A 72089-nucleotide genomic window follows, 5' to 3' on the forward strand; every position below is an offset into this window, starting at 1 on the left:
CATTACGAATATCTCGTCATGCCGTATGGCCTGGTGAACGCCCCCTCCGTATTCCAGGATTTCATCCACAAGGTGTTCCGGGATTTCTCCACAAGTTTGTACTGGTATATATTGACGATATCCTCATCTACTCCCGGAGTTTGGCCGAACATCGCCACCATGTTGCGGAGGTCCTCCAACGCTTACGGCAATACCATCTGTTCCTCAAAGCAGAGAATTGCTCCTTCCACCAGCCCTCCGTCCACTTCCTGGGTTACGTGATTGTTCACAGTGGCATCCGGATGGACGAGGGTAAGGTCTACGCCATCCAAACCTGGCCAACTCCAACCACCATAAAAGAACTTCAACGCTTCCTCGGATTCTCCAACTTCTATCGCCGTTTCATCAAGAATTACAGTACCATCGTCTGCCCACTCACCAACCTGTTATGTCAGCAGCCCAAGTCTCTGTCCTGGTCCCAACCTGCCACCAACGCGTTTGAGACCTTCAAGAAAGCCTTCACCACCGCTCCCCTCCTCGTCCACCCTAACCCCGACCTGCCTTTCGTCGTGGAGGTGGACGCCTCCACCACCGGAGTGGGACACCAAGTAGACTCCATCCATGTGCCTTCTTCTTCCGCAAGCTCAACCTGGCGGAGGTCAACTATGACATCGGTGACCGTGAGCTCCTGGCAGTCAAGCTTGCCCTGGAAGAATGGAGGCATTGGTTGGAGGGGGCTAAACATCCCTTCCAAGTTCTCACTGATCATAAGAACCTAGTGTATCTGAAGACTCAACCCTCGTCAAGCTCGCTGGGCCATGTTCTTTTCACGGTTCAATTTCTCCATCCTATTGTCTAGGTTCCAAGAATATAAAAGCTGATGCTCTGTCTCGTCTCCACGCTCCAGGGGAGAAAAATGAAACTCCAGAAACTATCCTGCCTGAATTAATCTTCGTGAGCCCTATCCAGTGGTCGGAATTGACCTTACCCTCCTCCAATGCCTCCTCATGCACTCCGCCGGTACGTGCAGGGCTGCAGGGAGTGCGGCATCTCCAAGATCCCACGCCATCTTCCCACCGGCAAGCTCAATCCTCTGCCTGTTCCTGAGAGACGCTGGTCACACCTGGGAGTGGACTTCATCACTGATCTCCCCGAGTCTGACGGTCACACTTGTATCCAGGTAGTTGTAGACCGCTTCTCCAAAGCCTGCCATTTGATTCCCCTGGAAGGTCTATCTACCGCCATGACTACTGCAGAACTGATGTTCAACCATGTCTTCCGTCATTATGGAATCCCCGAGGACATAGTCTCTGACAGAGGGCCCCAATTTATCTCCCGTGTCTGGAAGGCGTTCTTCTCCCTCCTGGGTGTGACCGTCAGCCTGTCGTCCGGATACCATCCTCAGTCGAACGGGCAGACAGAACGGAAGATCCAGGAGTTAGGCCGCTTCCTGCGTACCTTCTGTCACGGCCACCAGGACTCCTGGAACCAGTACCTGGGTTGGGCCGAGTACGCACAAAACTCCCTCCAACAAGCCACAACTGGACTGACACCTTTTCAGTGCATACTGGCTGTCCACCAGAGACATCAGGATGCGTCTGCCCTGCAAGAAGCTGAGTCCCCGCTTCATTGGCCCATTCACCATCCTTCGACAGATCAACCCAGTCATGTACCGCCTCCAAATCCCTGCACAGTACAAAATAATTCATCCCACGTTCCATGTCTCACTATTAAAGCCTCACCACCCTTCTGTTCTTCCTTCCACAGAACCTGACATGGCAGCCGTCGAGCCCCCCCTTCCACTCATCCTGGATGATGGTACTGCCTACGTGGTCCATGAGATTCTGGACTCCCGGCGCTGTGGTGGTCTACTAGAATACCTGGTGGACTGGGAAGGCTATGGCCCCCGAGGAACGTTCATGGGTCCCCAAGAATGATATCCTTGATCCTAATCTGTTACAGACTTTCCACACCAGCCACCCAGACAGACTTCACACCCCACACCCTAGAGGACGACCACCACGACGTCGGGGTCCTCGGCCCTCAGGAGCGGGCAGTGGGAGGGGGGGGTACTGTCACAGACACGTCAGGTTGCACCTCACTCTCTTACCCACGCACTCAATCACCTGCATATTAATCACCACCACCTGAAGATCATCAGCACCGTCATCACCACCAGCACTTAAACCACACACTCACACACACACTCACTGTCCGGTCTCGTTTGCACTACAACTCATGTATGCTTACCTCAAGGACTCCAAACGCTATACTTACCTGCCTCCATCATCTCCAGTACTCCTTGTGTTCCTACCTGCCTGTGTGTGTGAGTGTCTCAGCCACCTGTCTCCAACGTCTGCCTCCATCCTCACCTGCAATACAACAAAAGGACAGTATTATCTCTCATTCATCTCCAAGTACTACCTTCTCATCATTCACTTACCTGTTGCTCTGCTGATCAGTCAATAAACACCATTACTGCTTTTATATCTGCCTCTGATGTGTCTATCATAACAACTATTTCATTTTTTTTTCTGTTTTATGTGACATTTTAGTAGCTTGTTTTCTAATGTGATCTGTTGATCAGAATATGTTGCTTGTCACCATTGTTGAGATTCACAGGCTGATTCTTGATGTCTGTGTGTGCCTAAAAGAAAGACTTTTATTTTTTTTTTTTATCAAAATAACTTTTTAAGATACACCTTTGAATTATATATTAAAAAAAAAAGATGATCTTCTGCTATTATCAATAATGTTAATCTAGCTCAGAGTTTGGGCTCTACTAAGTTCAGGTCAAATAATGATTATGTAAAAACATAACAAACACCATCTGATCAGCTTTTTATCTTTGCTTGTATGGTTGTTATACCTCAGTTACAACAGCCCAAACAAAATTGAATATTATAAAGTCAAGGGTCAAGAGCCCAACTAAAGCAAACACTGATCTCCATAATGGTAACTTAAAATGGTGAATTTCTCCTTTGATTCTGCTTGTTAAAAGCAGATTACCTTCCTGACACAATGAATGTGTCAGAATGAACACAAGTCATCCACCGATGAAGAAACAGGCACAAACTTGCTTAACGGCTTGTGGAGTGATGTAGCAGCAATGTGATTGGATGATAGTTAACACATGTTGTGTTGGACACAGTGTTGTTTCTCTCTCTCTTTCTCTCTCTCTACACATGATCAACTTAAATTGACATAAAAATGTGTTAAAATAGCCACAACACTAAAAATTTGTTATTAATTAACACATCCTTTTTGAGAGTGTAATCACGTATCTATACCAACTTCATCAGGCTCCGAAAAGTCTTCAAAAAGAACAGAAAATGGCCTTCTCAACTCTTGCTTCATCAGAACAGGGTGTTCAACGCACCACCATTTTTGTTATGGCAAGAAAGGCAAGAGAAAATGTGTTTAGCTGTTGTCAGCTGATTTGATGATATGAATATGATTGTCATCATGTAGTGGCTTTATTCACTGATCTAATGACTGAATGTTATGTTAAAAAAAAAAGTTATTAATTTTGAGCTGTATCTTTTCTAGAATAACAAAGCAGTTGATTAAATTAAACCAAAATAATAAATCAGAAAATACAATATACACTAGACACTTCAAAAAACCTGCAAGATTTGCTTACACACATACATCAAGAATCAGCTTATGAATCTCAACAATGGTGACACGCTTCATGCCGCAATGCATTCTGGGTGCCTCACACAAAACTCATCCATGACACCATTGTTGAGATTCATATGCTGATTCTTGTTGTCTGTGTGTAAGTAACTCTTGCAGGAGGTTTGAAGTGTTCAATGAACAATGTGTTTTTCAATTTTTCTGATTAAAACATTTTTATTGTTGTAATTCTTGAAGAGATTCAACGCAAAGTCACCTTTATTTATATAACGCTTTTTACAATGCAGATTGTGTCAAAGCAGCTTTACAGTGATAACTGGTATATAATTTTGGCTGCACAGCAGCTCTTAAAGAATAGTGTCAATGCAGGCAGATCAAAGCACTGCTGAATAAATGTCCTAGAATACTATTGAATATCAAATGTCAAGTCAAATGTCAAGTGTCCCCAACTAAGCAAGCCAAAGGCGACAGCGGCAAGGAACCCAAACTCCAACAGGTGACATCAGGTGGCAAACAAGTGTTAAAATGGAGAGAAAAAAAACCTTGGGAGAAAACAGGCTTAGTCGGGGGGCTAGTTCTCCTCTGGGGAACAGTGCTTTGTTATGATTCAGGTTGTTATGATAAGTTTGATAGGATAGCAACATTCAAAATATTTACATTTTCATTCATTAGATCAGTGAATTAAGCCACTAATCTAACAACTGTCCACATTAGCTTTTGCCTTTCTTGTCAAAACAAACCACAAAAGTAACCAGAAAAACACTAAAACAGTCAAGAGTCAAACTGCCTAACTGAAGTAAGCACTGACCTCGATCACGGTGACATCAAACCAAACATTTTCAACAAATCATCAACATCTAAACCTCTGGTAATTCTCAATAACAACTTCTGTAGATGTATGTCAGAAATAAAGTCAGTCTGGTTAGTAATAAGTGAAGCTGGTAATGCTGTTTGTGGAGTTGTTGAATCAGATCTTCAGAGATTTAATGTCTTTTATCTTCAGTTGATTTCATCTTAAGGCTAGTTCACACTGTGCGATTTTGTCTGATTTGGTAGTCTGAGACAAACTTTGCAAATCCTAAAAGATTCCTATAATCCTAAGATAAAATCTGTAGTCTTTGATCTCTAGTTTGACGTTCACCGGCAGCCGATTAATGACCGTTGCGATCAAATTTTACCTCAGACGAAATTCTGGCAGTGTAAGAAGATTTGGCGCACAATCCTCCAGTGTGACTTCTCCTACAACAAACGTCAAATTGTCTTCGGTTTTCAAGACAAGCCATGATCAAAATTACACTAGAGGTGTCTTTGTTAGCCACCATTTGAGTCCTGCGTGTAATGCAGCTCACTGTCACCCAACACGTGTGGTTTATGATGTAAAACTCCGGACAAGTTTTCATGCGCGTGTCCGTTTTTAACGCGTTTTGACTGCTGTACAGTCTGACATTAATGACAACCGAGATCCCACAGTGTGACATGAGGATCATGTTCGTATAGTCTGACAAGCAACCATCGTAAAGGACTATTATAAATCGCTCAGTGTGAACACGGCTTAAGGCTGTGGCTGAAGTTGTAGTTCTTGTTGTTCCTCTGTCCTTCGGTCAGTCTGCTCGTTATCACCTAATTGTCTTATTAACTCAAGCATGTTTTTTTGTTACATTTAATAGCCTGTAGTGTGCACACTGAGCAGTGTTCATTTCATCTGGGCTAACCCATGTGTGGCCTACATGGAAACTGTGGACAAAACTGGCTGGGCCCCAGTTAGACAGCCCAGGTGACACCCATCTGGGCCCCACCATGCTGTGCTAACTGGGTCTTCCCACTGAGGTTCATTTGAACATTATTATGAAAGATCTGCAGTCATGCATTTATAAAATAAATAAATAAATAAATAATCATCCTTCTTGAAAGATGTTTCATTCATTCTTTGCAAGTGGTTTCACTTGGGTTGTTCCTGTCTCGGCATGGGGCAGGTCACTACAATAGACTTTAAAAAGAGGAAGGAAAAAAGCAGAAGTTTTCAGCTCACATTTTCAGTTCACTCTCCTGGAGTCTGTTTGCTGTGTCTGAAAATACAACACGGTAAGAGTTACACTTGTTCAGTGATGAATATTGAATAAATAATGAATCTCCATTCACAGAAGAAACATTTTCTTTCATAATAACCTCTGAACATCCAGAGCTCATGTGTGCCTAATGTTGTCTTTAAATGAGTTTCAACGGTGGAAAACTGCTAACAGTCGTGATTTTTACAGTGTTTACAGTACAATAGACTGAAGTTATTGTGTTTTTGAAGCTAAAGCTGACATGTTGTGCTGTTGTGTAAATGATTTAGTTTCCTGCAGTGATGTCACAGAGACCGGCTCCTTCTCTTCTTCTGCTGTTTCTGCTCATGATTCCAGGTGAGTCTCTCCTGTAAATGTGTGACTGATAATAACTCAATATTAGAAACAGAGATTGTGACTAATTAACTTGGTCCAGTTAGTCCTGCTGTTAGCCCTGGGGAAAAAAGATCAGCAGTAAAATATCTACTAAAATGTGTTGAAATGTATTTGTTGCATCCAAACTAAATTATATTAGTTTTTTTGCTGATATTACGCCAACTGTTTAAACTTCTGACATTTAGTGCAGACTGTTTTTCATGATTAGTGTTTTCTCTTCTGCTTCCTGTATTTCATCACCTTCTGTCTGTCTGTAGATTTTACACATGATAAGTGTAGTTCTTCATTTACATAAACACCAGTTTTGTAAAAGAAAGATTTCATAGATGGACATTTTCATTATTTTCTTGTCAATGTTGTGTTTCAGGAGTTTGTAGCCAGTGGAGTGGTTTGGGTGTGAGTTACAGTCCTTCACACATCTGTGCACTACAGAACTCATCAGTGATAATGAACTGCTCTTATACATACCCTACCGAATACTGGATCATGAAAGTGTACTGGACAAAAACACGAGTAATAAATAATGTAGAGTCTCCAGATCTGTCTGAGGACCCTGAATACAGTCAGAGGCTTCAGTATCTGGGAGATAAACAGAGTTCTGCCATCAGACTGAGTCATGTGACACTGAAGGATTCACACGAGTACTATTTCAAATTTATCACTGATATAACAGAAGGGAGATGGACTGGTTATCCAGGAGTGACTCTTAATGTCACAGGTGACTTTCATGAGGTTTCTCTCTTCTTCTGTGCATTATGTTGAATAATAATCAGTGTATGACAGCAGCACTAGATATAATGTGTGTGTTGTGTTCAGATCTTCAGGTGGAGTCTCCTGAGAGAGTGACAGAGGGAGATTCAGTCCGTCTGACATGTAAAAGCAGCTGCACTCTGACTGACAGAGCAACATTCATCTGGTACAGAAACTCACAGCCATTAACTACAGGAATTATTGGAAACCAGCTCGACCTCGGGAGAGTCAGCAGAGAAGATACAAGCAGATATAGCTGTGGTGTAGATGGACACAGTTACAGATCTCCTGCTGTTCAACTCAATATCAGATGTAAGTATATTCTTTGAAGTTTGAGTTCATCTGTCCCTCCTTTTGTTTAAAACTATAAATAAACTGTGCTGATCATTAAAATAATGTTAAAATACTGTTTCAACAGTACAACACAAGATGTGAACAATATGCAATTTTAAGTGAAGTTAATAAACATAATTTGGGGCGGAGTACGCCCATCTAATCTTCCAATTAATACCAAGGTATAAAACCAGCATCTTACCTCTTCCTGTTGTTAGTTCTTTCGGCATCCCTCCTCCTCCCCTTCTCCTCCTTTTGTACTATTTTTGCCTATGGGGGAATATGGGTAGAATATGGGTAGAATATCCTTTTCGAGCTCCTCTATAGCAGACAGCAATCCAACCCAGATAGCAAGCAATGATTGAAATAATGTTAAATCAATGTTAATGTGTCAACGTTAACATCATTGAATCAATATCACTTTTGCACCCTCAATTAATGTTGAAAAAATGTTAAAAAATAAAAAAAAAAAAAAAAAAAAAAAAAAAAAAACAATGGTAGTGGCATTGAATCAGTGTTTGCACTCTCAGAAAATGAAACACAACTACAACTGACTTAAAACCACACAGCCTGAAATCAACTGAAGATAAAAGAAGACAATAAATCTCTCAAGATCTCAGCAGAAGTTATTTTTGAGAATTAACAGGTTTAGATGATGATGTTTTATTGAAAATGTTTGGTCGCCATTGTGGTGGTCAGTGTTTCCTTTAGTTTGGCAGTTTGACTCTTGGCTGTTTGTGTGAGTTTCTGGTCTTTGTAACAGTGTTAGCCAAAACACATCATTTGTTGCAAAGAAACCAGAAACAAAATGATTAAGTGAAATAGTTTTCATTATCATAAAGTGAAATCTTTTATTAATTGTGCTTCTGACCATAAGTGTATGTTTGTTTTTAACAGGTTAAGTTCACTAATACTTTCTTGCTGCAGGTCAGACATTCTGAATGTTGACTTTTAAAGTGTTTTTTTTTTTTTTTTTTTTTTTTTTTGTTATTTTGTTTATTAGAGACACAGAATCAGCATATGAATCTCAACAATGGTGACATGCTTCATGCAGCAATGCATGCTGGGAGTCATGAGTTGTATACTCTGGTGGCTCCCAGCATGCATTGCAGCATGAAGTATGTTAAGTATGTTATATTAACTGTATAGGAGAGAGCTCACACACTGCTAAAGTTTTTTTTTCTTCAGTGTACCACTAATAAAATTCAGTTATACAGATTTGGAATGACATGTGGGTGCATAAATGATGATTTTTTTTTTTTTTTTTTTTTGTGAACTATCCATTTAAAAGTAGCAATCTTATGTCAATTGGAAAAAAGCATTCTGACACATTTTTAGGCCTATGTTTTTTTTTTTTTTTTTTATCTCGTAGGTGTCTTTTTATGTTTAAAAACATGCTCAAAAAGTTTCACCAGTTTAACCTTTATTTATGGAGTCAAATTAATGCCTTAAAGTTTTGCACAAAAATAAAGTTTTGCAAAACACAAAAAAGAATTGAGCAATAAAAAAATGTTTTGCAAACAAAAATAAAGAATTGCAAAGGAAAAATAAAGTATTGAGCAGAAAAAAATAAGTTTTGCAAACAAAAATAATAAATTGCAAAATAAAATAAAGTAGTGCAAAAATAAAAATATAATCAATTACAAAAATCAATGACAGCTGTAATCCTATTTTATCTTTGCCACATATTTTTCATGCTCAAACCTACTAAATCATTTGCAACGCTCATTTTATTCTGCGTTTCAGTCAAGCGTGCGCTCACGATACCGGCTTTCGTTTGCGCTGCACTTTTCTGTGCGGATCTCTTTATGGCACTGGTTTGACGTGGGGGTGGAGTCAAGAAACGGGGGCACGCCCCCGCGAAATGCATTGGAGGGGAACGTAATCAGCGACAGGTGAAATAATTCTTTGACATGGTGAAAAATAATGAATGGTTTGTTTTTGTTGGTTTGTTTAGCATATGTTGTCGCCGATTACGACCCCCTCCAATGCATTTCTTATAGTAATATGACCTGTTGTGCTCTGTCTCACTGCCTGTATCCACTTTTGTGTCCTTAAACATTTGTTTTTTGGGGTCGACAGCTTATAAAAACTTATTTCTGGGTTTTTTAGCTTGTTAGCTATACACCTTGTCACACAGCAGCTTTTAGGCATTGTTCTGTTTTTTGTAATGAGTCAGAAAAGACAAGGAGGCAGCCTCATGCATTACAAAGTCAATGGCGACGGTTGGATTGATTTTTCCCCCGGTTGGATTGTTTTTCCCCCGGTGGGCATGGTTTTCAGATTATAATAAATGCGCTCTGTCTCTATGCTTGATCTGTTCTGTTGCGATCTGCGTCTCCTGTCGATGACGTGTTTCGCGGGGGCGTGCCCCCGTTTCTTGACTCCACCCCCACGTCAAACCAGTGCCATAAAGAGATCCGCACAGAACAGTGCAGCGCAAACGAAAGCCGGTATCGTGAGCGCACGCTTGACTGAAACGCAGAATAAAATGAGCGTTGCAAATGATTTAGTAGGTTTGAGCATGAAAAATATGTGGCAAAGATAAAATAGGATTACAGCTGTCATTGATTTTTGTAATTGATTATATTTTTATTTTTGCACTACGTTATTTTATTTTGCAATTTATTATTTTTGCTTGCAAAACTTATTTTTTTCTGCTCAATACTTTATTTTTCCTTTGCAATTCTTTATTTTTGTTTGCAAAACATTTTTTATTGCTCAATTCTTTTTTTTTGTTTTGCAAAACTTTATTTGTGTGCAAAGCTTAAGGCATTAATTTGACTCCATATTTATTTCATTACTTTGGTCTACTGTCATCTCTGATGTTGCCTTATTTGACTTTGCTTCTGCTACATCAGCACTGGAAGAAGGTGTCATATCCTCATGGTAAATATAAGGTGCTGATCACATAAAAACACACTGCTGGTTTCATCCTGATCATTTGTTACTGGTCATGAGTGTTGGTGAACCAGGTAAGAGCATCATTTACTAATCGATCTTTACGTTCAAATATGTTATAATGGAGACTGGGGCTAGTTGTCACAGAAACTTTAAGGTTTAAGATCAACAATTCATGTGGTTTTGTATCTTGGTAACAAATAGCTATTTAAATCTGCCTTAGATTAAAATAATTCAGTATCATTGTGTATTGTTACATCTGTTGGGTATCAAATGAACACAGTAAACATCATTAAGACACAAGACTTAAGGTGTGTTTCTTAGAACGTGTTTTCTTAGAATGGAAAGTGACTTTTAAAAAGAAATTTACTTTTAGAAATATTCACTGGAGTAAAAGTGTGACAACTACCCCCAGTGTGTGTATACTGAATGTATACACACACATTTGTACTAATGTTTTTGATTTAATATGCTGTTGTTGGTGTATACATTTTATATGATTTTCCCAGCTCAGTGGGTAGATATCCTTGTGGTTAAAACTTTTAAAAACTGTATCTGTTGATTTAGTTGTGGTTTTTAGTAAATATAAGCATATTAAAAAGACCAACATATGTTGTTTTCAAAGTTGGTGTCATTTTTATAATCTTAACCCAAAAGACTATCTTGGTCAACAGCTTTTACTGAAGATGAGGCTCAATTTTAAATGGCCTGAAAGAGGAAGTTAAGCTTAAATAAAGCATTTCTAATCCAGTCACAATGAGTCTGTCTGAACCTCAATAAACTCCAGCGTCAAAACAGATAACTAAATAATATTTACACATTTAGTTAATGTACAATACACTGTTAAAAAAAAACTGTCAAATTTACGGTAAAATACCGGCAGCTGTGGTTGCCAGGAATATACCGTGAAAAAAATGTGGAATCTGTAAAAGACAATACGGTATACTGGTTTTGTAACCCTAAATTTTACAGTAGACAACGTATTTTTTTTACCAAAATCATGGTAGAAAAAAACAAATATATTTGTCAATTATACAGTAATTTTATGTAAAAAATGCAACTTTCCATAGCTTTTTACGGATATTTGCAGTAAAAAAAAAGTTATAATATAATAATATATACAGTAATTTGTTCTTAATTTAACAGTAATACACTGTAAAAGAAAATCCCAGTTAAATTTACGGTAAAAAAACGGCAGCTGTGGTTGCCAGAACTTTACCGTAAAAAATACAGTAGCAACGTTAAAAAAAATCTGTTAAATTTACGGTAAAATAAGGTATTTCACTAACTGATATAATGTTAATTTACCAACTTAATGAAGTACTAATATCTGTTTTGTACCTTTATAATACACTGACAGTTACCAAACACAGTGGTGATGAGAGTCACATGATGAATCAAAGTTCATCACAAGCAGATTTCCCACAAGCTGAGAAGGACAACACTAACATATAGAAGGCACACACAGTGTCATTCACACACACACTATACACCATCATGGTAACATGCGAGAAATTTAAAAAACCAATAAACATTAATTTAACAACATTAGATGTAACATAAAACCCTAATGTACATAACTGATTAGAAAAAAAAATGAGAAAAACTAAGAAGAAACAGAGCTATTTCAACAAAAATATATCAAATGTTAAGTGTCACGCAGGGAATTGTGGGAATGTTAATTTATGGTTTTTCACTGTAATATTTACAATGAATTATTTTTCACTTCCAAAACTGTGAATTTAATGGTATTTTACCATAAAATTACATTAAATGTACCAATAGATTTATCACAGTTATTCACCGTATATAGTACAGAAACTTTCTGTAAACCAATAAATAGTTTTTCACCGCAGCATTTTTACAGTCTTTTACTGTTAAAATCACGGCCATTTTTTAATAGACCCTATTATGGTAAATAACTGTAAAAATAACAGAAATATGTTAAACCTTATTAAAACCTTTGACAGTAAAAAACACAGTGAAATTGTATAAAAAATGACAGCATTTTATTTTGACCAGATACATTTTACGGTAAATTCCTGAACTTTAAAAAATGTCAGTAAAATATACAGCAAAACACCGTCAAATTCCAACGGTAATGGAGCGTAATTTAATTTAACAGTAATACACTGTAAAAAAAAAATCCCAGTTAAATTTACGGTAAAAAAACAGCAGCTGTGGTTGCCAGAACTTTACCGTAAAAAATACAGTAGCAACGTTAAAAAAATCTGTTAAATTTACGGTAAAATAAGGTATTTCAATAACTGATATAATGTTAATTTACCAACTTAATGAAGTACTAATATCTGTTTTGTACCTTTATAATACACTGACAGTCACCAAACACAGTGGTGATGAGAGTCACATGATGAATCAAAGTTCATCACAAGCAGATTTCCCACAAGCTGAAAAGGACAACACTAACATATAGAAGGCACACACAGTGTCATTCACACACACACTAAACACCATCATGGTAACATGCGAGAAATTTTAAAAATGCAATAAACATTAATTTAACAACATTAGATGTAACATAAAACCCTAATGTACATAACTGATTAGAAAAAAATGAGAAAAACTAAGAAGAAACAGAGCTATTTCAACAAAAATATATCAAATATGAAGTGTCACGCAGGGAATTGTGGGAATGTTAATTTATGGTTTTTCACTGTAATATTTACAATGAATTGTTATTTTTCACTTCCAAAAACTGTGAATTTAATGGTATTTTACCATAAAATTACATTAAATGTACCATTAGATTTATCACAGTTATTCACCGTATATAGTACGGAAACTTTCTGTAAACCAATTCATAGTTTTTCACCGCAGCATTTTTACAGTCTTTTACTGTTAAAATCACGGCCATTTTTTAATAGACCCTATTATGGTAAATTACTGTAAAAATAACAGAAATATGTTAGACCTTATTAAAATCTTTGACAGTAAAAAACACAATGAAAACAAATTACAGCATTTTATTTTGACCAGATACATTTTACGGTAAATTCCTGCACTGTAAAAAAAGTCAGTAAAATATACAGCAAAACACCGTCAAATTCCAACGGTAATGGAGCGTAAAACCAAAAACTTCCTTTTACTGTATTAAATAGATTGAATAACCGTTAATTGTGAGACTGGATAAAACTTTGTTTTTTACTGTAATAAAATGTTGAAATTATAAATATTGTCTGTGAAAAGAAATAAATATGCATACATTTTACAATTAAATATTGTAATGTTGAAAATGTCTAAAAACCTTAGATTTTATGGTATTATTTGAGTAAAACTACATATTTTGGGGTTGTGCACATTGGAATTCACAGTATAAATCTGTAGATTTTTAAGCAAACAAAAACATTCATTTTTACAGAAGCAAGATGTTAAAAAATCCCACTAAACACTGGACGTCAGATAGACGTGCAGATCATGTCTATATTAGGTCCGTCGGTCCATGACCATTTCTGAAAATCGATTCGACGTCCAAACTGCACAGTTAAAAAAAAACTGTCAAATTTACAGTAAAATACCGGCAGCTGTGGTTGCCAGGAATATACTGTGAAAAAAATGTGGAATCTGTAAAAGACAATACGGTATACTGGTTTTGTATCCCTAAATTTTACAGTAGACAGCGTATTTTTTTTTACCAAAATCATGGTAGAAAAAAACAAATATATTTGTCAATTATACAGGTCCACTATTTGGACGTCCAACCATGACCCAACTTGGAAGTCATCTTGACGTTCAACATTTAACCTTTGAACCGGGTAATTTTTTTGAACGGGGTAATTCATTTCACTTAAATGACAATTAATAGGTAATTTGCATTGCCATTTAAGTGAAATTATTGAACTTAAATATACAAGCTTGATAAAAATGATAATTCTAGAAGAAGATTTCAGATGGCACTTAGAGGCTTTTGCATCTGAACTCTTCATGTATTAATCATGTTGATAGGCCCTATAAAACAAATATTACATATTAATCATGTCAATTTCCTGCATCTGTTATTGACGTCCAAATGACGTCCAAAAAAATTACCCCGTTCAAAGGTCAAATGTTGAACGTCCAAGTTGGGTCATGGTTGGACGTCCAAATAGTGGACCTGTATAATTGACAAATATATTTGTTTTTTTCTACCATGATTTTGGTAAAAAAAATATGTTTTCTACTGTAAAATTTAGGGTTACAAAACCAGTATACCGTATTGTCTTTTACAGATTCCACATTTTTTTCACGGTATAGTCCTGGCAACCACAGCTGCCGGTATTATACCGTAAATTTGACAGTTTTTTTTTTTTTTTAACTGTGTAGTTTGGACGTCGAATAGATGTTCAGAAATGGTCATGGACCGACGGACCTAATATAGACATGATCTGCACGTCTATCCGACGTCCAGTGTTTAGTGGGATTTTTTAACATCTTGCTTCTGTAAAAATGAATGTTTTTGTTTGCTTAAAAATCTACAGATTTATACTGTGAATTCCAATGTGCACAACCCCAAAAGATGTAGTTTTACTCAAATAATACCATAAAATCTAAGGTTTTTAGACATTTTCAACATTACAATATTTAATTGTAAAATGTATGCATATTTATTTGTTTTCACAGAAAATATTTATAATTTCAACATTTTATTACAGTAAAAAACAAAGTTTTATCCAGTCTCACAATTAACGGTTATTCAATCTATTTAATACAGTAAAAGGAAGTTTTTGGTTTTACGCTCCATTACCGTTGGAATTTGACGGTGTTTTGCTGCATATTATACTGACTTTTTTTACAGTGTATAAATTACAACAGTTTATAACACATTTAAATTTAACAGAAATAAGTCACTGTACATTTGTTGTAGGTTTTGCAATGCTGATGTCAGTCAGAATGGCTCCTCCTCTTCCTCTGATCTTTCTGCTCATGATTCACGGTTAGTCAACGCAACACTTCAGAAAACACACTTTTTTATGCACATGCTGCTTCTACTTTAATCAGTATAAATTCTGTGTTTCAGGGGTTTCTAGTGCTGGTTGGGGTGTGAGTTACAGTCCTTCACACATCTGTGCACTAAAGAACTCATCAGTGATAATGAACTGCACTTATACATACCCTACTGGATATCAGATCATGAAAGTGTTCTGGACCAAAACAAAAGATAATGTAGAGCCTCCAGATCTGTCTAAGGACCCTGAATACAGTCAGAGGCTTCAGTATCTGGGAGATAAACAGCAGAACTGCACCATCAGACTGAGTCATGTGACACTGAAGGATTCACGCAAGTACTATTTCAGATTCATCACTAATAAAGACAAATGGATTGGTTATCCAGGAGTGACTCTTACTGTCACAGGTGACTTTCATGAGGTTTCTCTCTTCTTCTGTGCATTATGTTGAATAATAATCAGTGTATGACAGCAGCACTAGATATAATGTGTGTGTTGTGTTCAGATCTTCAGGTGGAGTCTCCTGAGAGAGTGACAGAGGGAGATTCAGTCCGTCTGACATGTAAAAGCAGCTGCACTCTGACTGACAGAGCAACATTCATCTGGTACAGAAACTCACAGCCATTAACTGAGAGAAGAGACAGAAACAATGAACTCCTGCTGCAGTCAGTCAGAAGAGAGGATGCAGGCAGATATAGCTGTGCTGTACACGGACACAATCACATCTCTCCTGCTGTTCAGCTCAATGTCACGTGTGAGTACAGGTTCAATAGTTCTTTTTATGTACTGAGTTAATGTTTGAAAATACACTTTCATTTGTCTGTTTTAGATGTCTCAGTTTTGATAAATGGATCTGGTGAAATAGTGTCAGGAGATTCAGTGACTCTGATCTGCAGCAGTAATTCAAACCCTCCTGCAGAAATCAGCTGGTTTAAAGGAGGAACGTTTGTAGGATCTGGAAGAATCTTCAACATCTCAAAGATCAGCTCTGATGACAGTGGAGAATACAAGTGCAGATCCATCAATGAACATGGAGAGAAATACTCTGATGCTGTGACTTTAAACATCATGTGTGAGTTAATGATGGTTCAGTAACTGTGGCATTAAATATTATAAATATACTCAATGATGTGAAAATTATTGTATTTTCTGTTTTAGACCCACCCAGGAGCGTCTATGTGTCCATCATTCAGTCTGGTCAGATTTGGATGGGAGATTCAGTGACTCTGATCTGCAGCAGTAATTCAAACCCTCCTGCAGAAATCAGCTGGTTTAAAGGAAGAACGTTTGTAGGATCTGGAAGAATCTTCAACATCTCAAAGATCAGCTCTGATGACAGTGGAGAATACAAGTGCAGATCCATCAATGAACATGGAGAGAAATACTCTGATACTGTGACTTTAAATGTCATGTGTGAGTTAATGATGATTCAGTGACTGTAATGTTACATTTAAAATTGATTGTAATTGTTAATGATTATATATGTTTTTCTGTTTTAGATCCTCTCAGGAACGTCTCAGTGTTGATAAATGGATCTGGTGAAATAGTGTCAGGAGATTCAGTGACTCTGATCTGCAGCAGTGATTCAAACCCTCCTGCTCTGAACTTCAGCTGGTTTAAAGGAGGAACGTTTGTAGGATCTGGAAGAATCTTCAACATCTCAAAGATCAGCTCTGATGACAGTGGAGAATACAAGTGCAGATCCATCAATGAACATGGAGAGAAATACTCTGATGCTGTGACTTTAAACGTCATGTGTGAGTTAATGATGGTTCAGTAACTGTGATGTTAAATCCTATAAACAAAGTCTGTGATGTGAATGTATTTTGTTTTCTGTTTTAGATCCTCCCAGGAACGTCTCAGTGTTGATAAATGGATCTGGTGAAATAGTGTCAGGAGATTCAGTGACTCTGATCTGCAGCAGTGATTCAAACCCTCCTGCAGAAATCAGCTGGTTTAAAGGAGGAACGTTTGTAGGATCTGGAAGAATCTACAGCATCTCAAAGATCGGCTCTGATGACAGTGGAGAATACAAGTGCAGATCCAGAAATAAACATGGAGAGAAATACTCTGATGCTGTGACTTTAAACGTCATGTGTGAGTTAATGATCATCTACACATTGTTCACATCCAAATTCATAATTTTCTAATATTCATTGTATTTTTATTTTCATCCATTTTAGACCTTCCCAGGAGCGTCTCAGTCTCCATCTCCATCATTCAGTCTGGTCAGATTTGGGCAGGAGGTTCAGTGACTCTGATCTGCAGCAGTGATTCAAACCCTCCTGCTCTGAACTTCAGCTGGTTTAAGGAGAATGAAAGCTCAGCTGTTGGATCTGGACAGAGTTTCAGTGCACTACAGAGTGGACGCTTCTACTGTCAGGCTCACAATCAACATGGATCTCAGAGATCAGACGCTGTAACTGTCACAGGTGAAGCTTTTATTAACACACTCCTGCACTCTTAAAACAGATGTGTTAAAAACAACACAACCTGTGTTATATCTTAACACATCCGTGTGTCTAGTTAAGGACAACACATTTTGTGTTACTTTTTTTTAACTCAACCAGTGTGTTATTCTTCTTAACACAGGCAATATGTTAAAATATTTAACACACTAATGTGTCATAAATCACACAATTTGTGTCATAGATGTGCTGTTTTTGACCAGTTAAAATTAATGCAATGCACACTCTTAGAAAGGATGTGTTAAAACTGACTCAAAGTGTGTTCAATTCTTACACATCAGTGTGTGAGTTTAGGGACAACACTTGTGTGTTAATTCTGACACATTCACCGAGTCAATGATTTTAACACAGTAAATGTGTCAGGAAGGTGATCTGCTGTTAACAAGCAGAATCAAAGGAGAAAATCACAATTTTAAGCCACCATCGTGGAGATGAGTGTTTGCTTTAGTTGAGCTCTTGACCCTTGACTTTTTAATATTAGATTTTGTTTGGGCTGTTGTAACAGCTAGTCAAGCAAACAGAAAAGATGATCAGGTGGTGTTGGTTATGTTTTCACATAATCATTATTTGATCTGAATCATTTAGAGCTCAATCTCTGAGTTAGATTTACATTATTGATTACAGCAGCACTTTGATTCAACATCAGAAGATCAGCTTTATCAATATAATCTGAAGGATTTCTTAAAAGTTGTTCTGATTTGATAAAAAAAAAAAAAAAAAAGCTCTTTCATTTCGAGACACAGACATCAAGAATCAGCCTGTGAATCTCAACAGTGGTGAGAATAATAAAGCATGTTGCAGTGCATTCTGGGAGCCACCAATCAAAATTCATCCATGCCTCCCATCATGCATTGCTGTATGAATAGATTATGAGCTTAATTGTCTTAGTAATTTCCTTTATTCTCACTATTTTTTTTTCTCTGTTTTATGTGAATTTTTAGTAGCTTATTTTCTAATGTTTCTAAAATCAGAATATGTTGCCTGTCACCACTATTTAGATTCACAGGCTGATTCTTGATGTCTGTGTGTGCCTAAAAGAAAATTTTTTTTTTTTTTTTGATCAGAACAACTTTTTAAGAAATATCTTTGAATTATGTAGAAAAAGCTGATCTTCTGTTATAATCAATAATGTAAAACTAGCTCAGAGATTGGGCTCTAAATGAGGTCAAGACAAATAATGATTATATGAAAACATAAACACAACCTGATCATTTTCTCTTTGCTTGTCTGGCTATTATAACTCAGTTATAGCAACCCGAACAAAATCTAACATTAAAAAGTCAAGGGTCAAGAGCTCAACTAAAGCAAACACTCATCTCCATGATGGTATCTTAAAATTGTGAATTTCTCCTTTGATTCTGCTTGTTAACAGCAGATCACCTTCCTGACACAATGAATGTGTCAAAATGAACACAAGTCATCCAATGAAGAAAGAGGCACAAACTTGCTTAACAGCTTGCAGAGTGACATAGCAGCAATGTGATTGGATGACAGTTAACACATGTTGTGTTGGACACAGTGTTGTTTCTCTCTTTCTCTCTCTCTCGCTCTACACATGATCAACTTAAATTGACACAAAAATGTGTTAAAATAGCCATAACACAAAAAATGTGTTATTAATTAACACATCCTTTTTGAGAGTGTGTATCTTCACATCATTCATCAGTTTGGAGAGTTAATCATGATCTTCCTCTTTCAGTTCATCATGGTGCTGGTATTAATGTGATTGTGATCGCAGTGACATCTGGAGGATTATTCTTCACCATCATCTACATCATCATCCTGTTTATAATGTGAGATCAATAAAAAACTGCAGTGATTGTATAAGTTCAGTTTTGTATTGAATAAGTTCACTTTTGATTTAATGTAAGAAATTGCTCAGTTGTGTTTTAATTATTAGTAATTTTTAAAATCAACATTCATATTTTCTCTTCATTGAATAGAGTCCATATGATATTAATGTCTGTCATTATAACAGGAGGAAACGAAGGGATGATCAAACTGAAGATCTCACAGTGAAACAGGTAAATCATCTCAACATGATTCACATCATGTCAGGTTTGGTGGGTGGTGGAAGGAACGAGGACTCAAATGCAGGGAAGAGGGCTTTTATTAATAATAAAAATAAAACAAAAACACAACAAAACTACCCCTTGGGGGAAAACAGACTTAAACAAAAAACAAGACATGACTTGACTTGGCTTGACGAAAACATCAGGGAAAATATGACATAATAAATGACAACGAACCAGCACAGGACTGCAAACACAAGGAGAATAAATAGGAGAGCAAACAAGGCAGGTAACAAGGGAGGACAGGTGGGGCAAATCAACCAATAATGAGGTAACAAGGTGGGTGGGGTCAAGACAATAGACATGAGAGCACATGGCACAAAGAAACACATGACAAGCCATGTGCTCACATCAAACAAAACAAAGACACAAGCACATGTCTTGTGTAAGCACATGGCTTGTGATTTTGTCTTCATTGGCCGAGACATGAACACGTGACTATGAAAACTCATAAGCCACGTGTTCACACAAAACAAGACAACATGAGAGCACGCAGCCCGTGAAACACAGACTGCGTGCTACACAACACAAGACAAATCAACATGAAAGCACGCGGCAGGTGGAAATAACCGCGTGCTACACAACATGACAATACAAGAGACAAAACAGGAGACAAGAACGCACGGCAAGTGAAAGAACACTCGACCGTGCGCTCACAACAAAGACAGGACTGGGAGCGCGAGTGTCCGAATGCCGATACGAAACCGAAACCAAACTAGACATGAGTGCCGGGATCCGAACGCCACGCTCCCAACATGAAACAAGGCACGCAGACAAGAGAGCGCACAGCCCCGAGAACCCTCGAGACCGTACACTCACACAAAAACACGACAAGAACGGGAGTGTCAGAGCTCTGTCACAAAACCAAGAAATAAACAAGACTGAAGTGACAGAACCCTGACACTACCCCCCCCCTACGAGGGACACAAGACAAACATGACAACATACACGACACAAGACAAAAAACACCAACAAGACAACATGACAGACATCAGAACACAAAGACAAAGAGGGGAGGGAGGGAGGGGAGCCAAGTCAGTCAACAAAACAAAAACAGAATGTCTTAAGGAAACCAGGGAGGGACGGGAGGGTTGAGCCAGGGAGGCTCAGGCAGGTCTGGGGTCCCAGCTGAGGGCCAGGGAGGAGCTGGAGGGACAGACCAGGGCGGGACCGGCGGGACAGACCAGGGCGGGACCGGCGGGACAGACCAGGGCGGGACCGGCGGGACAGACCAGGGCGGGACCGGCGGGACAGACCAGGGCGGGACCGGCGGGACAGACCAGGGCGGGACCGGCGGGACAGACCAGGGCGGGACCGGCGGGACAGGGCTCCTGGCTAAGGACCAGGGCGGTACTGGAGGGACCATCCAGGCAGGCTCCAGCAGGGCAGACAGCTTGGCAGGCGGCGGCAGGGCAAGGCGCTGGGGACGCGCCGGCAGGGCAAGGCGCTGGGGACGCGCCGGCAGGGCAGACAGCTTGGCAGGCGGCGGCAGGGCAAGGCGCTCGGGTGGCGCCGGCAGGGCAGACCGCTGGGGTGGCGCCGGCAGGGCAAGGCGCTCGGGTGGCGCCGGCAGGGCAAGGCGCTGGGGAGGCGCCGGCAGGGCAAGGCGCCTCCGGCAGGGCAAGGCGCTGGGGAGGCGCCGGCAGGGCAAGGCGCTCGGGTGGCGCCGGCAGGGCAAGGCGCTCGGGTGGCGCCGGCAGGGCAAGGCGCTCGGGTGGCGCCGGCAGGGCAAGGCGCTTGGGCGGCACAAGAATGGCCTCTGGGGTTGGAGCGGACTCACGGGCTGGAGCGGGCTCTGGAGCGGACTCACGGGCTGGAGCGGGCTCTGGGAAGGCCTCCGGGCCTACAGCGGGCTCTGGAAAGGCCTCCGGGCCTACAGCGGGCTCTGGAAAGGCCTCCGGGCCTACAGCGGGCTCTGGGAAGGCCTCCGGGCCTACAGCGGGCTCTGGGAAGGCCTCCGGGCCTTGAGGGTTGGAGGAAGGCTTCTTCCTCTTCCTCCGTTTACGTGGGCGAGGAGGTGGCACTGTGCCTACCTCCTCTGTGGGCACTGCAGCTTCCTTGGTCAGCTCTGGGGGTGCTGCAGCGGTCACAGCAACCACTGGAGTGGCTGCAGTGGGTTCAGCCACCTCTGGGCAGGTGGCAGATGTGGCTGACCTGTTCTTCCTCCTCCTCCCTCTCCCCGAAGAGGTCATTGGAGGACTGGGGACCTGGCAGCTTGTGAGGGGAATGGGAGGTGGACCAAGAGGGGGAAGGCCACCTTCTTCTCCGCGATTGTATACATACCCCACAAACTGCCAGAAAGACAAAATCCCCAGCATTCCCATCTCCCAGGCGCTGACGGGCTCATTAAGGCTGCTGTTGAAAATGTCCTTGAGCGCTGCGTCGTTGATGTTGAGCCCCTCCGCTGTGAACACGAACAGGTGAGCAAACTCCTTCACGCTGGCTCCCCCTTGCTGAAGAGAAAGGAGCTTGCTGTGCTGATCCACCGTCAGCTGAGCGGAGGGGCTGGGAGATGGGAAAAGGAAGATACCCATCCTTCTGCTGAGTCCTCAATTGGCTGGTTCGTTCTGTCAGGTTTGGTGGGTGGTGGAAGGAACGAGGACTCAAATGCAGGGAAGAGGGCTTTTATTAATAATAAAAATAAAACAAAAACACAACAAAAACTACCCCTTGGGGGAAAACAGACTTAACAAAAAACAAGACATGACATGACATGACATGACTTGACTTGACTTGACTTGACTTGACGAAAACACCAGGGAAAATATGACATAATAAATGACAACGAACCAGCCCAGGACTGCAAACACAAGGAGAATAAATAGGAGAGCAAACAAGGCAGGTAACAAGGGAGGACAGGTGGGGCAAATCAACCAATAATGAGGTAACAAGGTGGGTGGGGTCAAGACAATAGACATGAGAGCACATGGCACAAAGAAACACATGACAAGCCATGTGCTCACATCAAACAAAACAAAGACACAAGCACATGGCCAATGAAGACAAAATCACAAGCCATGTGCTTACACAAGACGAGACATGAACACGTGACTATGAAAACTCATAAGCCACGTGTTCACACAAAACAAGACAACATGAGAGCACGCAGCCCGTGAAACACAGACTGCGTGCTACACAACACAAGACAAAAACAACATGAAAGCACGCGGCAGGTGGAAATAACCGCGTGCTACACAACATGACAATACAAGAGACAAAACAGGAGACAAGAACGCACGGCAAGTGAAAGAACACTCGACCGTGCGCTCACAATAAAGACAGGACTGGGAGCGCAAGTGTCCGAATCCCGACACGAAACCGAAACCAAACTAGACACGAGTGAAGGGATCCGAACGCCACGCTCCCAGCATGAAACAAGGCATGCAGACAAGAGAGCGCACAGCCCCGAGAACCCTCGAGACCGTACACTCACACAAAAACACGACAAGAACGGGAGTGTCAGAGCTCTGTCACAAAACCAAGAAATAAACAAGACTGAAGTGACAGAACCCTGACACATCAGCTGTTGTCTGTGTTTCAGACTGTAACTGTACAGACCGACGGGATTCAAACCTTCTCAAAGTCACAATCCAGTCAGTAAACAGTTTGTACGATAATATAAAAATCTAGAAACAAGCCTTATTTTATTAGACAGTTGTGAATGGCCTTGGCAATTTTTTAGTCAATTTATCTGTTTAAGCTCTTAATGATAATTCATTGTCAAATTCAAGCCAGGTTTTGTACAATATACATGACCAATCAGAGATGATTTCATTCACGTACAAATGTGAAAATCCAGAATATTGTTGTATATGCTGTAAATGTTTCACTGATCATGTTTTTATTATTGTGATATTTTGTGATGTGTGTCCTTCTGTCTCTCCTGTAGATCTCTGATCCCAATAAAGACACATATACAGCTCTTGAGCTCAAGTCCACGACCTCTGACCTGTACGGCACACTCACAGTAAGTGAGACGTCACAGTCAGATGATAAATCACAGATGATCACATGACCGATCTCTCTCTCTTTCACACAGACGGTTCATCCCAGAGCTCCTGAAGACTCTTGATCCTCAGAGCTTTTCTAAACATGAGAATCCATCAGTGAGTGTTTGAACCTGCAGCTCTTCTCAATATCATCCATCAAACTCTCTTCAGCTCTAGTGTGATTGATTTGTGGATCTTGTGAAAGGTTTATAATGTTGTTGATGAACTTCAGTCAGTCTTTCTTCATCTTATTGTTTGTTCAGATCAACAGGAAGATGCTGCAGTAAGAGGCGGAGCATGAAGGAACCAATCCTGAGCTCTGTGGGCGGAGCCACATGTGATTGACAGGATCATCAGTGATGAGTCACATGAGTTTCATTTCTGTACAGTTGAAGAAACATGATGTAACAGAGGAATGAAATGAAAGTTAAAGCTTGTTATTGTGTAAATATAAATGTTAAAATTAATTCAGCAGAGCAAAACACAAGTGATGTTCAGCAAACAAGCCATGCTTTTTATTTTACATCATTTTCCTGCTTTTAAATCATAGTTGATCATTTTACCCTGATATACTGAACAAAATCATAATTGTGTGCATTCATAAAGGAATATGTTGTTTTTGCTCTCAAAGTGCTCAATATTATCAGCTTCTGTTATTCTGACTCTTGTGTTCCCTTTAAATCAGGGATGGACAACTCCGGTCCTGGAGGGCCAGTGTCCTGCAGAGTTTATCTCCTTCCCTGATAAAAACTCACTTGCCTATAACTTTCTACTAATCCTAAAGACCTTGATTAGCTGGTTCAGGTGTGTTTGATTAGGGTTGGAGCTAAACTCTGCTGGACACTGGCCCTCCAGGACCGGAGTTGTCCATCCCTGCTTTAAATGTTCAGTTTTATTTGTAATATGTGCTTGTACAAACCTTATGGTCCCTATTGATGTATCGATACTCACAAGATACTTATTGGGTATTGATTCCATTAAAAATATTTATATTAAAATTGGTGACTGTGAATCATTTTTCATTGCTTTCACACAAAATGCATTCATGAACACTTTTGTCATTCATACTTTACCATCTGCAATATTTGCAGCAGATTTTTTTAATGCTAACACACTGCTTTCAACACTGATAAAAGCTCATTTAATTTCTGCAGGAATTATATTGAAATATAAAATCTCAGCAGAATATTTACAGTGAAATTAAATAATAATTATTTCAAATACAGCTAATTGTGATTTCAGCTGAAAGGTGTCCAATTTTAAGTCTCTATTACAGTAGTATTTTTTTTTATTAAAGTAATCTTTTAGTAAATCTGGATGTCTTCCAAATAATTTTGTTTGGAAACATGGATCAGGGAAGACACATTGGTGGGGAAAGAAGAGTGTCAGAGAGAGGGAGGACTAGAACCCTCGCAGTATTGTCCATCCATCCACACATCCCTTACATTTATCCTGTTTGGGTCATGGGGAGGCCGGATTCTTTCCCAGCGTCTCAGGTTGTAGGCAGGAAACACACTGGACAGATGTCGGTCCATCACAGGATGACACACTCACATATCTTCATATTCACACTCACACCCAAGCGGGATGGAAGTCGACCGGGAGTTGAAGTCGGCCGTGTGCCGCCATCTTGTAGCAGAACTTCACTTGCGTTAGCATCCCCATTGACTCCCATTCATTTTGGCGTCACTTTGACAGTGAATAACTTTACATCTGAGGCGTTTAAAGACTCCATTTGTCCATTATTTATTTCCAAAGATACACGACAATGTATAAAGGGCTCCATTACCTTCTATGTTCCATTATGGTCCCGTAGAAACAGTTTTTGTAAAAATAAGCTAACGATTGCATCATAACCACTCGACTCTCTGTCGCACAGTAGAGAAATTACCGTACAGACAGGAGGAGAAGCTCGCAGGCAATCGGGGAGATTATCTTAATATGGCGTACTGGCGTTACATTTTAAAATACTATACAAAATAATTAATCAGAATACTTACTCCTGCTCACTCACGCCAAAGAACTCCCCGCTCAAGCTCGCCGTCTCTGCAAGATTAACGATGGCAGTTTGCACACACAGCTACTAGAAGATTTACATCTGTCAGACAGGTTGCTGACGTCATCAAGCTTAGTGTGAGTCTGCGCGTCAGAAACGGAAGTGCTAAAAATCGCTAAAAATAGGCTTCACTTGACTCAATTGAGTTCCAATGGGGTCACTGTGTCCATTTCTTTTACTGTCTATGCTCACACCTATAGATTTGAGCTCCTACAGTAAACACGTGACCAGTTGTGTTATTGAAAGCTCTGGCTCCATCTAGTGGCAGATATAAGTTCATGTTCTATATTGTAATTTCAATGACTAAACTTTACATTTATTGGTTTCATTAAAGTTAGTTTCATGTAGTTGTGTTGTACGGTAGTTGACACAGAGCATAATTTCCTTGTGTTCTGAAATGATGAAATGTAAATGGTACAGATTTACACTTCCTGTGTGTTCAAAGAGAGAGAGTGAATCTGGAGAAATGAAACTAATATTTGATAATTACATACAGCTATTGTTCATACAGATGTTTTTATGACCAAACCAGAGATGAAGGGAAGCAGATGATCAATGATGCTGATGTTTCTCTGACAGCTGCTGTCCATGGTGCTGAATCCACATCAAACTATGATTAAAGGTGCCCTCGAATGAAAAATTGAATTTATCTTGCCATAGTTAAATAACAAGAGTTCAGTACATGGAAATGACATACAGTGAGTCTCAAACTCCATTGTTTCCTCCTTCTTATATAAATCTCATTTGTTTAAAAGACCTCAGAAGAACAGGCGAATCTCAACATAACACCCACTGTTACGTAACAGTCTGGGTGTACGCCCCAATATTTGCATATGCCAGCCCAAGGTCCCAACATTATGAAAGGCATTAGACAAGGGAAGCCAGTAACGTCTGGATCTGTGCACAGCTGAATCATCAGACTAGGTAAGCAAGCAAGAACAATAGCGAAAAATGGCAGATGGAGCAATAATAACTGACATGATCCATAATAACATGATATTTTTAGTGATATTTGTAAATTGTCTTTCTAAATGTTTCGTTAGCATGTTGCTAATGTACTGTTAAATGTGATTAAAGTTACCATCGTTTCTTACTGTATTCACGGAGACAAGAGCCGTCGCTATTCTCATTTTTAAACACTTGCAGTCTGTATAATTCATAAACACAACTTCAATCCTTATAAATCTCTCCAACAGTGTAGCATTAGCCGTTAGCCACGGAGCACTATCAAACTCATTCAAAATCAGAAATAAACAATATAACAGTATACAATATTCACATAATCCGACGCATGCGTGACGAACACTTTGTAAAGATCCATTTTGAGGGTTATATTAGCTGTGTAAAATTTGTTAAGGCACTGTTTAAGGCAAGCGCGAGCTCTGTGGGCAGAGAGCACGGGATTTAAAGGGGCCACAGCATAAATTGGCGCGTTTATAATGATGCCCCAAAATAGGCAGTTAAAACAATTAATAAAAAAAGATCTATGGGATATTTTGAGCTGAAACTTCACAGACACATTCAGGGGACACTTTAGACTTATATTACATCTTTTAAAAACATAATCTAGGGCACCTTTAATGATTTTTATGCATAAAGTATCCAAACTAATCCAGTCAAATGCCGGACAGATCTGATCAGTTTCCTCTTAAAAAAAGCTGTTAATGTTTCTTATAACTGATGAAAATGTCAAAAATAGTATCAGTATCAGATGCAGTTTTAATGGGCTCTAGTGAGTGAACTTACATGTGAATTATACTGTCGCCCTCTAGTGGAAGATTTAAATAACGCTGATCAATTATCTTCAGTGTCATTAGTCCTTATATAGAGATCATGAACCCTGTATGATCTCTCAGTATCAGACACTGTATCCTCCACTAGGTGGCGCTCTTTCAGTGTGATTAATGTAATATTCAGTCAGTGCTGATGGTGGGAGGGGCCAGTAAAGCTGCTCATTACTGATAAAGAGCTGAAGAAAGAGGAAGTAACTAAAGCAGACAGATGTAGAGACAGAGAGATTCACACAGAGAACATTCAGCATAAAGAAGACTGAACTCAACTCACAATGAAGATCCTCCTCATCTTCTTCACTTTCTACCTGATCTCAGGTCAGAGCTTTTCTCTTTCATCACTGCAGTAATGATGCTGTTTTCTGTTCATGAGGTTTCTGATCACAGTATCAATCTGATTGACAGGTGCAGTGAGATGCTTTAGTGTCACTGGATATTCTGGAGGAAGTCTTCTTGTTGATTCACAGAAGTTTTGGTTCAGTGACTTTGCTAAATATATGTCCAAAATACCTGAGTGGAGAATAATAATAAATGATATAAAACATGATAAATGGATTAATGAAGGAAGATTTACACTGTTTCGTAACAGTGATGGAAACCTCATGATCTTCATCAGAGAACTGAACCAACATGATGCTGGAAGATACGCGATTGAAGTCGTTGACAACTGGCGTATATATATGACTTTAAAAGTGAAAGAAGGTCAGTCATTTTAAGATGTCTTTGTATACTAGAACTATTTCAAAGCTTTTACATTCATATATATATATATATATTTTTTATTTTGTGAATGACAGATTCATGTTGTAAAGAGTCAAAGAGAGTGATGGTGCATATTGGAGAAACTGCCACCTTCAGCTGTGAATATTCACAGAATCATATTAATGATCCCAAGATCATATTCAAAGAAGGAGAAAACTCTATTTACTCGATTTACAGCACATGGAAGAAGGAAGAAAGATTCAGTGTTTCTGATGACAGACATAAAAACATCTTCAGTGTGAGAATTACTACTGTGAGACCAGATGATGGAGGAGTTTATTTATGTGGAGTTTGGATCAGAGGACAATCATACAGTTCCTCCATTATTAATACTGTTCATCTACATATTAGCAGTAAGTACAACAAACTCTTCATCAAATCTGGAAATTTGAATATTGTCTTTGAGATTTAATAATATTTGTGATTGACAGCTAAAGTGGGCGTGTCTAGAGCGATCGGATACTCAGGAGGTCGTATGATGATCAAGTGTGAACATCCTCAATACAAAACCAATCCAAAATACATATGTAAAGAATCAGATGGATGTTCAGAGAGGAAGAATCCAGGAGTTCAGGATGAATGGATGGAGAACGGAGATGTTTCTTTATATGACGACACCAGAGCAGGAGTCTTGATGGTGTTTTTTAGAGAGCTGAAAGCTGCAGATGCAGGAACATACAGGTGTGGAGTGAATGTGTCTCACTATACTGAGAGCTTCACTGAACTCCAGCTGAACGTCACAGACGGTGAGGAACATGAAATACTGTATCTTGTGTGTTTGAAGTATCTGATCTGATTTTAATGTAACTTCTCTTGGTTTACAGATGTAATGTTTGTGACTGAATCTGCTCATCTTGGTGAAGAAGTCAACATCAGCTGTCAGATCCCAGAGGAACATAAAGTTAATTTCTGCAAAGAGGATGATAATCACATCTGTCAAAACATCAGCACATCTACAGTGACAGAAATGAATGGTTCATCTGAGAGAAATGAAGAGAGAGTTTTTACAGTCAGCATCAGTAATGTGAGCGTGAGAGATGCTGGAGTTTACTGGTGTGGAGCAGAAACCAGAGACACACATTTGACTTTCATCTCCCTGAACACCAAAATTCAGCTCAACCTCATCAGTGAGTGAATTCAGATGATTTCATTGTAGAAATACAGTCTATTCAGAATCATGTGTGTTAAATGTCTGTGTTTGTGTGTTTGCAGTGGCTCCAGTAGTGAGACATGAAGAAGCAGGAGAATCTCACATCTTCACTAAATTGCATTTAAACATCAACAAATGTAACAGTTTCTTTTATTGGCATCTTTTATGGGGCAAATAGGGCTGGGTCTAGTGATGGGAGGGGCAAGAAAAGGCATTTCCACTCCAAAGTTGAATAAAATATCAATGTTAGCAGCATATCTTGTACTGATTTTCAGTTGTGTTGCTTCAATGTGATGAGATAAATGGCAAACACGTGCAGTCTACACACTGTTGTCTGATTCATAAACAGATGACTCTTATGAACCAATTCATTTTAGTGAATTAAGAACAAACTGTGCAGCTAGTAAAGTCAGATTCAGGAACAAGTGACTCTTACAAGTACAGTGCACAGCATAAATACACCCCGTACACCCCAACAGATTTCTCAGAAAAACATCCATCTCACTTTTAAATTAATACTTTCTATGGGATACTATACAATGATATTGTAGCAATGTTCAAAGTTCTCTGGGAAAGAAGACTGCTGACTGAGCTTTATTTTCACAACAGAAATGTTCAAACAAAAGGCCGTGCAATGCACGTCAACAAAATAAATAATCCACAAAGGGCTTCACTCCCGTGTTGTCAGGCTCAGTGTCTCAGTCAGCAGTCTCTCTCTATCTCTCACATGCTCCTGTTTCTCCTGGCATTTTATCCTGTCTCTGCGCCAATTACTAGAACGAGAAACAGGTGTTCGTGATTTAGATTTAATCCACTCACTCACCATGCGTCTCCTGACTCTCTCTCCCTCTGCAGCCTCTGCTGAACCACGCCCCCCTCGCCACATACCCCCACTGCCCGACTCAGGCCGGCCTGTGGATCATCTTGAACTTAAAAGGCTGTAAAACCAGATACCAACGAGTGATCCGCGAGTTGGTATCCTTCATGTGGTGGAGCCACTGCAGGGGAGCGTGGTCCGAACAGAGGGTGAATTCCTGTCCCAGGAGATAATTGGCCAGACACTCTTATTCCACAGTGCTGTACTTAGCTTCTCTCTTTGAGAGCTTACGACTAATGTACAGCACCGGCCGTTCCTCCCCCTCTATCTCCTGGGACAGGACAGCACCCAGCCCCCTGTCCGACGCGTCAGTCTGCAACAGAAAGGGGAGAAAAAAATCAGGAGAGTGAAGCAATGGCCCGCCATATAGAGCAGCCTTCACCTGGGTAAAGGCCTGCTGGCACAGCTCCGTCCACTGGACCGTATCTGGTGTGTCCTTTTTAGTTAGATCAGTCAACGAGCTGGTGAGGTCCGAATAATTAGGTACAAACCTTCTATAATATCCCGCCAGCCCTTTTTGGTCTTCGGGCGCGGACAGGTCGCAATAGCTGCTGTCTTGTCAATTTGGGGACGCACCTGTCCATGCCCCAATTGGAAGCCCAGATACCTTACTTCCATGCGCCCAATCGCACATTTCTTCGGGTTGGCTGTGAGCCCGGCGCCTGTCAGCGATCTCAGGACGGCCCTCAAATGCTACATATGCCGCTGTCAGTCATTACTGAAGATAATATTATTATCCAGATAGGCAGCAGCATATCGTCGCTGCCAGATGAAACTCACGTATGTCCAAAACGGTTACTTTTCAGGAAGTGAAAAAAAAACAGTATTTCAAAAGCAGTTGAATGTAGCGTTGTCATACTTGGTACGGCATCTTTACATGTAACCATATTCTTGCCAGTGTAATGTTATAATCCACATTTGACCAAAATTGAGTTTAAACGGACATACGTGCATATTTTACAATAACAGTGGTCAATACGCGTTCTTCCGATCATTAATTAGAATGGCCAAGTCGCGTTTCATATTGACAGATGAATACGCTCAGTTTGTTTAAATAGCCTACGTCTTAGTTTATTAAATATGCTTAGTTTAATATTAATTATAAATTTATTAAATGTCTCTTGCAAACTATGAAGGGACAATGAATCAATACACTGACATGGTAATGCTAGACAGATACTTTGTTTGCACAGTCCTACCGTAATTATGGCGTCAGGGGGGAAACGTTTACCTCGATAAAGGAAAGTCATTGTCTCACCAGGCTATGTTTATTTGGCAATGTAATCTCACAGTGTGGGACAGCGACAATATGCACCATTGGGTCGCAAAATTCTATCCATGAGACGCTGAAAGGTAGCCAGCGACAAGGGGATCTGCCAATATCCCTTTGTTAAGTCCAGTGTCGAATAAAATCGAGCTGTACCGAGCCGGTCAATCAATTCACAGCTTTAACCTTGCGATAATCCACACAGAACCGCACTGAGCTGTCTGTTTTGGGGACCAAAACTATCAGGCTCGCCCAGTTACTGCTGGATTCTTCTATTACTCCCATTTCAAGCATTGCCCCTAATTCTGCCTGAACTACCTTTTTCTTGTGTTCAGGTAATCTATACGGCCGGCTGTGGATAACCACGCCCAGCTCTGTCTCGATATGGTGCTGAATGAGATTGGTACGCCCGGTAGGGGAGAGAACACGTCAGCAAACTCTGCTTGTAATTTAGATAAATCAGTGAGCTGGGAGGGCGAGAGGTGATCTCCCCTGGGGGTCAGAGCGAGGGATTGTTTTTTTACATTCGCCTCTGGTCTGAGATCATCCTCTCCGCTAATCACCGTCACCAGCATCACTGATTCTGCCTCATTCCATTTTTTAAGGAGATTGAGGTGATAAATTTGACGTGCTCCTCTCCTATCCGATCGTATTACCTCATAATCGAGCTTGCCAACTTGCCGTGTAACCTCAAATGGTCCTTGCCACTTTGCAAGTAATTTTGAACTTGAAGTGGGGAGCAATACAAGCACTTTATCTCCCGGTGAAAATTTGCGTAAATTAGTCCCCCTGTTATACAGTTGGCTCTGTCTGTGCTGGGCTTGTAAGCCCCAAAGTGTGGAGTTTTGTTCTCAAGTCCAGCACATACTGAATTTCGTTTTTGGCCGGAGATGGCCCGTCCTCCCAAGTCTCTCACAGGACGTCCAGTACCCTGCGGGGGTGGCGTCCAAAGAGAAGCTTGAAGGGGGAAAAGCCCGTGGAGGCTTGCGGGACCTCTCGCACTGTGAATAGCAAGGGTTCTAACCACCTATCCCAATTTTTGGCATCCTCTTGCACGAATTTACGAATCATGGATTTAAGCATGAGATTAAACCGTTTGACCAGCCCGTTCATTTGTGGGGGAAAGACACTTGTACGAACTGGTTTAATGCCCAACAATTCGTAAAGTTTGCATAACGTGCGTGACATAAATGCCGTGCCTTGATCAGTGAGGATTTCTTTCGGAATCCCCACTCGGGAGATTAAACTAAACAGTGCGTCCGCAACACTCTTAGCGGAAATGTTGCGGAGAGCCACTGCTTCCACAATGACTAATGCAAAGTGATGCCCTCTTGCTGATCGCTCTAATGGCTCGATGAGGTCCATACCAATCCTTTCGAAGGGGACCTGCATTAATGGGAGAGGGTGCAAAGGCGCTTTTGGGGTGGCCGGTGGATTTACCAACTGACATTCATGACAAGACGCGCACCACCTGCGCACATTCTTGTGAATGCCCGGCCAAAAGAATCGGGTCATGAGGGTCATGATTTAGTGTTGTCGTTTGTCCTTAAAGCCCAGCCATTGGATTAGAATGAGCCCATTGGAAAAGCATTTCCCTGCAGCTCTTTGGAATTAACTAACATTTGGGTTGTATCCTCTTTTGTCTGAGCGTCTTGGGTCACTTGATACAATTTTTTATGATCGCAAAATATGGATAAGAAAGCGGTTGTCCAGGGTGGAGAGGCTGACCTTTGATGGTACTGACCTTTTCAAACGCATGCTTGAGCGTCTCGTCCTGAGACTGCTCCAGGGGAAAATCATTGCAGTCCGAAAGAATAAGTCTTCCCATTTCGCTCTGTTCCCCTGAAGCTGAACTCACTGTTCCCTGATCAGTCTCTCCCACCTGCACTCGTGCTTGCTTATCCCGCGTCTTTTTTTCCTCAAGAGGCATCCGAGCATAAACATCCCAATAATTTTCTTAAATGCAGGCCAATTCGTTCCCAGAATTATCGGATGCCGGAGGTGCAGATTAACTGCCACCTCAACATTATGCTTTTGTCCCCTAAATTTACTAATGACTGGCACAATAGGATATTCCACCACATCCCCGTGCACCCTAACCATGCGGCTTGTATCCAATGCCCCGGACGAAATCAGGCTTTGATGCACCAAGGTTTGGTTACAACCCGAGTCCACCAAAGCCTGATAGGTACCCCCCTTGATACTCGCAGGTATTTGGTACCAGCCAGCCTGACCAGGGGCAGCCTGGGGGTCGTCCGAGACCCAGATCATTGTCCCGACCTCCATAACCGGACACCTATCCACGAAATGGTCCGGGTCCCCGCAACGCCAACAGGCCGGCCCAGACCTGCCCGCCGCTCTTGTGGCAGAGAGTGGATTAAGTGATAGGCGCGGAAAGAGGGAAGAAGCAGTAGCAGGGTCCGGCCCAGCAGCATTCAGTCCAGAGAGAGACAGATGTCAGAGAGAGAGACAGATGGCAGGGGTTCGCCGACCCCTGGGCACGTCACCATGTGGTCCTCCGCCAGATGTATGGCTGAGTCCAGCGACGTGGGCCGGTGGCACTGGACCCACTCGGCAGTCTTCTTTGGAAGCCGAGTGATGAATTGTTCCAGCCCCACCCGATCGATGACTTGCTCCACGTTGCCTCCGTCGGCCAGCAACCATTTGCGGCACGAGTCCCGGAGCTGTTGGGCCATCACGAAAGGCCGGCCGGACTCACCCAGCTCCAGTGAGTGGAACCGTTGTAGATGTTGTTCTGGGGTCCGGCCGACCCGCTGCAGGATGGCTCTTTTCAGGTCGTTGAAGACCAGGAGATTTGCCATGGGGAGCTGCTGCGCTGCCACTTGTGACTCCCCCGAGAGGAGTGGGATGAGACGCATTTTGCAACACCTCATTTTAAATTATTTTTCATATCATAAAAATGTTATGTGACCACATTAATAAATGTTTAATCAAAACTATTCTGTAAAATTTCAGCAAATCTGTCTCATTTTCACTAAGAAATGGATAAAAATATTACTCATTTATGCTGTGCACTATAGCTCACAGGACGTCTGAGAAATAATGCTGTGCAGATAGGGTCGTCTGTGTTTGCAGTATGTTGTTATTTTCTCCCCCAGTGTTTGTGATGAACGGCTGTTTTCATACCAGCACAAAACCACAGAAATGAGCTGAAGGTTCAGAGTCTCAGTTTAATTTGGCTAAACGGTCTTTATTCAGAAAACCCACAGTGAGACCACGTGACAGAGACAGAAACAGAGATGAAGTCGAATGTGTGCAGATCTGCAGAAGAGAGACTAAAATACACTCATGTTACTGCAGAAAACTTCAGCTACAGTAGTTCCTTTATGACAGAGATCACAGGTCAAACATTGTTGGATAGAAAGGGGCTGAAAATTGTATTATATTTGTGTTATTCATCTCTGTGGTATGTTTGTGTGTTTTATTTTCAGATTCCTTTATGATCATCATTATTTGTTTGTGTGTGGTGATGCTGCTGATTGGTGGATTCACTCTGACTGTGTGTGAATCAAGACACAACAGACGAGGTTTGATCATTTTTAATGTTGAAATAAATTATTAGAGTTATTGTAGTGTCTCTGAGCTGCTTGAATCTTCTGACTGTCAGCAGCAGTAAAATCTCACTGACTCAATGAGTTTCTGTCTCAGATGCTGCTGTTCTTCTCCAGTTTGATCTAGTTTGTCTTTCTCTTACTGATCCATACATTTTGTGAATTTAGGAAGAACCTCGACTTCAGACAAGAGAAAGAAAGAAGGAAATATAATGGTGAGTTCCAGTGTGTGTGTGTGTGTGCATAGTGTGTGTGCATAGTGTGTTTTATCATTTTAATGTACGTTTTCTCTCTATTTTCTCCATGTTCAGTCATCAAGTGCAGACAGCAGATGTGATTCTCTCACAGATCCTGGATCAGCTCAAATTAATTGTACTGATGAACAACCCACAATCCCCTCTGATGGCCTCATTTACGCGTCTGTCAGTTTCCAGAAGCATGAAGCGTCTCTCAGTGATGCTACAGTCTCCTTCAGTAAGGACGATATTTACTCTGATTATACTCAGATTAATCCCAACTAGTTCCCTCTTGACAGAGATCACAAAGTTATCACACATTACACAACAAAACCTCCAGTGATAAATTAACTCTCATCAGAGTATACGTGAAACCATACTCGAGAGTGTTAAAATAAGAGTGTTAAATGAACACTGAAGCAGTGTTAATGTCAATGAGATAATTAAGTGATTGAGTGATGATTGATCATTATTGAAGATACTGATATTAACAAGCAGAATCACCAAAGGAGAAAATCACTTTTTTTTTTTCTCACATACTGTATACTCTGATGAGAGTTAATTTAACACTGGAGGTTTTGCTGTATACCATTAGTAGCCTATTGTGAAAAAACAGTGATTTATATTTGTTACACTCTCAATTCATTGCAAGAATATATCTTCATAATCCTTAATTTAGTGTTAAACAGATGTTTGGTTTGTTCAGTACAGTCTGTTGAATCGTGAGAAACTTTAGTCTGAAGTTTCCATTGCTGCTCATGTTGATTCTTTCACACGTTTAAAATAGTTTGTCACCTCAGTTTGGCTGAGGCCTTGATGAAGACAGGAAATAAAACCCCTGAGCGAAATACATACACAAAATACATTCTGTTTTTGTTTATTGTCCAAAGATGTTAAAGTCTTACAATCAGGGAGTTTATTATTCTTTACATCATATTTGATTTGCAAACATAGCATGACATTGTTAGCATTAACAGCAGATTAAACAGACTTAAACCCACAGTGAGACATGTGAGACTGAACAGAAAAGATCAACATCCATTGTGAGCAGATGTGTTACATTGAGGAAAACAATGAGTCCAAAAGTCAAATATACAGTACGTCTGTACATATGCTGTAAATATCATACTTTGTTGTTGTTGTTTTTTTTGTTGTTTTTTTTTTATAACAATTTTATGTTAATAACACTTAAAGGATTAGTTCACTTTCAGATTAAAATTTCCTGATAATTTACTCACCCCCATGTCATGCAAGATGTTCATGTCTTTCTTTCTTCAGTCGAAAAGAAATGAAGGTTTTTGATGAAAACATTGCAGGATTTTTCTCCTTATAGTGGACTTCAATGGATGCCAAACGGTTGAAGGTCAAAATTACAGTTTCAGTGCAGCTTCAAAACGTTCTACACGATCCCAGATGAGAAATAAGAGTCTTATCTAGTGAAACCATCGCTCATTTTTTTAATATATATATATATATATATAAACAATAAATGCTCATCTTGAACTAGCTCTCTTATTCTTCTTCTTCTTCTCTATAATTCTGGGAGTGTAGACACTGCTAAGTGTATTACTGCCCTCCACAGGTCAAAGTTTGAACTAATTGTTATATACTTGCACTAGAATATTGTATATGACAATTTAGTTCAAACTTTGACCTGATGAGGGCAGTAATACACTTTAATTCTAACAGAGAAGAAGAACAGAGCTAGTTCAAGATGAGCATTTATGGTTAAAACGTATACAATTTTTAATTTGGGCTCCATTGAAGTCCACTATAAGGAGAATAATCCTGGAATGTTTTCATCAAAAACCTTAATTTCTTTTCGACTGAAGAAAGAAAGACATGAACATCTTGCATGACATGGGAGTGAGTAAATTATCAGGAAATTTTAATTTGAAATTTAACTAACCCTTTTAGCAGCATCTTCAGGTTTACTGTATTTTTACAAAGATAAAGTGACTTACTGGTAAATGTCTCAGGTCTTTGTGTTTGCAGGGTTTTTTGTTGTTGTTGTTGTTTGATACTGTGGTCAGTGATAAAGATCAATAAAAATGCTCTTCAGCTTGTAATTTTATTTTGTTCTTGCATTTAAATTATTTTGGTCAAACTAAATCCCTTAAGACTCCTACAGCTGTGCTTAGTACTGAGTAAATAGACACATAGTTAGTGAATTTGTGTAATATCTCTTATTTGTGTTATATCTCTTCCAGCTCTGTAATATTTAAGCGGAAGCACAAGCAAAAACTGTTTTTGCTAATAAGTCCTACCAACTGAAGTTGTAAATAAGGATACATAATAGAATTTATACTTGTAAGATGCTAAAAGTCAAACTTCTCTCTCAATTATTTTAGGTTGGCATTTACCTCTATTCTGTAATCAAGAAAACATCCTTAGTAGCGTACGCGATGGATAAAGTGATAATTCTGACTCTTTTTTTTTATTGTTTTGAATTACAATTACAGTCAGGGAAGCACATTAAATAAACTTCGTTAAACAATCATAAAACAAATACATAAATAAAATGTTTATCTCACATCTGACACAAAGACACTTACACGCGAGAGCCAATTTAGGTGCAGTTTCGACTCCTCCCTTTTTTGTCCTAATATGGAGCTAAGCGCTGCTTGTCCGTTTATGTAAACAGTTCGCAGGCGAATCGCCATATGAACAGGCAGATCAGAGAGAAGATTTTCTGTGAGTAATCGATTCATTTTGGATAATTTCCTCTCACAGAAATGTTTTATGTCTTCAGAAGACTTGCAATTACACACCACGAACTGTATGGACGATGTTAGAGCTTGATAGCAGTGGTTTAGCTAACGGTCGCTCTGAGGCTCGTGAATCCCTAACAATATCTTCACAAACTCAACATCTGACTGAGACAAATTATAAAGATGCTTAATTATACAGCATTATTATATTAAACACCAACCTCTGAAACGTGCTGAGATATCAAGTCAGTTCAAATATATCAAATCAGGTTTGTACATTTTCAGAAGGAAATGTGAATTTTACATACAATGCAGTGGAGTGGTTGCCAGTTCTTAATGGGAAATTTGAAAATTGGGGTAAAAGTATAATTAATTGATCCCAAATATAGCTTTAGTAAGCAAACTGCAACCTTTCAAAATATATACAACACATAATGAACATAATATGTCAAATGTGACTTGAGAAGAAAAACAAATAGAGGACATTTGACTCCATTGGAGCACTTTCTGTTTTACAGTGAAAAACAAAATAGAAAAAAAAGAATATCTTCTTTCTCAATACTCCACTTTTGTGGCATGTTTGTGGCTGCCAAGTTTCAGCTAGGTGACGCTTGCTCGCTCTTATTGGACTTGGGTAAAGTTGGTTTTATATTCGCACATTCGAACTTCTGATAAATTCAGACTTTCCAATAAATGTGCAATAAATTAATGTTTGCGAATTTTAAGCAGTGACATGATATTGACAACCAACGATTGTCAACTTACAACATTTTTCACAGTCGATCAAAATAGGCAAGTATTGTTTTAATGGCATATTTACTTGTGAATGTCCACTGAATGTCCAATGTAGTGTGATTAACAAGACCATTGAATATGGATGTACGAATGTGCCAATATAAAACCAACTTTACCCAAGTTCTTATTGGCTATCTCGGGTATCATGTCAGAGGCAACCCAGCCTTAAAAGTGTGTGGCCAGCCCTTTTTTTTCACAGTTGCACACAGTTCACATTTGTTTTCCAGAGGAGAACTGGCCCCCCAACTGAGTCTGGTTTCTCCCAAGGTTTATACCCTCCATTCTGTCACCTGATGGAGTTTGGGTTCCTTGCCACTGTCGCTTCTGGCTTAGTTGGGGACACCTATTCAACTATATTATTGATCTGACTGCATTAACACTATTATATGAGAACTCAACAGAGCTGGGCGATGACATCGCCATCATAATATTCCTGGTACCACTGTAAAGCTGCTTTAAAACAATCTTTATTGTAAAAAGCGCTACATAAATGAAGGTGATTTGACAGCTTATTTAAAGTTCTGGCTCCATCTGGTGGCAAATATAAGTGAATGTTACATTTCTATGACTAAACATTACATTTCTTGGTTTCATTAAAATTAGTTTTAAGTAGGGGTTTGACTAGACGGTATCTCACGAGATGAAACGAGACTCAAGATTGAGTTCACAAGACAAGACAAGATTTTTACACACTATTTTTAAGAAATCCTCAATGGCGAAATACATGACTAGATCAAATATTCTGCAGGTGTATTTGAAATGTTTTAACTAATTATCTTGTAATGAATGTCATTCAGTTCTACTTTCTGAGTATGAATTATCATATGCAGTAAAAGACAACAATACTGAAGCACCGTAAAAGGTTTTTCCACTAACTCAACTGACTGACTTCTCTTCTGTATGATTTCAGTCTCTTCAGACCTTACTGTACATGATTTATGAGCTTCTACAACTTTTGACCTCCTAACTGAACTCCTTTCCACAAACTGATCATAGAAATAAAAACAGTATGAATAAAAATGGTAACACTTTACAATAAGGTCTCATTTATTAACATTAATGTATTAACCAACATCAACAATGAGCAATCTTTGCTACAGTATTTATTAATCTTTGTTTATGTTAGTTAATAAAAATAGTCATTCATTGTTAGTTCATGATAGTTCACAGTGCATTAACTAATGTTAACAAATTAAACTGTATTGTTTGTGCTTGATGAGATTAAGAGAAAACTGTTATTCATTTTTATGGTAACACTTTGCAATAAGTGAAACCATAATCGCACTCTCTCAATATTCAAAGTGCAAATAAGACCAAATTTTTCTTTGATACAGAGCTAAGAGATGGTTACAACTACACTGCCCAGCCGAAAATAGCTTTCATATTGAGAGATATTTGCATTCATCAGGGAGCCGCTTTCAAAATGCGGGGTATTGAAATCGCGTTTGAACGCGTGTAACTCTGTAAATATGGAGAACTGAATTAAATGTTTTTTTTGGTTTTTTTTTTTATTTAAATACAAAGCAAAACGACAGAGGAGGCATAATGTAAACATAGTGGTGGCCTGGGCCGCATTAATGCACGGGCTTACCTGGGCTTAAGCCCAGGGCCCTGGGCTGAGGGAGGACCTCGGTGATGCCAGAAAAAAATATAACCGCATTTTATAATGTGATGACTATCCCTTTAACATCGCTTTGATTTGAATACATGTGCTGTTCTGCGCGTGAAGTTCATTACGACGCGCCGCATCTAGCAGCAAGTGACTAAGTATTAGTATTTTAGTATTAGTATTTTTTTAACTTAGCTGAACTGATTCATGGCTTTAGAACGCCATGTCATGCCTCAAGACGCGAGCGCAACGGTTCTGCACGTCCTTCTAGCGCATGTTTACATAGAAAAACAAAGAAAAAGTAGCGCAGAAAAGCGTGTTCTGTGTGAACAGCCCCAAAGACAATGTGTTCTAATTTTAAAGACGTGGTGCGGCGCTACGCTTATCGACCGATGTGCAACTCTTCACTCACTGACCCCTGCAGTCGTCAGTAGTCCAATAAAAATACAAATCATGCAAAAATCCAGTTTCTGAAACGTCCAATGAGGTAAAATGTTGAAATTAAAAATGAACAATACTTTTATTAACCTTACAGATGGAATCTTATTATAAAGTCTTACCATTTCATATAAATCCAAACAGTACATGCTTAAAGATGACCATCTTTAAATATCTACACAAAGGCCATAGCATTGACATTAGACACATATTGTACGTATGTATACATTATTTGCTTCCATTTTAGAACACTGATTATTATTTTAATAAGATTTGTATTGTATTACAGTGATGTTAAAAGAGAACTAAAAGCATGCCCCCTGGAGGAAAATTTTGTACATTTTAAATTTAAATGCATAAATCTGGTGCATTCTGAGAGCAAAATTAAGTGACTATATCAATAAAGAAATTTGTTCTCTTGAAAACAATTTGTGCTTTATTAGTAATTTATTTATTGGTGATGGTAGTGATGGCACATTTGTCACGTACACAACATATAGCAGGCTAAGAGAAGTGGTCAAACATGTAGAGTATATAATTAAAACCATAAAACCATTAAAAATATGTAGCAAAAGAGGTTACCTTTGTTGAATTAAATAATAGTGGGAGCCTGTATCTATACACCTGTATTTGTGGAACTAATGGTCACTCTTTGATTTGTTAAACAATCCAGAATGCACTAAACACATTGGCATTCCTAAGCATCCGCCGGCCGCTTCGCTCTCAAGCTCGGTGGTCGCTTCACTCTCATGTCAGCTGGCCGCTTCGCTCTCAAGCCCGCCGCACGCTTCGCACGTGAGCTCGCCGGTTGCAACGCACTCAAATTCGCTGGTTACAACGCATTCAAGTTCGCCGGTAGCAATGCACACAAGCGCCCTGGACGCGATGGACAAGATGGCTGCTTTGCCAGTGCCCACGGGCATATTAGTATGCATTTGTATTTTAAGGTAGTTGATACAGAACATACATTAATTTTCTTGTTTTCTGTTATGATGAATTGTGAATGTTATAGATTTACTCGCCTCCTCTAAGATCAAAATAAATATTCAATATGAAATTTTGTCCAAATATTTGATGTTTTCATGACAACAGTCAAAGCGGAGGGAAGAAAGCAGATAAACAAATTCTAGTTACTTCTTGTGTTTGTTTTGTTCAATTGTCATCTGAAGTTTGTCTGATAGCTGCTGTCCATGGTTCTTAATCCACATCAAACTATGATATCATTATTGTATTTTTATGTATAAAGTATTCAAACAAATCCAGTCAAATGCCAGATCTGTGGTTTCCTCCTAAAAAGTGGTTAATGTTTCTTGCAACTTATAAAAATGTCAAAAACCCAAAGTATTGTATGCATTTTCGGCATTTCCAAGAGTGCCCTATGGGCTCTACGGGACCCCATTGAATGTACATGTATGACCTCTAGTGTAAGATTTAAATAACGCTGATCAATTATCTTCAGTGTCATTAGTCCTTATATAGAGAAGATGAACCCTGTATGATCTCTCAGTATCAGACACTGTATCCTCCACTAGGTGGCGCTCTTTCAGTGTGATTAATGTAATATTCAGTCAGTGCTGATGGTGGGAGGGGCCAGTAAAGCTGCTCATTACTGATAAAGAGCTGAAGAAAGAGGAAGTAACTAAAGCAGACAGATGTAGAGACAGAGAGATTCACACAGAGAACATTCAGCATAAAGAAGACTGAACTCAACTCACAATGAAGATCCTCCTCATCTTCTTCACTTTCTACCTGATCTCAGGTCAGAGCTTTTCTCTTTCATCACTGCAGTAATGATGCTGTTTTCTGTTCATGAGGTTTCTGATCACAGTATCAATCTGATTGACAGGTGCAGTGAGATGCTTTAGTGTCACTGGATATTCTGGAGGAAGTCTTCTTGTTGATACACAGAAGTTTTGGTTCAGTGACTTTGCTAAATATGTGGCCAAAATACCTGAGTGGAGAATAATAATACATGATATGAAACATAATAAATGGATTAATGAAGGAAGATTCACACTGTTTCGAAACAGTGATGGAAACCTCATGATCTTCATCAGAGAACTGAACCAACATGATGCTGGAAGATACGCAATTGAAGTCCTTCACAACTGGCGTATATATATGACTTTAAATGTGGAAGAAGGTCAGTCATTTTAAGATATCTTTGTGTAGAAGAACTATATTTTAAAGCTTTTACATTCATAAAATAAATATGTATTATGTCAATTGCAGATTCATGTTGTAAAATGTCAAAGAGAGTAACGGTGCGTAATGGAGAAACTGCCACCTTCAGCTGTGAATTTTCACAGAATCATATTAATGATCCCAAGATCATATTCAAAGAAGGAAAAGACTCTATTGAGATGATTTACAGCCCATGGAAGAAGGAAGAAAGATTCAGTGTTTCTGATGACAAACATAAAAAACTTGTAACTCTGAGAATTACTGCTGTGAGACCAGATGATGGAGGAGTTTATTTATGTGGAGTTTGGATCAACAAATACTCATACAGTTATTCAATTATTAACACTGTGCATCTACATGTTAATAGTAAGTAAAATACTCAATCATATCAGGTACAAAGGTATCTACAGTCGGCAGATTTGATTATGTGATGTTTGTGATTGACTCCTAGAGGGCCACTATTTTACAGAGTTTAGCTCCAATCCTAATTAAAAACAGCTGAACCAGCTAATCTAGGTCTAAAACAGGGGTTCCCAAACTTTTCCATTCCAGGACACACCTAGACAAGTGTAAGCCTAATCTTAATCAAAAGTTTGATATGGACGCGAGGGAACATAAACATGGACTCTTACGACCATGTCTCTAAAAGACAACAATGCTTTGAACAGATGAATGAACAGACATGGAACAGCCTTTTATGATATTTGAATTATCCAGTGTAATGTAATCTCATGCAGAATACAGTGCAGTGATTGGAGTGAATGAGTTTTTCCTCATTAATAATGTCGCTTAAAGGTTAATTCACCCAATAAAGAAAACGAACCCCTAATTCACTCACCCTCAAGCCATCCAAGGCGTATATGACTTTCTTCTTTCAGCTAAACACAGAGTTATATTAAAATATATATATACTGGCTCTTCCAAGCTTTTTTAACAAGAGTGAACAGTAGCTGAGATTTTGAAGCACAAAAAAGCTCATCCATCCATCATAAGTAATCCATACAGTCCAAGGAGTTAATAAAGGCCTTCTGAAGGGAAGTAATACATTTATGTAAGAAAAATGATCTATATTTACTGGCTTCCGTATGTGAGTCGATTTCCGACGGAAGAGTGAACATTGACCCAACACATGATGTAATGATGAATGCGAAAACACAGGAAATAGTGCAAAACAAAACATGTGTCAAGAATTAGAAATGAGAATGAGAATTTTTTAAGAGAAATGTCAGAGGAGCTTTCGTTTGTTGTCCAGGTTTATTTGTCTGAACTGTGAGAGGTGTCTACTCTCACCTAAGCTTATGTCATAAATCAGTTCAGAGGTCACTAATCTGCCGGAACTAGACTCAAGGATTGGCGTAATGGGAAGCTTGTGATAACAGTTTATAAAGTTATAATTATGGATATTTTTCTTATAAAAACATACTGCTTCGCTGCAGAAGGCCTTTATTAACCACTGAAGCCATATAGATTATTTTTATGATGATGAATGCACTTTTTTGGGCTTCAAAATTTTAGTTAACTTCTCCATCCCATTATAAAGCTAGGAAGACGCAGGATATTTTTTAATACAACTACTATTGTGATTGGCTGAGAGAAGAAAGTTATATATACATTTTTGGGTGAACTAACCCTTTAATAATAAACCAAGCCACTCTAAGACCCTGAAAACACTTTGAAACATGTAGTGCATATGTTTATATAAATCATTTGAATCGATTTGAAAATTGCACTAAGCAATATCACAATATCTATGTAATGTTGGTATTTTGTGCAGGCCTAGACTAAACTGTTTGTCATTCACTGAAAGATAAATTTAAGTGACCTTGCACGACCCATCTTTTCCCACTCTACGATGCACAACGTGACCCACAGCTTGAAAATCCTTGGTTTAAAGGATTATTATAAACTTTCAGACAAGTGTATTGGCACTAAACATGACTTTGGATTGGGATTGGACACCCCTGTCTAGAGATTCTGGCTACTCGAGAAGTGTTTAGTGTGTTTGATGTGTTTATTCCAGATCAAAACCACAGAACTGAGCTGAAGGTTCAGAGTCTCAGTTTAATTTGGCTATGAAGAATTAACAGTCTTTATTCAGGAAACCCACAATAAGACCACATAAGTCTTGACATAAACAGAGATGAAGTAGAACGTGTGAAGAGAGAAGAGAGACTAAAATACACTCATTCTACTGCAGAGTAATCCAGCTTTAAAGACTAAAACAATAATCAAATTAATAAAAGTTCACATGAAAACTGTCTTAGTGATGTTAGTATTTTAATTTAAATATATTAATATTATATTAATATAAATATTTGTATATTAATCATACATGTATTTGTTTAGGCTCATGATTGCTCTGCTGTATATTCTTTATTTACAAACTTAGAGTTAAAATAAATCAGAAAATAAAAGCAAACCAATTAAAATGTACCTTAAATTAAAACATAAACTCTTAGCAGCAGAAACAGAGCAACTTTATTTTTACAGATTAGGCATCAATGTAAACTGGACCTGAATGTATTCAGTTTTGATATTTGTGTAGATATTTCATTCATGTATATGTTTTTATTTCTTGTTAATTAACACTGTGTTTGTATGTTTTATTTTCAGATTCCTCCATGATCGTCATTATTTGTGTGTGTGTGATTCTGCTGCTGATTGGTGGATTCACTCTGACTGTGTGTAAATTACAACACAAGAGACGAGGTGATGCTTACACACAGTTACCCACAATTCCCTCTGATGGGCTCCTGTTTTCTGCTGTCATTTTCCAGAAGGATGAAGAGTCTCTCAGCGACGATACAGTCTCCTTCAGTAAGGACCAGATTCACTCTGATTCCACCACGGTCATTTATCGCATGAGACTCGACTAACTCACCTATAACAGATCACAGATCAGCACTTGTTATTACCAGTTTTAATGTGCCTGCAGTCTGTTGAACCATGAGACACTTTAAAGTTTCCACCGCTGCTCATGTTGCTTCTTTCACATGATTAAAATAGTTTGTCATCTCAGTTTATCTGAGGTCATGATGGAGACAGGAAATTAAACCCCTGAGTGATACTTAGAATATACTGTAAAGTTTCCACTGCAAATGAGACACACCAGCTATTGAAACTATAAAGACTCATTAACAGCAGCTCTTAAACAGACACAAGTTCAGCCATCCATTATGATGAAGCACATGAAGCTTGAGAATCATCATTTGTACTCTGTTCAGAGCTGTCATATTTCTTTGTACATACCAAGATTTCAGTCATAAATATATTGTGAGGAAGGCTGCTTTATCTCAAAATTGCTGTACGCATTAACGCATTCAATTTCATTCATGTTATGATACTAGTTCATTCATTCAATAATTTTATGTGTGTTTAATATGTGTAAATTTAATGTGCCATAAGTCCTCTATTATTGACTCTTAGTTTGTTTTAGTTTGTCAAACTTTTAGTTTGTTTCATACTCATCATGTTCCTTTGTTCTGTTTTCCTGCTCCTCATTTGTATTCATACAGTATGTGTCAGCTGTATTTTATTAATCATTCTTGTTTGCACTTCCTTTATTAGTTGGTCCCTCACACTTATTCTCTGTCTGATCACCGTTGTGCAATACCTGTCTGCCTGTTTGGATTGCTATTAAACTTTGTCTTATTGATCTATCTTCATCTGCCCTCTTCTGTTTCCCTGCAATCAATGTGACAGAAGATTGGACCGGCCCAAATGAACAATAGGGCTAAATTTATCGTCATGGCTCAGTAGAGCCCCCAATTTTTTTCTTTTATAAAGAATTTTTGGTTTTTGGCCAGCAACTGCCAACTGGACGACGAGACCCTAAAGACCCTATTTTGGATTGGGGCGGTGTTCCACCTCCATATCGACCTCCCAGACACCATTGGACTGGACTGGAGGAAAACTGTCATTCGGTTTCTGGAGAGCGTCATGTCCTGATCCGGAACACAGCCAGACCCAGAGCCTGAATCAATACCTTCGACCACGGAGTACTCTTGTGTGCCCCTCGCAGACGGAGAGTTCCACCCACTTCTTCCACCACCCTCCACCCACGCGTCAGCCAGAGCTTGAGGAAAAGAGGACAGAGCTGACCCTCCTCCCAGAAGTGGAGCTTCATCGCATGTCTGACCAGGGGTGTGAGCCAGCGACATCAGGAGTCTTGACGACAGAGAATGAGGTTTTTGAACAGTACTATTGACTGTATGGACTCATTCTCACTGTCATTCCATCAAGATCCTCACCACCTCCATCACCGGGTAACGTAGCCAGTCCTTCAGCCCAGCCACTGCTAGATGTCAACAGCCCTGTGCCGTCTCAGTGGATGCCCTGCATTGCCGTCAATCCGCAGGTCATGTTAAAATCAGCAGCGTCAGTGCAAGAGGATCCTGCGGCTCTGCTTCTAACCTCGGATCTCTTCACTTCATCTCAGCCTGTCGACCTGTGGGCTCTGTCTTGGTTCCTCCTGCATTTGGCTCCAATGGAGACCCTTGGACTTGCAGCTCCACTGGGTTCCCTCATCTTGCCAGCTCCCCTTGGTCAGTTGTCACACCACTTCAGACTCCGCTGCACTCCATACCTCCACCCCTACAGTTAGAGCGAGTTCCTCCTTCCCTTCGCCGTCGCCTCTGTCCTTCATCACACTGGCTCCACTTCAGCCCTCGGGTATACTCTGGCTCTGTTATCAACGCTCTTCGCCACGGCATCACCTCCCTCATCTCCCGCAGTCATCCCAAAGCTGTCGTCAGCCACTACACCACCTTGGCTGCTCCCGCTCTTGCCTATACCATGGGCTGTTGGCACTGGGGACTATATCCACCATCATCATCCTCCCATCATTATCCCTCCACCACCTCTTCGTCCTCCTCTGAAACCATCTCCCTTGACCTCTTCATCACAGCACGAGATTGTGCCTTCTGGACAGGGTGATATGTCACAAGTGTGTGCTTCATTATCATTGACTATTAGATTGTTTTCATTCTCATCATGTGTTCCTTTGATTCCTCATTTGTATTCATATGTGTCAGCTGTGTTTCATTAATCATCCTCGTTTGCACTTCCTATAAGTCTAATACGTTGGTCCCTCACACTCACTCTCTGTCTGATCACCGTTCTGCTACGTTGTTTTTCTTCAGCTGCTAATCTCCCATGTGAGCTTCTGCAGGGGTCTATACTTGCACCAAATCTTTTCTCTCTGTATATGCTCCCTCTGGACTCTCTTTTTTTTTTTTTTTTTTTTGGAAGCATGGTGTGTCCTTTCATTGCTAAGCTGATGACACCCATAGTTATCTGCCCCTTAAACACTCAGATAACAACATAATGGGCCCTCTGCTGGCTTGTATGGAGGATGTAAAAATCTGGATGTCATCAAAATTCCTGAAACTTGATGAAAGAAAACTGAAATTTCATACTTTGGTTCCCCTAGTGGCATTCCCATTTAAATTCTCATGACTCATAACTGTTTACTACACTATTTACAATTTATTAAAATAATTTAAGGAGAGCACCAATGTGGTCAAGGTTTGTTGAAGCATGTAGTGGTTAAAATAATGGTCATCAGAAACTCAAATCTTTTTTACTGTGCACTGTCCAGTGCGGAACTCCCTCACATAATTAGTCATATCCACTAGGTGGCGCTCTTTCAGTGTGATTAATGTAATATTCAGTCAGTGCTGATGGTGGGAGGGGCCAGTAAAGCTGCTCATTACTGATAAAGAGCTGAAGAAAGAGGAAGTAACTAAAGCAGACAGATGTAGAGACAGAGAGATTCACACAGAGAACATTCAGCATAAAGAAGACTGAACTCAACTCACAATGAAGATCCTCCTCATGTTCTTCACTTTCTACCTGATCTCAGGTCAGAGCTTTTCTCTTTCATCACTGCAGTAATGATGCTGTTTTCTGTTCATGAGGTTTCTGAACACAGTATCAATCTGATTGACAGGTGCAGTGAGATGCTTTAGTGTCACTGGATATTCTGGAGGAAGTCTTCTTGTTGATTCACAGAAGCCTTGGTTCAGTGCAAATGTTAAATGCTTAAATAAATTACCTGAGTGGAGAAGTATAATGAATGATACGAAACATGATAAATGGATCAATGAAGGAAAATTCACACTGTTTCAAAATAATGAAGGAAACCTTATGATCTACATCAGGAATTTGAATGACCATGATGCTGGAGAATACTGGATTGGTGTTCTTTACAAGTGGGGTATAGATATGACTTTAAATGTGGAAGAAGGTCAGTCACTTTAAGATCAAAATCTTGGTGTAGTAAAATACTTGATCAATTTAAAGTCTGTATAAAAGTAAAATATATTTCTTTATTATGAAAGTTACAGATTCATGTTGTAAAGAGTCAAAGAGAGTGATGGTGAATATTGGAGAAACTGACACATTCAGCTGTGGATATTCACAGAATCATATTAATGATCCCAAGATCATATTCAAAGAAGGAAAAAACTCTATTGAGACGATTTACAGCACATGGAAGAAGAAAGAAAGATTCAGTGTTTCTGATGACAGACACAAAAATCTCTTCAGTGTGAGAATTTCTGCTGTGAGACCAGATGATGGAGGAGTTTATTTATGTGGAGTTTGGATCAGAGGACAATCGTACAGTTACTCCATTATTAATACTGTTCATCTACATGTTAGTAGTAAGTAGAACAAATCTTATTTGAAAATTTATAAAATCTGTGTTGGTGAGGATGAGGAACCTGAGCAGTTAAAGTATTTTTGTTAATATTATACACTTAATACAGAAATATTATATAAACATTATTCATGTACAGTTTCTTTTGCAGTGGCTCCAGTAGTGAGACGTGAAGGAGAATCTGCTGAGATCATCTGCCCTTATGATTCAATCTATAAATCAAAGTCAAAGTCTCTCTGTAAGGGGAAGTGCTCCACTAGAGATAGAAATACTCTCAATGAAGAGAAAGAGACCAAGACTGACAGATTGACTCTGAATGAAGACGGCACTGCAAGTGTCTTCACTGGGACCATCACTGGACTGACAGCAGAGGATGCTGGGAAATACTGGTGTGCAGTGACATTAGAGAGAGACGTGAATTATCTTTACACTCATCTGATCGTCATCATGAACGAGGGTGAGGAAGGTTTATCATCTGAATATGTCAAACTATGGCTGTGAATTGATGTTCTTCTATTTCTCATCATTTCCAGAGCTGAACTTGACTAAGTATGAAGGAGACGACATGTCAATCCAGTGCAAACATCATGATGAACATCAGAAACTCTTCTGCAAAGCACATGAACCCTCCATGTGTGTGAAGGATGGAGTTTCATTGGAGACGATCAGAGATGATCGATTCTCTTTCAGTGATGAAGCTTCTGCTGGAGTCTTTACTGTGAACATCACTGATCTGAGAGAAGAGGATTCTGGGATATACTGGTGTGGAGCTCACATCATCACTAAAGTCAACCTCAATGTAAAACAGGGTAAGAAACAGCACTCACACATCTCTCAGAGCACATGACGGCAGTTTTTCATTATTGATTCATATTTACGGTTTCATCAACTAGCTGATTTGGCACTTTTCATTTATTCATAACTGTGTAGATTTGCCATCAATTTTATATGTTTGTTTATTGTATATACACCACTGAGCCATTACATTATGACCACCTATCTAATAACCTGTAAGACTTCCTTTAGCCCGTTTGATTGGGTTCATGTCAGGCCAAGGTATTAACAGAAATTCATCATCATGTTTTAGGGCAGTGTGGCAATACGCATTTTCCTGTTGGTAATGGCCATCATCTGCAGGGAACACAGTTACCATGAATGGGTGTATTTGGTCTGCAATAATGTTCAGATACCTGAGGTATTGTGCTATTGGGATACTGAGGCCTAAAGTGTTCCAAGAAAACTGCTGTCGGCCTGTGTCCGCCCAACAGTGCATCCAGGTGCCATAGCCTCTGTTGGCAATCGGTGTGTCCAGACTTGGTCTTCGCTCATTGCTTTAGGCTAGGGGTGGCCATAATGTAATGGCTCAATGGTGTATATAAATGATCCCTGTCTGTGCATCCCCATTTCTCTGTATGTCTTTATGTATTTTCAGATTTCTCTTTGTTCAACATTATTTCTATATGTTCGACTCTACTGCTGATTGGAGGATTCATTGTGATTGAGTGTTTATTAAGATGAGGTGATGCTGTCCTTCATGAACACACACTGATTATAACTGCTACAGATTAACACAAAACATTGTATATGAATAGTCTTTTTCAAATAAGATGAATGTCTTCAAAGGAACATTTTGTCAGATGCACCTCACTGTTCATTGATATTGTTTTGTAATTTTAGGGATGAGCTCAACATCAGACGAGACACAGTGAAGCAGTGAGTCTGTGTCTTCATGCACTGAAGTTTTTGTGTGTTTTTGTCTGCAAGTTTCATTCTGCACATCATGCTTTCACACTGGCTGTTTAGTTCAAAAAATGGGGCACGGTTCACATGGATAATTGCTATGTAAAGGCATGTTGGAGTTTGCATGAATGTGAAAGCAACTTGGACTTGGGCTTGCAGTTGTTCAGGAAGTAAACCTGCCCATGATGACCACCTAAACAAAACACATGTAAAGGATGACAATGGTGATGAATTACCTTGGATACAAGCGAGAGTGTGTCTGAGTGAGAGCAATCAGAGTGGCAAATCAATGGTAAAATAGTCCATTTGCAAGCAGCAGAAAGCCACCTTCATGTGACGCACATACAGTGAACCCAAGTGTTGATAGCACTAATATAAAAAACAATACACTGATACATCTTCATGAATGTGAATGCACCATGCATGACAGAATCAAGTGTTTGTGAAACCAGATCAACGCAGCGGGAACTGGAAACAATCTGACTCATACTCAGACTTCTGTAAATATACCCAATGTGAAAAACCCCTCCGATTCTAGAGCAGGTCTGCGTTGGACTCCACCGCTGTCAGTTACTGCAGGCTGAATTCACTCACAGCAGAGGTCACAGATCATCACACATCTTCGGCTTGACCCTTGTCAAACAAAGTATTGTTCTTCAAATCACAAAATTTGAATATCAATAATTGAATATGAAGCTGCTTTATTTTATGCTTCAAAGCAACAGCCTTTGAATAACTTTGGCACAAAGTCTTTATGAAAATGCAAGATTACTGTTTTTGTGTTTGGTGATAAACATGCCATTTTCCATCCAGCTCAAAGCCACAGAAAACAGAAGGTTAAGAGACCTACTCCGGAAACACACAGTGAGACAGAACAGAGAGAGACAGAATCATTTGTGGGCAGAAGACAATAAAGACTAAAGCTGCATTCACACTTTGTCACTCCATGACACCAATGGTTGCCGGTGATGTTGCTAGTGGGCGTTCCCAGTACTGGTTGTGTAGTGAATGACATTCACAGATCTTATTCCATGTTATAATGAATCTGTATTCTCCAGCTAAAAACAGCGCTCTTTGCTATTAAAGCTGTTCATCTGCAGTGAAAGCACAAGCACCAGTCTATCTGGGTTCACAAACCCTGGGAAGTTGCTGTCTGCAGTTTCTGATGTTGTTGTGATGATATGGGTGAGATTGTGTGCAGACAGATTTCTTTCTCATGAATGCCAGAGGTGTTAAACTCTTGAACGTCATTTTTTCATCCAAACCACAGAGATCTACTGGATTTAAGAGCATTTTTTTATGCCCTTTTGATTTTACAGAAAAATAACCAAATCCAATATAAGTATACTGTCTATTTTTTAAAATATTATTGTAAACATTCAAAAACAACTCCATGAAGGAAAATAGTTGAGTCTCATTGTGTCTGACCATCATTAAATCTTGTCCTTACTTCAGCCGACTCTAGCTTCACTGAGAGACTCTTCATGCTTCTGATAACTGAACAAAAATTGATTCCAGAATCTGAGAGAGAATGTGGAATCTGAGAATAAACAAGAGAAAATCATGAAGTCCAGAATTAAATTTACAGATGAAAACGCACAAAAACTGCGGTGCAAATAAATAAACATTAAAGACCGTACCCTTTGTGCATCTAGGTTATGGTTATATTGTTTTTTTGGAAACATGCATGACCACATCTTTGCCTTTCTCTTCTGCAGACCTGCACACACTTTCCACTTCATCAGTCTGTTTCTGTCTCTGTTGTGTCTCACTGTGGGTTTCCTGAACGAGTCTGTTTATTCTTCACAAACAAACTAAACTTGGACCCTGAAACTATGTTCATTTAAATTGAAAAGACTTGCTGGTAAGTGTCTCAGGTCTTTGTGTTCACAAGATTATTTGATATGATGGTCAGTGCGATAAAGATCAACATGAGATGCTCTTCAGCTTGTGGTTTTCTTCTGCTTTATGTATCTTCTTTGAGTCAAACCAAGAAGCCCTTCACCCTCCTGCAGGTGTGATAAAAACAGGAAATGTTCATGTAACAATGATGTGCATAGACTTTACACTAGATGCTTTATTAATATATGAATATATATTAATATATGAAAAATAAAAGTATTATGTATAATATATCTCAACCTTCCTCCAAAAGGTTTTCAAGTCATGTCTAAAATGTTTGTTAACCTGTTAGCATTCCACTCGTGGTACACATACCTTAGGGATACTATGGAGTTAAAGGGAAGTGCAATCTCAAAACCACTTTCTAACCAACTGCAGTCATAAACAAGTGTACATAATAAAATATCTGCTGGCTTTTCAAACATCAAATGTCCAACTGTTCAAATGTCCCTTTTTGATTTCTGTAGTACTAGTACATTTTACATTCTTGTGCACTACATTGTTGGGCATTCAACTTTATTCTGCTATGAAAAGATGTAGATCTCTTCAGTTGAAAAAAGCCTGAGTTTAATAATGAGCATCTGCATCTGACTCTGTATAGCTGTGTCCCAATTTAGAGGCTGCGTCCTCTGAAGGCCACATTAAAAGGGTGACGAAGGATGTCCCAATTCAAAGGCTCCTTCAAATGAAGCCTCCAAGTGCATCCTTTGTTTCTTGGAGAAATAGCTGAATTACACATGTAAATTGTATTGGGTTTCAACTTCTGAAATATCAAACTGACACCAGCAGTAGGCCTGTCAAACTATATACATTTTCTGAAAGAAAATAAAATGGAATTTTGTGAAATTCCTTCAGGGATAGTATCATTTAAGTACATACAACAAAGAAATTAAACAAATACATGATTCCTTGAGAGACTTGACTCAGACTGTAAACATAAACTGTTTTGAAACCTCTGGCTCCATCTAGTGGTAAATATGTGTTTACGGGGCAGTAGTGACCTAATGGTTAGAGAGTCAGGCTGGTAACCCAAAGGTTGCAGGTTTGATTCTCAATATAAGCAGGAAATGACTGAGGTTTCCTTGAGTAAGGCACCTAACCCCCCAATCACTCGCTGGGTGCCACAGCAAAATAGCTGCTCTGGGTGTGTGTGTTCACTGTTTGTAGTGTGTGTGTTTACTACTCACTGCTCCTAATGTGTGCACACTAACTTGGATAGGTTAAATGCAGAGTATGGGTTACCATAGACCTTCACATGTCACTTTCACTTAATACCTGTTAAATATCTTTGTTTCAGTGAAATGATCTTTGTATAGGTTCTCTGCATTGATGAATTATACATGACACTGATTTACACGCCCACTGTGAATTTGAAATAAAAATGGAAGAATTAAACATTGACAATATTGTATTTCATGAAGATGTTTATTAAAAAAACAAAACAAAACCAAAGTTTAAAAAATGAAACAAAGGAAGCAGATGAAGTCTCAGCATTTCACTCTTTGTTCAGTTTGTGTTGTTAAACTGTCATCAGTGATGTTGAAGTTTGATTGACAGCTGCTGTCTGTGGTGCTGAATCCACAACTGCCTGTTAAAGAGACAGAAGCAGCAATCAGACTCAGACTTCAGCTGATGAGCCTCTGATGATCTGAGGAGGGACAGACCAGAAACAATGCAGACACAATGAGATGCTCAGATTGCCTTCTTATAGCACAATATGGAAGTTCATATAACAGCTGTATTGTAAACAATATAATGAATGATATCATTTTTATAGGTATAATGTATTTATAATGTATTTTTTATTTAACAAGACACAGCTGAACTCAAACTCTAATCAAATCAGAAACCATAGTAACAATCAGGCCAACGACAGAACTAATTCACAGAGCAAGGAAGCAAGACTCAAACAATGAACAGATCAAAAACAAACTCAAAACACGACAATAGACACCTTACATGTAAATTATACTGTTGCTTCCTAGTGGAAGATTTAAACAAATTTTGTTGCATAGTCATTTGACCCATATAGAGAAGATGAAGCCTGTATGATCTCTCAGTATCAGACACTGTATCCTCCACTAGGTGGCGCTCTTTCAGTGTGATTAATGTAATATTCAGTCAGTGCTGATGGTGGGAGGGGCCAGTAAAGCTGCTCATTACTGATAAAGAGCTGAAGAAAGAGGAAGTAACTAAAGCAGACAGATGTAGAGACAGAGAGATTCACACAGAGAACATTCAGCATAAAGAAGACTGAACTCAACTCACAATGAAGATCCTCCTCATCTTCTTCACTTTCTACCTGATCTCAGGTCAGAGCTTTTCTCTTTCATCACTGCAGTAATGATGCTGTTTTCTGTTCATGAGGTTTCTGATCACAGTATCAATCTGATTGACAGGTGCAGTGAGATGCTTTAGTGTCACTGGATATTCTGGAGGAAGTCTTCTGGTTAGTTCATGGAAGCCTTGGCATAAAGAGGATGCTAAATACATGAAAAAACTACAGAGTACAACAATAATAAATTATAGAAAACACGATCAATGGATTAATGAAGGAAGATTCACTTTAATTTGCAATGATTATGGAAACCTCATGATCTACATTAGAGAACTGAACTCACAAGATGCTGGAACTTACCGGATTGGGGTTCATGGCAAATGGTACATCGATATGACTTTGATAGTGACAGAAGGTCAGTCATTTTAAGATCTAAGTTTGTGTAGAAAAAGTAATGATCATTTCAAAACCTAATATATACATCCTGTTCATATATACATACCTGTGTGTGTGTGTGTGATAATTTGTTATGTGAATTACAGATTCATGTTGTAATGTGTCAAAGAAAGTGATGTTGAAAAGTGGAGAAACTGCCATATTCAGCTGTGAATATTCACAGAAACATATTAAAGACCCTAAGATCATATTCAAAGAAGGAAAAGAGTCCATTAAGACCATTTACAGCACACTGATTAAGAGAGAAAGATTCAATATTTCTGATGACAAACATAAAAACATCTTCAGTGTGAGAATTACTGCTGTGACACCAGATGATGGAGGAGTTTATTTATGTGGAGTTTGGATCAGAGGACAATCGTACAGTTACTTTATTATTAATACTGTTCAATTGCACATTATGGGTGAGTACAGAAAAACATAAAATTTTCAATGATTCTTTTTTTTTCATATTTGTATGTAGTTCTCCCAGTTCACAAATAAAACCTTGAATCTTGACAGATTTGTGTTGTGGACTGTCAGAGACAGTGATGGCAGAGAGTGGAAACGCTGCTGCTTTTAGCTGTGAATATTCATGGGGTCACAGGTATGCTAGGAAGAGTATATACAAAACAGAAAATGGCATCACTGATGAGATGATATCCACAACTGACACATGGAATCAGAAGGAAAGATTGAGCATTTATGATAACAGACAGAAAAATATCTTCAGTGTGAGAATTACTGCTGTGAGACCAGATGATGGAGGAGTTTATTTTTGTGGAATTTGGATCAGAGGACAATCATACAGATACTCAGTTATTAATACAGTTAATTTGCATATTATTAGTAAGTAAAACAAGCTCATTTAAATTTGGTTTTAAAGTTTCTACAATCTCTGTTTGTGGAGAAGTTAATTAGTTGTGATAATTGTGATTGACAGCTAAAGTGGGCGTGTCTAGAGTGAGTGGATACTCAGGAGGTCGTATGATGATCAAGTGTGAACATCCTCAATACAAAACCAATCCAAAATACATCTGTAAAGAATCAGATGGATGTTCAGAGAGGAAGAATCCAGGAATTCAGGATGAATGGATGGAGAATGGAGATGTTTCTTTATATGACGACACCAGAGCAGGAGTCTTGATGGTGTTTTTTAGAGAGCTGAAAGCTGCAGATGCAGGAACATACAGGTGTGGAGTGAATGTGTCTCACTATACTGAGAGCTTCACTGAACTTCAGCTGAACGTCACAGACGGTGAGGAACATGAAATACTGTATCTTGTGTGTTTGAAATATCTGATCTGATTTTAATGTAAACTTCTGGTTTACAGATGTAATGTTTGTGACTAAATCTGCTCATCTTGGTGAAGAAGTCAACATCATCTGTCAGATCCCAGAGGAACATGAAGTTCATTTCTGCAAAGAGGATGATAACCACATCTGTCAAAACATCAGCACATCTACAGTGACAGAAATTAATGGTTCATCTGAGAGAAATGAAGAGAGAGTTTTTACAGTGAGCATCAGTAATGTGAGCGTGAGAGATGCTGGAGTTTACTGGTGTGGAGCAGAAACCAGAGACACACATTTGACTTTCATCTCCCTGAACACCAAAATTCAGCTCAACCTCATCAGTGAGTGAATTCAGATGATTTCATTGTAGAAATACAGTCTATTCAGAATCATGTGTGTTAAATGTCTGTGTTTGTGTGTTTGCAGTGGCTCCAGTAGTGAGACGTGAAGGAGAATCTGCTGAGATCATCTGCCCTTATGATTCAATCTATAAATCAAAGTCAAAGTCTCTCTGTAAGGGGAAGTGCTCCACTAGAGATAGAAATACTCTCAATGAAGAGAAAGAGACCAAGACTGACAGATTGACTCTGAATGATGACGGCACTGCAAGTGTCTTCACTGGGACCATCACTGGACTGACAGCAGAGGATGCTGGGAAATACTGGTGTGCAGTGACATTAGAGAGAGACGTGAATTATCTTTACACTCATCTGATCGTCATCATGAACGAGGGTGAGGAAGGTTTATCATCTGAATATGTCAAACTATGGCACATAAGACACAACAGAGGCAGATGAAATAGAACACAGGTGATGTGTAATTATGCAGTAGAGAGATGATCATACTGTAGCATTTTCGCTACTAGTAGAAACCATACAGGTTCTTAGTTGTTCTGAGACTATGAAAAAACGGCAAGGTTACTGTTTTGGCTGCAACCCATGCCGTATATAAGAGAAAAATATATATAGCTCTCGCTCTTGCACTAACTCTGAGCTCCTGCTATATATTCCCTAACTGTCTAGAGCCCCACCCCTTAAAGTGAACATGGGACTAATAGCTAGAACCAATAAACATAAAATTTCTCAAGAGAAATTTTTGAAGGGGACACAAATAATAGAGCCAAAATTTTACTTATAAAAGGATATATGTAATATTACACAGAAACCTTACTACTATTATTATTGTAGCATGGAGACTGTGCCATTATGCTCAATGTTTCTCTTTGGTTCAATAAAAAAAAAAAACTGACTAAATTGACCAAAATAATAAAAATATTTTTTTTATTGGAATATTTTTGAAGTTGTTTACAACCAAGTCACCAAAATATGATGAATACACATTGAGCAAAACCCAACACACAACAGTAAATCTATTAGCCTTACTACAGTTCACATATTCTTATCATGTTAGTTGTTGTTGGTGTGGGCGACTTAGTATCCAACAAGCTATTGTAAACAAGCTAGCAAACAAGCTAGGTAACATTATAATCGCTAAAATAGTGAACTCACGGGAAAAAAAAAAATCATGTTATCATCTTTTTTTTTTTCTTTTTTTGTTGTTGTTATGATTAATTACTCAGCGTCGTCAGCATTAAAGCAAAAATAACTACTTCATCTGATGTTTTTGAATAAAATAGCCTTAACAGCCTACTTACTGGAGCTCCTCTCAACTGTCTGTAGAACTCATGGTAGAACTGCTCTATCTCTCCTGCCGGCGCCGCCAGACTTGTACACGCAAGAGTGTGACATGTGTGGCGGACCAAACCACTGTGAGGCAAGGGAGGGGTGACTCAAAATGTTTCTAAACTTAAAACGCCTGTTTGCGTTTGTATTGCCTTACTACTTACACAATTATTTTAAGTATATCATTTATTTACAATACTTAGAGTGGTTTTTAATTATATTTAATTATATTTGGGGGGACAGCACTCAGACAGGGGGGGTCCTGAGAGTGAAGTTGTACATTTGGAGTTCTTCAGGCAGCTTGACCTTCAGGCTCCTTGAAGGACATCAACCATCGGAGTGCAGGATGGTCTGTCCTTATTGTGAAGGGTAGTATTTGAAGGCATCAAGGCCATTATAACTGCATGGAGCTCAATTCCTTTGACACAGTAGCACCTCTCACACTTGTGAAAGACCCTGCTAAAGTATGCCACCAGCCTCTCTCCATCTGGCCCCTTCCTGCAATAACACCAGCCCCATGCCAACATTGCTTGCGTCCATGTCTAAAACAAAAGGCAGTGCAGTGTCAGGTGGATCAAGGACTGATGCCTCAATCAATGCCCAACGAAGGGTATTGAATACTTTGTGGTACTTGTCAGTCAGTATGGTTTTCTGTTGGAGGCAAAGGATTAGCACCCCTATGCAAGAAGTAAGAGGCTATCCCCAGAAAACTCTTCCATTCTCATCTCAGATCTGTAGGGGTTGGTCAGTCTCTGATGGTGATAATTTTGTCCTCCAGGGTACCTATGTCCTCCCTCCTCAGTTTGTGGCCAAGGTACCTTTCAACACTTTGTCAATGAGCTGTTCAAATGTGCCGGGAGCATTGCAGAGCCCAAATGGAAAGAGCTTAAACTGTCAGAGTCCCGTTTGTGCGGAATGCAGTTTTGGGAGCGGACTCAGGAGACAATGGCACTTGCCAGGAACTACTTCTCAAGTCAAGGGTGGAGAACCAGGACAAACCAGCCACCAAGACTCATCCACTCTAGGCAGACTCATCTACTTTATTTACTCTAGACCAGGGAAGGCAAGTTTGGTCCTAGAGAGCTGCTGTCCTGCAGAGTTTTAGCTCCAACCTTAATCAAACTCACCTGAACAAGCCAATCAAACTGTTCAGGATTACTAAGGCTAGCAGAAACCTTATTTCTTGTTTCAGAAACCTACTTTCGCATACTAGTCCTATGTTGCGGTCAACTTCAATAAAACCACTTTAGCACAATTCTCTGGACTCTCTAGGACAATAATTATCAAACTTGGCATATGGAAATCTATAACAGGGTCATGTAGAAAATGGGCATGGCCAAGTCTACCCAAAAGCCTATCATACTAAATGAAAACTCAGAACATTGTGTCATTAGGTGAGCACATGAGACATATGATTCTCAAGAAGCATGCACACTTTTATGGAGATTGGCACATGGTGGCACTATAACTGTTAAAAATCTTTGAAAAACCATTGGCTGTAAATGCGGTTTTCAATGAACTAGGTGGTTAAAGGCTTGCTAAAGAAAACATAATACCTTTTTACACATAGCCTATGCTTAAAGGCATGTGTAAGCTGTGTTTTATGTTTTTACTCACATTTGTTGCATAAAATGTATTTATAACCAGTAAATGTTAAAAAAGATATTTATGTTACACAGAAAAGTGCTGTAAATGAATGTCATAAATCTTAATATTTGTGTAGATATTACATTATTTGTGTGATTCTCTTGATTTCTCTTTAATGCTTTTGTGTTTTATTTTCAGATTTCTCCATGATCATCATTATTTGTGTGTGTGTGATTCTGCTGCTGATTGGTGGATTCACTGCGACTGTGTGTAAATTAAGACACAAGAGACGAGGTTTGATCATTTATTATCTGTTGAAACAAATTAAAAATTTGTTTTTGAGTGTTTCTGCACTGATTCAATCTTCTGTCAGCAGCAGTAAAATCTCACTGACTCAATGAGTTTCTGTCTCAGATGCTGCTGTTCTTCTCCGGTTTGATCTAGTTTGTCTTTCTCTTACCGATCGATTAATTTTGTTTTGGGTAATTAGGACGAACCTCGACATCAGACAAGAGAAAGAGGAAGAAAAATATAATGGTGAGTCAGAGTGTGTGTGTGTTTGTATCAATATTGTGCTTAAGAGATAATTTCTCGTTTCAATGTACATTTCCTCTCTATTTTCTGCATGTTCAGTCATCATGTGCAGACAGCAGACGTGATTCTCTCACAGATCCTGGATCAGCTCAGTTGAACAGTCATGAACTACCCACAATCCCCTCTGATGGTCTCCTGTATGCGTCTGTCAGTTTCCAGAAGCATGAAGAGTCTCTCAGTGACGCTACAGTCTCCTTCAGTAAGGACCAGATTCACTCTGATTACGCCACGGTCAGTCACCACATGAGACTCAACTAACTCATTTATAACAGATCACAGATCAGCACACATTGCACCAGTAGCCTATTGCTTATGTCTATAGTTAGTAAATAAAAATCTACTTATAATCCATAGTTTAGTGTTAAAGAGATGTTTTACTGATCAGGGTCGTTCATCCTGTTCACACTTTAAAGTTTCCACTGCTGATCATGTTTCTTTCACATGTTTAAAATAGCAGGTGTGTCAGAGGTTTACTGGTCTGCATAAAGAGTTTGTCTCCGTTCATCTCAGTTTATGTGAGGGTGTGATAAAAACAGGAAATACAGACCTTAAGTGACACAAAATGCACTATAAAGTTTCCACTCCAGATGCAAAGATCTGTATATTTAAAATGCAGCTGTTGGTACAGAAAACCTCTTTAATAGCAGCTCAATAGCAGCAGCTCAAGTTAAAAATGTTTCTCATCTCTGATTATTGATTCTTATCTTTGACCTGCTTTAGTTTTGTAAATACAAAAGATACTACAGAGATATTATGAGGACGATCATTTTTAACCCCTTTTTGAGCATATATGTGAAAAGATTGGTCTTGTTTTAATGTGGCAGATTGTTGCTGAAGTGAAAACACTTTATGAATTTTAAAAAAATATGAAAAAGTTAAAAAAGTTTAATGAGTTTGTTTGCCCATATAATCTTTAAGGTATTAGGTTAACTTATTTGGTTTACTGTCCACTGATGAGGAGCTCGATGAAGCAGCTTCAACTCGAGTTCTGATATACCCCCACAGTGAGTAAATATATGATTATTATTATTACATAAGGCAAGGAACCTTAGATAAAGGTGGAGTTTGGGGAAAGCAGCTGCTTATATATTCTGGCTGTTGATTGGAAGATTAAATGGTAACTTCACTTAAATGTACTGTAAATCAAATGTACTCCACAATTTTTTTTTTTTATTTTATATTAAATGTATATTTTATAAAATACTTTTTTTACTACAAAATTGACATTGAAGTTAATATCACAAAAATGGAAGTTCCCATGAGATTTTGCTTAGGCGCTGTACGAAAAAAATGGGTGTCATCCACATTCCATTGAAATTGTTTTGATGCATTCTCTTGTGACAAATTAATACATTTCTGTCAAAATATCACTTCTATCACAAAACAACTATGCCAATATATGGAAACTTGAGATTAAGACCTTTCCAACAGTGTGTGATTTTGTCAAAGTTAGAAAAGTTTTGACTATAAATTAGTAAAAATGAATTTGCCCAAAGAAAGATGGCCCAAAGACAATGCCCACTAGGGGGAGGAGCCCGCTAAAAGGGTTTAAAGTACCGTTTCCATGGCAAAACAATGTCCAATTTTAAAGCCGTTTTAAAGGATGAATTCTGATGTTTGTTTGTTTTTTTTAACTTTTATGATTTATGATGGTTAATATTGTGACTTGACTATATTACTTTTATAAGAAATAATCAATGGCAGAGACTGCATAAATGTACATTTTAAACAAAAAAAAAAGTATGACAATTAAAGGAATTTATGCCAGTACCACTTCTCCAGGTTTTACTGTAAATTTCACTTTCTGTTATTTCTATTATCTCTCTGGTTAAATTTGTCATAGAGTATCTTTGACAAAAACAAATGTCATAAAAAATAACAGTATTACTGAATGTGAAATGTCAGTTTCTGATATTAGGTTATAGGTGAGATCATCATCAGACAGATGATATGACAGATGATAAACAGAGATGAGTCTGAGTACAGTTGAATGAAGCATACGATTGAGTTGTTTTCATTAAAAAAAAAAAAAAAAAGTGTGTGATTTAAGAAAATCAGTCTTTAACCAGTATTTTTAAATAATAAAAAAGAGCTGTTGCAAATGTGTTTGTAGGTTTGCAATTAGTTAAAGATCAACAGCAAGTGCTTGTGGTTTTCTTTTGCTCTTCTGTAGGTCAAACCAAGATTCACTTCAGCCACCTACAAGTGTGATGAGAACAGGAAATGAACTTTTTTCAGTAATCAAGGGCATACATTTTTCGCTCTATAAAAATATGCTTGTGAATCACTAAAATATCTTCACAAACTCAACATCTAAGATAAATAGTAAAGATGCTTAATTATACATATTATTATATTAAACACTGACCTCTAAAATTTGCTGAGATATCAAAATGACTATTTCTAAACATATCAATTTAGATTTAACATTTTCAGAAGGAAATGTGAATATGACCTGCTCATGCAAAACTCCCCCACAATGCAATGGGGTTTTTGCCTGTTCTTAATGGTAAAATTGGGTAAACATATAATCAGTTTATCCCAAATGTAGCTTTATTAAGCATCTAGACCAGGGGTGTCCAAACTACGGCCCGTGGATGAATTTTAAGCGACCCGCAGCTTGTCTATTAAAATATATTGTGTGTGGCCCGCCATGCATAATGGACTACTTGCACAGCTACTTCCGCTTTCTACTTATTACGGCTCGAGCGTTTCCGGTCAGCGTTCAGCGCACTTATATACAGAGAGCTTCTTTTGAAAACGCAGATTATTACTGCATTTTAGGGCTACAAAATGTTTTTAAACAATTAATCATATTCTCTGCATTAACATTAATTATCTTCAACCTGCTGAAATGTTTATTAATATATTTCCCTTCCAAATGCGCATTCTGAATAATAAATAAATATATTTCCCCACTAACCTTCCGCCATCAAGTGCTCGTCTTCTCATTAGCAGTGTTTTTCTCTTAATCATCATATTTCATACCTGTTAAATGTACATTTAAATGAATTTGACTGATAAACACAGGAAGTGCATTGTTTTACTATGGTAAGTGTAGTAACGATGGGTGACAACGCATTATCACGATGGCAAGACAAACAAAAAAAAAAGTTAAAACTGCTCTTTTATTCCAGTGTTTGAAATAGTTGAATGAATGTGATAACTGCTTTAACGGTGTTATTAATTCATCTTAAAGAATAACGCAATGACAGCGCAACTACCTTGACTATTAGGATTTTTGGCATAAATGTGTGAATTACATAAATAGTTGTCAGAAAAAATGGCACAGAATAGAGACTAAAATATTATGTTCATTCTGATCTTATTTATCACGTCTCTCACTGCAGCGTCGCAATCACTATTAGAGCGCTGACACCCTGTGGTGAAAGAATCACAGCTTATGTTGGATTAAAACTTAAAGTTCTGTTGAGTTTGGAAAGGTCTGTACACGGTAATCATCAGAATCTCTTCTCTTGTCTCTGAATATGTCTGGAATTTAAAATCATCCCGAGGACACTCGTTTTAAGAGGGGTTTAGATATCTATGTGATAACGGCGCATTGAAAATATATATAACCGGAAACAACTGAGCCGTAATATTACAAACCGGATGTGCGTCACGAGGCTCAGTGCAAGTAGTCCATTTACAAATCGTGCAGTTTCACAATGTCAACACAAGGCGGCAGTACAAGATTTTAGGCAATGGAAACGTTAACGCACTTCTTGAAAATAAGGACTTTGAGACCACAAAGATTGTTTTAATCTTTTTAAATTCACACCGGTCTTTATAAGAGGATTTAATTTATAAGTTGAAGTGCATCAGATGACCTGAGGAGGGCAGCAATACGCTGCAATAAGCGTATAAGCTGCCGCAAATTTCACAAGAAGAAGAAAAACATTAACGCACCAAAAGCGGAAGGAAACAGCAATACTTGTGCGCACTGCGTGACTCACAAGCTCACAAATGTGTTTACTTGCTGAGTGTCTCGATCATACGACCACTAAACAGCCAGCGAGAAGTGTTCAAGTTCGGCGTAGAGGTCTCAGATTTAATAACTGATTTAATTCAGTTTAAAGCCAGTTGAAACAGCGCTGACTGAATCAACAACACTAATGGGGAAATCAGGAGAAACATTGAGCCGATCCAGTTAGAATACTTCAACCAACAATTCACCAACATTTATCATGGATTTACTGTGGTAACACTAACTGTAACCGTGGTATATTATTGTCAGAAATGTAGGTTAATATCTTATTTTATTTCATTTTTAATGTAGACTTGTATTAAATGCCAATAAGGCCACACTATTTCTGTCATAAACTTGGTTTTGTGCATTCGTATATTAAATGTGTTTGTAGACTAAATATCTTAAAGCCATTCTAGATACAATATTTTTACTTTTTACAATGTAGTGAAGTGACATGCGAATATAAAACCAACTTTACCCAAGTAGTGAAGTGCCATGTTTGTTTTTACCTGCGGTAATCTAATTAGAGTAGGTTACTTTTAATTTAAATAAGAATAGAGTTCTAACACAGTAAAATATTAAAATTTCACCCTTTAAAAACGAGGTTAAGTTTTATAGATATTGCTTGTGTATTAAATTTGCACCTGTGTCCTGTCTCAAACTACTCTACTGTCAGCTCAAGCTTTTGTCAAATCTATGTTTTCAAGAAACAAAACATGTAGGCCTAACACACACACACACACACACACATATATATATATATATATATATATATATATATATATATAAGTAACTGGCACCCAGATGTGTCCACAACATCGAATCTGGCCCCCTTTTAAAAACTTTTGGACACCCCTGATCTAGACTCATGCCTCTAGAGCAGTGGTCTCAAACTGCCGGCCTGCAACTAATATCAAAAGTAAAACATAATCCGGTCCGCTAAATTATTATTATTATATTTATTATTATTCTCTAGTTGTCTCATATAATATTCCACATGCAAAGAAAAAGTTGCTGTTCCTAGGGGCCATTCACAAATATCGCGTCACATAAGCAGCCGCGCCACTTTCTCCTTTCCAAAGCGCTTGCGCTCCCGTGGCGTCTGTCGTTGCTATGGAACCATGAACTGCGCTCTCCACGATAACGAAGTTTCAGCAAAAGAAAAATTGATTTCTAGTTCTTGCATTAGCTCTACTGCTATATATATTTATGGAGATGAAAATAAAAACCCACCCTGTACAGCTATGATCAGCTGTTCTGCTGAGCTTTCGATGTTGTTAAGGAAAGGCCGAAGCTCATCGGTTGGTCCTTGTCACATGAAAAGTTGAGATGTTTTCATCTCGCCGCGTCATAGGCGTGCCTGGAAAAACGAGCGCGCCACACTGTTACAGATCCCTTGTTCCCCTGGACTCCATTTCCCAAGATCCTCCTGTTCTCCACACCTGCACTCACTTCCCTCGTCATCTCCTCATCATCACGGATCACCTGCACCTGGACTCCATTATCTGCACTCCCTTTATAATGCACTCACTCCCTGCACTCCTTGTTCCGTTCTCTGTTGTGTTAATGTGTAGTTTGGTGTTTCCTTGTCTTTGATTGATTAAAGTATCTTATGTTATTTGTGGAAATCCGTATCTGCCTCATCCCTCTACCAGCTACCGTAACACGCACCACATGAGCTTTGCGACAGCGTCGCTTCTATTATGAGTGTGTTTGCTTAAATTACAGTAAAAGCACTTGCGCAAATCGCGAGCGTCGATTTAAACCACAGAAACCCATCCGATGCGCGTCAAACGGCATCTTGGACAAATGTGGCTCAGCTGTGTGAGCAGAAGCGTTGCCAGGTATCTGACAAGAAATAGAATAGTGTACAAATTCAGGGATTGCATTTGTTCAGTGCAGGATTTTGATGCTATTTAAGCTAAAATAAAATAAGGGAAAATATTTGCACTAACTGTTATAAATTAATACTGATGATAACAATGATAGAGACACTGCTGTTTCATTTTTTTAAGTATGGGCAAAAATGGGTAAGGAAATTTTATTTGTATAGCACATTTCATACACAATGGTAGGCCTAATTCAAAGTCCTTTACATAAAGAAGAACCAAATACATAATAATAAAAATGAAATGCATAAGAAATGGAAAAAACAGTTAAAACAGAGAATGCCGCTATCTGGATGGAAGAGTTAGGAAGTTTCAGGGAGTTTTTTGTTGTCCGTCAGAGAGGATCTAAATGCATCTATGTATTAGAGCGGATCTAAATTTTAGAAATGAAATTTGAAGTAAATGAGAAATAATGCGAAGGAAAGTGAATTTTCAGAAATTTTGCGCTTTCTTGTGCTTGAATATTAAAATCACAGAAATGGCCCCCAGACAATTTGAGTTTGAGACACCTGCTCTAGAGAATCTCTCTGGTGTAGTGTTTGTGATGTTTTATTCACAGTTCCATTTATTATTACAGTTTTGAAGCATCTACAGTAACACACAAATAGATGTCTTATTTGAACTTCTGGCTTCATCTAGTGGCCAATATAAGCTAATGTTACATTTCTATTACTAATCTAATGTTAGAATCTAATAATTTAACTTAATATACCATTAAAAAAGATCTGTTTGGGTTGAGCGATCCAGCACAGAAAAGCTGGTACCAGGGTATCAAAAGGAAGAATCAGACACAAAGAGTGCAGTTCAACCAAGATACAAAGTTTATTCGGCCAGAGAGCCAATTATATATTAAAAATATAGGAAGTGAAAATGGCAGCTCAGCATTAATACAATCAGTAGGGGTTGTGCACAACTCTAAGAAAAGCAACATGTTGTCTAAGCATGATGTAATGGCTAGACAGAGATACAGAAACACAAAAACGGGCACAGGATGTTCTTAGAATCTGACTGTAAAAGACTGTAAAAAAAAATATATATATATAGTGTCTGTGATGTCACCCGTAGGGTTCTGAAGAGCATTTTTGAAACCTAAAACCGGCCGTTTTGACCATCTTGGCAGCACTCCCGGATAACTGAAAATGGGCAAAGAGGTGAGACGTGAGTGGAGCTGAGGTGACGTGATGGTGTAATGGCCGGTAAGAGCTGTGCATGTAAACCTCATTCCCCTGATCTCAAGAGATACTCTAGTGACTGTGGTCTTCAGCCTCCATGTTAGAGCGCCTATCTCCCATGCGGACGTCCCGCTTGGAGCAGGAGGTGTGAACTGGAGGGGCAGCAAACAAATGGCTAGTGGTGACAGCAGTGGCAATCCCCCTGTCACTCAAGTGGCCCTGCCCTTAATTATGCATAACTTTAAGGTTTAATATAATTTAACGGATGAGTTAAAAAACAAAATCACCCCCTTAGAGTTGTCATGAAGGGAAAAATTAGCTATTTAGACCAAAACCACAATTTGTAAACATTTTCTTTTTCCTGCTGTAAAGTTTGCCAGTTTAACATGGGACTCAATGAGATTCTGATCTCTTTTGGAGCCTGTCCCTAGCTGCCAGTCAATGAATTGCAGTTTAAGTCACTTCCGTATTGGAAGACACAGAGGGAGGTTGCCGTTTGGACTAAACATTACATTTCTTGGCTTTATTAAAATTACTTTTATGTAGGCCTACAGTATTTGCATTGTATGGTAGTTATCAGAACATAAATTAACTTTCTTGTGTTATGATGAATTTGTAAATGGCAAGGGAAGGAAGCAGATAATCTCAAGTTCAACTGTCATCAGAGATGCTGATGTTTCTCTAACAGCTGCTGTCAGTGGTGCTGAATCCACATCAAACTATGATATTATATAATGTGTTTTTTAATGAATAAAGTATCCAAACAATCAGATCTGGTCTGTTTCTATCTAAAAACTTATTGTTGTTTCTTTCAAATGATAAACCCAAAGTATCAAATGCATTTATTTGTATTTCCAAGAGTGTCTTGTACAGGTTTACTGTAGATGTGAATTATACTGTCGCCCTCTAGTGTAAGATTTAAATAACGCTGATCAATTATCTTCAGTGTCATTAGTCCTTATATAGAGATCATGAACCCTGTGTGATCTCTCAGTATCAGACACTGTATCCTCCACTAGGTGGCGCTCTTTCAGTGTGATTAATGTAATATTCAGTCAGTGCTGATGGTGGGAGGGGCCAGTAAAGCTGCTCATTACTGATAAAGAGCTGAAGAAAGAGGAAGTAACTAAAGCAGACAGATGTAGAGACAGAGAGATTCACACAGAGAACATTCAGCATAAAGAAGACTGAACTCAACTCACAATGAAGATCCTCCTCATCTTCTTCACTTTCTACCTGATCTCAGGTCAGAGCTTTTCTCTTTCATCACTGCAGTAATGATGCTGTTTTCTGTTCATGAGGTTTCTGATCACAGTATCAATCTGATTGACAGGTGCAGTGAGATGCTTTAGTGTCACTGGATATTCTGGAGGAAGTCTTCTTGTTGATTCACAGAAGTTTTGGTACAGTGACTCTGCTAAAAAGATGGCCAAATTACTTGAGTGGAGAATAATAATAAATTATAAAAAACATGATAAATGGATTAATGAAGGAAGATTCACACTGTTTCGTAACAGTGATGGAAAGCTCACAATCTTCATTAGAGATTTAAATCAACAAGATGCTGGAGAATACCGGATTTGGTATGATAGCTACTGGTACATTGATATGAATTTGAATGTGGAAGAAGGTCAGTCATTTTAAGATTGAAGTCTTCATGTAGTAAAACTACTGATCATTTCAAAGCTTTTATACATGCAAGATGATTTTCTTTATTTTGTGAATGACAGATTCATGTTGTAAAGTGTCAAAGAGAGTGATGGTGAATATTGGAGAAACTGCCACCTTCAGCTGTGAATATTCACAGAATCATATTAATGATCCCAAGATCATATTCAAAGAAGGAAAAAACTCTATTGAGACGATTTACAGCACATGGAAGAAGAAACAAAGATTCAGTATTTCTGATGACAAACACAAAAATCTCTTCAATGTGAGAATTACTGCTGTGAGACCAGATGATGGAGGAGTTTATTTATGTGGAGTTTGGATCAGAGGACAATCGTACAGTTACTTTATTATTAATACTGTTCATCTACACGTGGGTGAGTAGTACAAAATAGTCTGAGCCAATATTTTTTTCAGTGTTTTGTTTGTTTCATATTTTTATGTACTTCTCTTAGTTCACAAATAAAACCTTGAATGTTGACAGATTTGTGTTGTGGACTGTCAGAGACAGTGATGGCAGAGAGTGGAAAAGCTGCTGCTTTCAGCTGTGAATATTCACGGGGTCAAAGGAATGCTAGGAAGAGTATATACAAAACAGAAAATGACATCACTGAAGAGGTGATCTCCACTACTGGCACATGGAATCAGAAAGAAAGATTCAGTATTTCTGATGACAGACAGAAAATCTTCAGTGTGAGAATTACTGCTGTGAGACCAGATGATGGAGGAGTTTATTTATGTGGAGTTTGGATCTACGGACAATCGTACAGATACTCAATTATTAATAGATTTAATTTGCATGTAATTAGTAAGTAAAATAAACTCATTTAAATCTAGTTTTAAAGTTTCTAAAGTCCCTGTTTGTGGAGAGTTTAACTGGTTGTGATATTTGTGATTGACAGCTAAAGTGGGTGTGTCTAGAGCGATCGGATACTCAGGAGGTCGTATGATGATCAAGTGTGAACATCCTCAATACAAAACCAATCCAAAATACATCTGTAAAGAATCAGATGGATGTTCAGAGAGGAAGAATCCAGGAGTTCAGGATGAATGGATGGAGAATGGAGATGTTTCTTTATATGACGACACCAGAGCAGGAGTCTTGATGGTGTTTTTTAGAGAGCTGAAAGCTGCAGATGCAGGAACATACAGGTGTGGAGTGAATGTGTCTCACTATACTGAGAGCTTCACTGAACTTCAGCTAATCGTCACAGGCGGTGAGGAACATGAAATACTTTGCCTTGTATGTATAATAATGTATAATATATTTGTTCTGATTAGTTAATCTTTTTTGTCCTGGTTTATAGGTGCAAAATATCCAAAGGTTGTGACACAATCTGCTCATCTTGGTGGAGAAATCAACATCATCTGTCAGATCCCAGAGGAATATACAGTTCATTTCTGCAAAGAGGATGATAATCACATCTGTCAAAACATCAGCACATCTACAGTGACAGAAATGAATGGTTCATCTGAGAGAAATGAAGAGAGAGTTTTTACAGTGAGCATCAGTAATGTGAGCGTGAGAGATGCTGGAGTTTACTGGTGTGGAGCAGAAACCAGAGACACACATTTGACTTTCATCTCCCTGAACACCAAAATTCAGCTCAACCTCATCAGTGAGTCAATTCAGATTAATTACACATGTAGCCATTAAACATTTCTAAAGTGACAATACAAAGGTACAATGAGATCAATCTTGAGTTGATAAGGTTTAATATAAATTCATAAATGGAGTGTCTATTTACACTAAGTGCAAATAGCCTCCCTTGTTGTCCCACGCTTTTTAAACTAGCTCTGCCCACCAGTGTCTGGTTGGGCCACTTAAGCTTTAATAAAGTCGCACAAAGTTCAGTGTTTTCAGTTGCACAGCATTAGTGAGTAAGGCTCGCAGAACTAGCTTTCACCCCATTGTGTATTGGTGTAGAGCTGCACAAAATTCAAAGAGTAACCAAGCTCTACCTCGTTAAAAACACCACGAAGTGTCCTGGAGATATCGATCTCAAGATTAGAGGAAAAGTTGGCCGCTTCATTCATGCTCAGAGTAGAAAACACACTCCCTCGGTTTCCCACCACCCCACATGTGCACATACAAGGGGCATGTAACACAAGGAAAAAAAAATAAAAAATTAAAAATCGATCATTTTTGACACAAAACAGCCATTTTTCATCAAAAAATGCTTTCCAAAAATCGTGGGAGGGGCCTATTTGTGTTTTGACTGCAAATTCACATGTGCACATATAGGGGACATA

At 38.9% G+C, this 72089-nt stretch overlaps 2 protein-coding genes and 1 long non-coding RNA gene across 3 annotated transcripts; all 3 read left to right on the plus strand.

Moving 5' to 3' along the window:
• The first annotated feature begins 5644 nt into the window (after positions 1-5644).
• On the plus strand, positions 5645-10108 carry LOC137031452 (sialoadhesin-like). Its single transcript, XM_067402391.1, has 5 exons — positions 5645-5700; positions 5954-6020; positions 6427-6777; positions 6876-7121; positions 10004-10108. Exons 2-5 carry the CDS (start codon positions 5966-5968, stop codon positions 10033-10035), a joined length of 684 nt encoding a protein of 227 aa, XP_067258492.1. The 5' UTR covers positions 5645-5700; positions 5954-5965; the 3' UTR covers positions 10036-10108.
• Positions 10109-14827: 4719 nt separating this feature from the next.
• Positions 14828-17453, plus strand: LOC137032457 (B-cell receptor CD22-like). The gene is made up of 7 exons (XM_067404221.1): positions 14828-14973; positions 15058-15393; positions 15492-15740; positions 15816-16058; positions 16145-16399; positions 16829-17083; positions 17170-17453. Exons 1-7 carry the CDS (start codon positions 14913-14915, stop codon positions 17451-17453), a joined length of 1683 nt encoding a protein of 560 aa, XP_067260322.1. The 5' UTR covers positions 14828-14912.
• A 1709-nt stretch (positions 17454-19162) lies between these two features.
• On the plus strand, positions 19163-24234 carry LOC137031458 (uncharacterized). Its single transcript, XR_010896556.1, has 5 exons — positions 19163-19247; positions 19433-19478; positions 23416-23493; positions 23566-23632; positions 23779-24234. It is a non-coding gene; the product is annotated as an uncharacterized lncRNA (long non-coding RNA).
• Positions 24235-72089: the final 47855 nt, after the last annotated feature.

The sequence above is a fragment of the Chanodichthys erythropterus genome, chromosome 12, assembly GCF_024489055.1.
Source record: "Chanodichthys erythropterus isolate Z2021 chromosome 12, ASM2448905v1, whole genome shotgun sequence".
Taxonomy (NCBI): domain Eukaryota; kingdom Metazoa; phylum Chordata; class Actinopteri; order Cypriniformes; family Xenocyprididae; genus Chanodichthys; species Chanodichthys erythropterus.

What these genes read in the sequence shown, in the direction of transcription:
- LOC137031452 (XM_067402391.1), top strand. Translation starts at nt 5,966, where the DNA reads ATGTCACAGAGACCGGCTCCTTCTCTTCTTCTGCTGTTTCTGCTCATG. An exon ending in GTTTCTGCTCATGATTCCAG is followed by an intron (nt 6,021 to 6,426) that starts GTGAGTCTCTCC and finishes GTTGTGTTTCAG; the next exon opens with GAGTTTGTAGCCAGTGGAGT. An exon ending in AGTGACTCTTAATGTCACAG is followed by an intron (nt 6,778 to 6,875) that starts GTGACTTTCATG and finishes TGTTGTGTTCAG; the next exon opens with ATCTTCAGGTGGAGTCTCCT.
- LOC137032457 (XM_067404221.1), top strand. Translation starts at nt 14,913, where the DNA reads ATGCTGATGTCAGTCAGAATGGCTCCTCCTCTTCCTCTGATCTTTCTG. An exon ending in CTTTCTGCTCATGATTCACG is followed by an intron (nt 14,974 to 15,057) that starts GTTAGTCAACGC and finishes TCTGTGTTTCAG; the next exon opens with GGGTTTCTAGTGCTGGTTGG. An exon ending in TGTGACTTTAAACGTCATGT is followed by an intron (nt 17,084 to 17,169) that starts GTGAGTTAATGA and finishes CATCCATTTTAG; the next exon opens with ACCTTCCCAGGAGCGTCTCA.